The 72,089-nt window shown below is 40.0% G+C and overlaps 1 protein-coding gene across 3 annotated transcripts; it reads right to left on the bottom strand.

Annotated features, from left to right (window-relative positions):
• Positions 1-35,051: 35,051 nt before the first annotated feature.
• Positions 35,052-56,340, bottom strand: LOC308609915 (uncharacterized protein). Of its 3 annotated transcripts, none has more exons than XM_081259192.1 (5): positions 56,183-56,340; positions 55,041-55,128; positions 51,050-51,176; positions 50,020-50,115; positions 35,052-37,519 (listed from the first exon to the last, which is right to left on the bottom strand). In XM_081259192.1, the coding sequence occupies exons 2-5, from the start codon at positions 55,071-55,073 to the stop codon at positions 36,039-36,041; spliced, it is 1,737 nt and encodes a 578-aa protein (XP_081115318.1). In that variant the 5' UTR covers positions 55,074-55,128; positions 56,183-56,340; the 3' UTR covers positions 35,052-36,038. The 3 variants fall into 3 exon arrangements, with proteins under 3 accessions (XP_081115318.1, XP_081115317.1, XP_081115319.1); XM_081259191.1 differs by having other exon boundaries at positions 49,984-50,115; positions 56,183-56,339; XM_081259193.1 differs by lacking the exons at positions 51,050-51,176; positions 55,041-55,128; positions 56,183-56,340 and adding an exon at positions 48,463-48,587 and having other exon boundaries at positions 49,984-50,073.
• Between the last annotated feature and the right edge of the window lie 15,749 nt (positions 56,341-72,089).

Here is a 72,089-nt window from a genome sequence, read left to right as displayed (position 1 = left end):
CTAGTCACTGTGTCCTTCTCAGGTCACTGCCGCTATACTTGTCCATTTACTGTCAAGACTGGAAAATAGAGTCCCAGGAGCACCAAGTGGATCATCTCAGTGTCTAACATGTTCTTCCTTTCTCCATCGTGTAACAGCAATCCTGCCTCCTCCTAATGGTCGGGGTCAGTGTTCTGACTCACTCCTTTCCCTCTTGGCACAAGCAGCACAAAGGGAATGGGCAGCAGTCGTAGCTTAAAGTTTTATGGGACTCTTTCTGTGTCCATGTGGGAGCACTCTCCCTCTGAGAATGAAGACCTCTGGAACAACGGAGCATAGAGTTGTGGGGAAATAGAGCACAAATTCCCCTCATAGCATATTTTTCCCCACCACAGATACCTCTAATACCAATAGGTCAGCCAGCTTGTATAGCCCAAGTGGCAGGGCTGTGTACACCGAAGCCTAGACCTACTACATAGCCATTTCCTGCTCTGAGCTCCATTTCTGAATAACTTCTTCTATGGCAGTGCTGTCACTGGAGGATATTCACCACTGAGCTTCTTGGTGATGCTGGTGACCCTCTCAATAGCACTTCTCTTATCACTTTAGTAAATGCAGCATCCTCCAGGCCCTCCTACAACACGTAGTCAGCTGATGAGTTTTCTGGTCTTATAGAATATGTTCCCTCTAGCATGCCCACTTCTGGGTCTTTTGATTCCTTCCTCTACCATTTTCCACAGCATTTCCAGCATTTGTACTTTACATAGTGTGAATGGCACTTTTTCTAAGCTTCTAAGAGCAATTCTAGAAGCATACTAGATTTGTCTCTCAGGGTCCTTGCCAGGATATTAAAATCCTGTGTGACAGGTGAGTTCTCCCATATTGATAAACTCTCCCTCTTCCAAGCTTCTGTTTCACCGACCTGCTCACCCTGGCCTCTTTATCTAGTACCTGGAGGATCCAGGTCCATATATACTCTTTCAGCTCTCACCAGTATTTGTTGGCAAGGTCCTGGAGCTTATTTTTCCCACAGTCCCTTTCTTCACTTAACAGGTCTAGGACTTCCCTGGCCGGGTTAGTTGTTGGTCACCTGAGGGGAGGTGTGGGAGGACCCTGAGTAAGGCGCATGCTGACTTGTGAAGCAGAAGTCTCAGTATCTTCAAGCATGGGGGGCAGCACTGGCCTTTTACAGGGAAGAGTAGGCTACTTCTGCATGCCCAGAAGGCTCAGAGCATTCTAAGAATTCAAGATACTTGAGTGCATCAACTCAGATAGCCTTATTCCAAGTGTCAGGTCCTACCCCTTCACACATAGGGTCCTGACCACGGCATAGAAGACTTACTGGGGTTGAGAAGTCAACCTCTGAATTTCTACTACTCTTATAATTAAGTCCTGTGAATGTTGGCTATGCACTCTTTCTGGACTTAGTGATTGCTTATGTATTTGCCTTGTGAGTTTTCTTTACCCTGGGTATGGGCAAACTATGGCCAGGGTGGCCAAATCCAGCCTGTTTTTTGTAAATAAAGTATTATTGGAACAGTCCCATGCCTGTTCACTTACATATTTTCTATAGTGGCTTTTGCACTATAACTGCAGAGTTGAAAAGCTGTGACAGGCTGAATGATCCACAAAGACTAAAATAGTTACTATCTAGCCCTATACTGAAAAAGTTTGTCAACCCTGCCTATACATTTCTTTTTTTTCTTCCCAGATCTTACATTGGCTTTTATACTTATTTCATTGATTCTGTGATACATTTTTTTTTCCAATTTGGGGATATGATTTTTTAAAAACATAGCAATAATCCCTGTAACTAAATAATTATACATTGGTCAGATTATTTCCTTGGGATAACTTCCTGGAAGTGGAATTCCAGTAGAAGTGTGTACACATTTTTTAAGACTTTCTGATACATACCCCAAAAACTTTATATCACAAGATGATATTTTTTATGTTTTCCCAGTCAATAGGCAAAAAAATATACCTTGCTTTAAAATGAACATATCTGTTACAACTTAAAAACCCCAAATATTTCAAAAACCTTGCTTATACTTTTCAATATGTTCTTTTCTGTGCATGCATTATATCTCACAATTTAAAATGAAAAAAAAACCTTTCCATTATCTACATAATCTGAGAATGTATATATTACATGCCATTATTATGCTTTCATGTTAATAATTCTTTGTTGTATAAAACCATCCTAAATATTTACAAATGCCCTTCATGGTGGAGACATCACACAATAGCCTATAATTTGGTCTTGGGAATTACTTGAGTCATACTAGAGAAACCTGGACCTCATAAATCTTGTCTCACTGTCTTACCCCCTTTCACATTGCTGCAGGCTAATTCATCAGTCCAAGGAGCACCACGAGATAGCTGTCTGAGGGCCATCAAAAGTGATCTGAAAAGTTCTTTTCTGTATCTGAGACATGACCTTGGGAATAGGGCAACACTGGGGAGAGTTAAACGAGGTGACTTGTTCAAGGGAAAGGTGATATGTGTTTACCATTCAGGGGCATAATACCTTTTTAACATGGGAGTTTAGGCATGTAAAAGAGCAGATGGGTCACTGGAGATCTTTACCTAGACATGAGAAGATTGAATAGGTTTGTGCATGAACATATTCACTAACACACAATTCTGGTTATGTGTCTAATACAGGGGTGGATTCTTTGGGGAATGATAAAGAGGTGGTAGCTACAGCCCCCTCCTCCATGTGTGTGTGTGTTTGTGTGTGTGTGTGTGTGTGTTTAATGAAGGGGGAGGGATATGTCATGGTAATGCATGAAGATATTTTACAAGGGTGATGGGAAAACTGGCCTTTTTTTGCATCCTTTTTGCTGTGGTAGATCTATATTCTTTTTTTCTCCCTGCTCCTCTTCCCCCTTCCCTGCTTTGTTATAAATATTGCCTTTTTAAACAGCTGAGAAGGAGGGTGAGGGTAGTGTCATATTTTGAGCTGAAACACAGGGAACTCAGGCTCTTAGGTACATATGGAAGCGGTGGCATTCTGAGAGATTTAGGGATAGGATATTTCAGATGGGGAGTTAAGGAATTCAGTGAATGGAAGCTCCTGAGAGAAGTTTTTGAGCTGGCTGGTGACAACTTTAGGTCTTCTTGGTCTCAATCAGGTTGAAGCTACCTTTTTGAGCCAACAGCTCACTTTTCCTTATTTTTGTTCTCTTTCGTATAGGGTAGAGAGTATTTTGTGGAGAAAAATAGATGATAGAACTGCAAAATATAACCGCAAGAATGAGGTGTAGTCTTCCCAACTAGAATAATAGGAGCCATATCTGCATCTAGTGAAGGGATGGGTCCCATTCTTGGTTAACATCCTTAATGTGAAGTTGCATTATGTCACTTTCATATTATTTTTCTTAAATAAGAAATGTGGCTGCTTTTGGCCAAGAATTCTGTTAATGCTGATGCTTTTGTTCATGTCTTCATGTGCCATGTAGTTGTCTTCAGTGACCATATTTTTCCATAACTTCTGATTTCTTAAGCCAATCCCAAGCTGGGGAAAGTTTACCAGAGAGACTTTTCAGAAAAATTAGATCAACACAAGAATAATGATTTTTTTTATTAAAGATACATGTTCTCATTTTATTCCAATGTAAAATGAACCTAGGAATAGTAATATTATATTAATTTTCAGGAGCTATAGTGGAATGTTCTGATAGTAGGGGTTCATTTTCCCTTTTAACTGATATTCATTTTTTAAGTTATTGAGGTATAATTGACATATAATATTATATTAGTTTCAGGTGCACAATGTAATGATTTGATATTTGTATATATTGCAAAATGATCACAAGAAGTCTAGCTAACATCCATCACCATATGTTGTTACACATTTGTGTTTGTGTCATAAAACTTTTAAGATCTATTTTCTTAGCAACTTTCAAGTATGCAATACAGTATTAATAACTATAGTCACCATGCTGTATGTTACATCTCCATGACCTATCTATTTTATAATTGGAAGTTTGTGCCTTTTGACTTCTTCACCTATGTTGGCCTTCCCCCCACACTGTGTTTCCCCCTCCCCACCTCTCACCCCACCTTCACCTCTGGCAACCTCCAATCTGTTCTCTGTATCGATGAACTCTGTTGTTTTTTTTTAAACATTCTACACGTGAGATCATATAGTATGTGTCTCTCTCCCATAAAAATTGCTTACTGATGCAGGGAATGCTAATTGTCCCTAAATCTACTCTTTCCTACTTCCTCAGTAATAGTTCTCCTCCCCAATATTTAGCAGCTGATAGTCAGACTAAAGACTCTATTTTGCCAACTCTGTTGCAGATTGGTAAGGCCTTGTGAACAAATTTCAGGCAATGATAAGTAAGTAGAAATGTTCCTAAATGTTGAAGGTATACATTTCTATTCTCCTTCCTCCTCCTGCTGGCTGTGATGCAGATGTCATCACATCCACTAGAGCAGGAATCCACAACCCGTGGGCTGGCTGGCTGTTCTAGAAACAAGGTTTTATTGGAAATCAGCCTTGCTTATTTATTTACATATTGTGTATAACTGCTTTTGTATTACAAAGATGGAGTGATAAGTTATGACAGAGACCATATAGCCAGCAAAGCCTAAAATATCGAATATCTGGCTCTTTAAGCAAAGTTTACTGACTCCTGGGCTAGAGCATGAATTGCCTTCTTGGACCACAAAGACACTGAGAAAACAGTACGTTACAACTTAATGTTCTTTTATCTGGGGATTTCTTTTAATATATAATGTTATCTATGTACCTATTTTTAACTGATAGCTTGATGAAGGGGTCATATCACTAATTATAGTTTATAATATTTTCTGTGCATCTTAGCCATGAACGTTTTATTAATATTTGATTGAACTTTTAATTGGTTTTCTTATTAAAACTAATGTAAAAGTAAATTTGGTATTAAGACCTGGGAAGTATATACATTCCAAAGTTCCATCTGGGTGATGGTTGGAGGCACAGGCATGGACAGGGTCAGTGGACGGACAATGGAGGGACATGGGCATGGGTGAGGATGGAGTCCTGGGGGACAGCAGAGTTTATGGGGTGTGTGTAAGAGACAGTGATGGAGACTGAGAAAAAGAGGCCAGAGATTCAGGAACAGAACCTGGGGTGAGCAGCAGATCTCAGGTACCATATAAGGGGAGAGAACTGAGTTGTGTCAAGAATTGTGTTAAAAGCTAAAGAAAGGACACATTGGATAAAGAATGAGGAAAAAATGTATTAAAAAGTTAGGAAGTCTTTCATTTTCAAGGAAATGCAAATTAAAACCATAATAAGGTATGATATCACAGACCCTAGGATGGCTAAAATCAAAAAGTTAGAGAATAACTAGTCTAGTGAGACATGTAGAAACTGGAACCCTTTTCCACTGCTGAGAGAATTAAAATGGTACAGTCTGATAGCATCTAAATGTTAAATATGAAGTTACCAAATGACCATATGACCTAGTAATTCTACTTCTAGGTATATATCCAAGAGAAATGAACACATGTTCACATAAGAACTTGTTCATGAATGTTCTCACCAGTGTTATTCATAATACCCAGAAGGTGGAAATAATCCAGATGTCCATCAGCTGATGAATAATGAACAAAATGTGGCATATCCATACAATGGAATATTATCTGGCAATAAAAAGCATTGAAGGGGGCATCCCTGGTGGCGCAGTGGTTGTGACTCCGCCTGCCGATGCAGGGGACATGGGTTCGTGCCCCAGTCCGGGAAGATCCCACATGCCGCAGAGCGGCTAGGCCCGTGAGCCATGGCCGCTGAGCCTGCGGGTCCAGAGCCTGTGCTCCATAACGGGAGAGGCCACAACAGTGAGAGGGCCATGTACACCAAAAAAAAAAAAAGCATTGAAGAACTAATACACACTGCGACATGGGTGAACCTTGAAAACATTATGCTAAGGAAAGTAGCCAGTCACAAAAGGCCATATATTATAAGATTCCATTCATATGAAAGAAAATAGAGTGACAGAAAGTATATTAATGATGGCTCAGGGCTGGTAGGGGATGGTGGGAAGATGTGGAGTGATTGCTAAAGGGAATGGGGTTTCTTTTTGAGGTGATGAAAATGCTCTAAAATTGAGTGGTGATGATTGCACATATCTGTGAATATGCTAAAAATGACTGAATTTTGAGCTTTAAGTTGGTGAATTGTATGGTATGTGAACTATATATCAATAAATCTGCCTTAAAAATTAGGATGTCACCAATAGCATTTGAGGAAGCATTTTAAATAGAGTATAAATAGGTGAGGATAGAAGACTGTGGCATGTGAATGGGAGGTGTGGAGCCATGTAGGGGAAGCAGTTTTGAGAGAAGGTTATTTTAGGTTTGGGACGATGTGAAGCCACTTGGAGAGCAGCAGGAGAATCCTGTAAGTGTAGAGTAAGAGTAGTGACCAAGGGAGAGAAGGTATTTTTAGGTTTGGGACGATGTGAAGCCGCTTGGAGAGCAGCAGGAGAATCCTGTATGTGTAGAGTAAGAGTAGTGACCAAGGGAGAGAAGTGATGATTGATGTAGTTAAGGCCAAAGGAAGTTCTTAGGAGATATAGAGATGGCAAGGTGAACTTTCTGAAACCTGTTTTTTTCCAAAATGTGAGAGAGGAATCCTGGGAGCTCATTGAAAAGAGGAACGGCATCAGATTTATTTTTGTAATCTCAGTATCTAGTTAACTTAATGGTAAAGGCACATTTATTCATTCTCTACACATTTAACAAGGGCATACTCTGTGCCAGGTACAGAGCTCATGGCTGGGGATCCAGCAGGGAGGCCTAACAGATAAATCTCTCATAGAAGTCACATTCAAGTTTGTGGGGTAAAACAGTGCAAGGGTTATGGAGGAGACAGTGTTCACTGAATATTCATGTGCTCCTCTCTTTTTCCCAGCATTCCTTGCAGTGAGGTTGGAACCATGTGACTAAATCTGGCCAATGGACTGTGGGCATTCATAGATTTCTGGTTTAGGCTGTATAAAGCCAGTGTGCAGCCTCCATATCTGCTCCTCTGCTATGGTGACCTTGGAAACCACATGCTCATGAAATAATACTTATCCATATTAACTGCAATATGCTCTCATATCTCCTATTTGTTTTGATTCGCCTTCTCTCCATTTCTCTTTCCGTCTCCTGCCATCTCTTCTTCCATCCCCCTGTCCTGATTTTTCTTTCAAGGGCTGGTTCCAACAGCCTAAACTGATTTCATGAGTGATTATTAGGCTCTTTGAAAAAAGTATTGTAGATCAGCATTTTCAACTTTCAATTTGTACATGAATCATAAGGGATCTTGTTAATGCAGATTCTGATTCAGTGGGTCTGAGTTAGAGCCTGAGAGTTTCTAAAAGGCTCCCAGGTGATGATGGTGCTTGCTCAAGGACCACACTTTATATAGCAAGGTTCTAGAGGGTATTCCTCAACTCTGGTAATGAAATTTCTGATAAAAATTTATTTCTCTGGAATAATGCACACATGCACATGCAACAGATTTGTATGTATGCATACAAACATATGCATATGTATATGTGTCCTCACAGTTGCTTGACAATATATCCCCTCCCAGGCACCCTCAATGGTACCTTTCTTCTTAAAGACAGGATATGTTCAAACTTTTGTTTATTAACTGGTGTTTTAGTAGTGTGCCATTTCCTTATATCTGTTGAGAGGGTGAACACACATAGTCATTCTTGAGAACAGTTATGAATGTCTGTGTGTGGAGGAGAGATGCTAGGGGAAGGAGATCAAAACCTTATGAGAGATGAAGGAAGCTTCTTGTGCCTGGCGGAATTCCCACTCCCTTGCTTGGCTTCATCCAATCTCTGTTACTCATGAGAGCTCTTTTAGAGACATCAGAACATGTAATTCCTGCTGTCTGTAAATGTCTCCTTTGGTTTTCATCTCCTAAATGAAGTTCATCTTCTCTGTGTCTGTTGACATGTGCCATAAGTCTCATCACCTTCCAGTCTCCTAAATCCTCTGCTCTTATTCGCAGGACCCTACACTTATGTACATATTATTATCGTTGGCACGGTTGTTTTCATGACAATACATCAACGTGTTTGCTAACAGTGATGAACCTGGGGGAACAACTCAGACAAAAATGTGAGCTTTACACAGAGAAGAATTAGCTGAAAGTACATAAATCATCAACATTAATACTATTAAAGTAAGAGCTGACTGTAAGGGCCTCTGTACCGCAGCATTTAGTGTTTTGATGATAACCTTTACATATATACTAATTTTATGTCATTATAGGAGTAATGTTTAGGAGAAAAGCAAAACAAACTTTCTTCAAATATGCACCAATAAGAAATACAATAAATCCTTGAACATCCTCTAATTTAGAGTCAAAAATGCCTTACATTTCCAGTCTACTCTTTTTCTTTTCTTTTTAAAAAATTTAATTGAAAAAATTGAAGTATAGTTGCTTTATAATGTTGTGTTAGTTTCTGGTGTAGAGCAAAGTGATTCAGTTATATATGTGTGTGTGTGTGTGTGTGTGTGTGTGTGTGTGTGTGTGTGTATATATATATATATTCTTTTCCATTATGGTTTATTATAAGATATTGAATATAATTCCCTGTGCAATACAGTAGGACCTTGTTGTTTGCCTAATTTATGTACAGTAGTTTGTATCTGCTAAACCCAGACTCCTAATTTATCCCCCACCTCCCCTTTCCCCTTTGGTAACCACAAGTTTGCTTTCTATGTTTGTGATTCTGTTTCTGTTTTGTAAATAAGTTCATTTTGGATTCCACATATAAGTGATATCATATGATATATGTCTTTCTCTGACTGACTTACTTCACTTAGTATGATAATCTCTAGGTCTGTCCATGTTGTTGCAAATGGCAATATTTCATTCCTTTTAATGGCTGAGTAATAGTCCACATTATATATATATATATATATATATATATATATATATATATATATCTCACATATTCTTTTCTTCTTTATCCATTCATCTGTTGGTGGACATTTAGGTTGCTTCTTTGTCTTGGCTATTGTAAATAGTGCTGCTATGAACATTGGGATGCATGTATCTTTTTGAATTATAGTTTTCTCCAGATATATGCCCAGGACTGGAATAGCTGGTAACTCTATATGGTAACTCTATTTTTAGTTTTTAAAGGAACATCGATATTGTTTACCATAGTGGCTGTACCAATCTACATTCCCAACAACAGTGTAGGAGGGTTTGCTTTTCTCTACACCTTCTCTAGTATTTATTTATTTGTTTATTTAAAGAATTAATCATTTTTTTGATTTATTTTATTGTTTTATTTATTTACTTTTTGGCTGCGTTGGTTCTTTGTTGCTGCATGCGGGCTTTCTCGAGCTGTGGTGAGTGGGTGCTACTCTTTGTTTTGGTGCACAGGCTTCTCATTGTAGTGGCCTCTCTTGTTGCAGAGCATGGGTTCTAGGTGCACGGGATTCAGTAGTTGTGGCATGTGGGTTCAGTAGTTGTGTCTCGCATGCTCTAGAACGCAGGCTCAGTAGTTGTGGCATGTGGGCTTAGTTGCTCTGTGGCATGTGGGATCTTCCCAGACCAGGGCTTGAACCTGTGTCCCATGCATTTGCAGGCAGATTCTTAACCACTGCACCACCAGGGAAGTCCTCTCCAGTATTTATTATTTGTAGACTTTTTAATAATGGCCATTCTGACTGGTGTGAGGTTATACCTCACTGAAGTTTTGATTTGCATTTCTCTAATAATTAGCAACATTGAGCATCTTTTTGTGTGCCTGTTGGCCATCTGGATGTCTTCTTTGGAGAAATGTCTATTTAGGTCTATTTAGGCCCATTTTTTGATTGGGTTGTTTGGTTTTTTGTTATTGAGTTGTATGAGCTGTTTGTCTATTTTGAAAATTAAGCCCTTGTTGGTCACATCACTGGCAAATATTTTCTCCCAGTTTTATGGTTTCCTTTGCTGTGCAAAAGCTTTCAGTTTGATCAGGTTCCTTTTGTTTATTTTTGCTTTTATTTTTATTGTCTTGAGAGACTGATCTAAGAAAACATTGCTATGATTTATGTCAGAGAATGTTTTGCTTGTGTTGTCTTCTATATTTTTCTGTTTTTCCTAATCTCTTATGTATCTGCTGGCAAAAATCTGAGGAGAACAGCACATGAGCATTTTAACTGGACCCTTGGTTCTGAGCAAAGTTGGCTTCCCCATGCACTAATCTCTGTACTTTAGGCCACAGAGACCAGCATTAGGCATGGCTTTGAATTCTGGTAATGACATATTTCAGCTGATTTGTCAACCAGAACTGTTTGTCAGTGGCCAGCCTCTGTAAGTGGCATAAGGAATCCAGTAAAACAGAACCTTAAATCAGAACGGTAATGATTCATGAAATGTAAAACAAACCTTAAATCTAAAGGGTACTTGAGTACCATCTCTTGGCCATGAGGCCACATACTACAAACTAAGGCAAAAACTGAAAACCTGGAGTGGCCTGATGTATGAGAATAGGAAAGTTGTCCACAGCCCCAAATAAATGGCAGACCACACAATTCTGCCTCCAGAATGGTTAATAAAGGAGTGTGGAGGCTCTTCTCCAAAGATGGCCTTCCAATGAGGCATGCCTCCCTTGACAGACTTTCTGGCAGGTGGGTGTGCCAACAGGTGGGTGTTCAGACACACAGATGTCCAGATGTTACTGGCAATCTTGGATCTACATGCCCTTCATGTAGCAAAGACAATCTACTGACACTGGTTGTACTGAAGGAAAGTAAAGTGCTTATTGCAAGGCATCAAGCAAAGACAAAGGACAGTTCTTGCTCAAAAGACCAGAACTCCCTAATGGCATTCAGGGAAGTGTTTTTAAAGGCAACACTTGGGGTGTGGGTTTCAGGGTGTCTGATCAGCTCATGGACACTCTTCTGACTGGTTGGTGGTGAGGTAACAGGGTGAAGTTTCAAGAATCTGAATCATCAACCTCTGGTCCCAATGAGTTCAGAGTCTGTGTACTTGTGGTCAGCAGTTTCCATCTGGTGGGAATCTGGTTTCTGTAAAAACAACTTAGGAATGTGCGTCAGACATTATTATCTATGTCTTTCAGTGAGAAATGGAAGGTCTGGTGGCTCTGCTATATGGCTGATCTATTGTTTAAATTTTTACCAGTTTCCCTGCCTGACAGCTATTCTTTGTTTCTACATGTTCACATTTTCCTAATCATTAACTCTTGAGCCAGCTTTTGAGACTCAGGGGAGCCTGAAGCAAAGCCTTTTACTTAAGAGAGCCGGAGCACGGGGTGGTGGGCTTGTATACCTGAGAGGGTCCTAAAGAGTCCTGCTTGGTATAACAGACAGACAGATGTTCAGACTGATTTCAACAGATTGACAGATGTTCCGACAGACAAGTTTTGGACACACGGACATTCAGAAACACGATTATCAGACACATGGACAGGGGTTCAGACTGACGTTTAAACAGACTCACATTCAGAAAAATGAAGAGATGTCCAGACAGATGGTTGGTTGGACAGATGGATAGATGTTCAGACAGAGAGCCATTTTTGCAGATAAGCATGCAGACAGATGGATGTTCACACAGACAGACTGATGTTCGGACAGTGGGTGTTCAGACAGATGGACATAAGTTAAGAAAGATGGACATACAAACAGATGGACATTGGAACAGATTGATACACATTCAGACAGATGGGCATTCTTAGAGATGGGTGTTCTGACACACAGATGTTCTGAGATGGACTTTCTGAAAAATGGATATTCTGATAGATTCATATTTAGACAGATTAATATTCAGAAAGACATTTTTACAGATGGACATTCAAACACATGGACACACATTCTGACAGAGAACCTTTCTGGCAGACAGACTTTCTGACAGATGGGCATGTGGACAGATGGGTGTTCAGACAGACCAGTGTTCAGATGGATGGATGTTCCCACTAATGGACAGTTAGGCAGATGAACAGTTATTCACAGAGAGGGAAGTTCAGACAAACAATTCTTCTGACAGACATTTCAGCAGACAGGTGTGCTGACAGATGTTTTGTGGCAACCCTGCATGAAGTGAGTCTATCTATGCCATTTTTTCCAATACCAGTTGCTCACTCAGTGTCTCTGTATCACATTTTGGTAATTCTTGCAATATTTCAAACTTTTTCATTATCATTTAATTTGTTATGGTGATCTGTGATCAGTGATCTTTGATATTACTATTGTAATTGTTTTGGGGTGCCAAGAATGGCACCCATACAAGATGGTGAACTTAATTAATAAATGTGTGTGTTCTGACTGATTCACTGACAGGCTGCTCCCCCATCTCTTTCCCTCTCCTTGGGCCTTTCTCTACCTTAAGACACAACAATATTTAAATTAGGTCGATCTAGAGGCCTACAATGACCTCTAAATATTCAAGTGAAAGGAAGAATCACATGTCTCACTTTAAATCAAAAGCTAGAAATGATTAAACTTAGGGAGGAAGGCCTATCAAAAGCTCAAATAGGCCAAAATCTAGGCCTCTTATGCCAAACAATTAGCCAAGTAGTGAATGCAAAGGAAAAGTTCTTGAAGGAAAGTAAAAGTGCTACTCCTTTGAACACATGAATGATAAGAAAGTGAAACAAACTTATTGCTGATATGAAAAGAGTGTTAGTGGTCTGGATAGAAGATTAAGCCAGCCACAACTTTGCCTTAAGCCAAAGCCTAGTCCAGAGCAAGGTCCTAACTCTCTTCAATTCTATGAGGGCTTTGAGTAGTGAGGAAGCTACAGAAGAAAAGTTTGAAGCTAGCATAGGTTGATTCATGAGTTTATGGAAAGTAGCTGTCTCTACAACATCAAAGTGCAGGGGCTGATGTAGAAGATACAGCAAGTAATCTAGGACATCTAGCTAAGATAATTAATGAAGGTGGCTATATCAAACAACAGATTTTTAATATAGCCTCATAGTGGAAGATGATGTCATCTAGGACTTGCATAGCTAGAAAGAAGTCAATGCTTGGCTTTAAGTCTTCAAATGACAGGCTGACTCTCTTATTAGGGGTTAATGCAGCTGGTGATTTGAAGTTGAAGCTAATGCTTAGTTACCATTCTGAAAATCCTAGGGATCTTAGGAATTATGCTATATCTACTCTGCCTGTGTTATATAAATGAAACAACAAAGCCTGGATGACAGTGCATCTGTTTTCAAATGGTTTACTGAATATTCTAAGCCCACTGTTCAGATCTTTCACTCAGAAAAAAAGACTCCTTTCAAAATATTACTGCTCACTGACAATGCACCTGATTACCCAAGAGCTCTGATGGAGATGTACAACAAGATTAATGTTTTCATGGCTGCATCCATTCTGGGTCAAGGAGTAATTTTGACTTTCAATTCTTCTTATTTAAGAAATACATTTTGGGAATTCCCTGGTGGTCAGTGGTTAGGACTCCATGCTCTCATTGCCAAGGGCCTGGGTTCAGTCCCTTTTTGGGGAACTAAAATCCCACAAGCCATGCAGCACAGAAAAAAAAGGAAAGAAAGAAACACATTTTGTAAGGTTTAGATGCCATCGGTAGTGATTCCTCTGATGGATCTTGGCGAAGTAAATTTAAGGACATTCGTGATTCATGGGAAGAGGTCAAAATATAAACATTAACAGGAATTTGGAAGAAGCTGATTCTAACCCTCGTGGATGACTTTTTGAGAGGTTCAAGTCCTCAGTGGAAGAAGTAACTGCGGATGTGGTGGAAATAGCAAGAAAACTAGCACTAGAAGTGTAGCCTGAAGATGTGATTGAATTGCTGCAATCTCATGATAAAACTTAATGGAGGAGTTGTTTCATACAGATGAGCAAGAAAAGTGGTTTCTTGAGGTAGAATCTACTCCTAGTAAAGATGCTATGAAGATTGTTGACATGAAAACAAAGGATTAAGAATATTTCATAAACTTAGTTGATAAAGCAGTGGCAGGGTTTAGAGGATTGACTACAATTTTGAAAGAAGTTCTACTCTTGGTAAAATGCTACTGAAGAGCATTGTATGTTACAGAGAAATCATTCGTGAAAGGAAGTCAATCGATGCCACAAACTTCATTATTATCTTATTTTAAGAAATTGCCACAGCCACCCCAGTCACCTTCAGCAACCACCATGCTGATCAGTCAGCAGCCATCAACAGTGAGGCAAGACCCTCCACCAGCACAAAGATTACAACTAACTTGCTGAAGGCTCAGATGACGGTTAGCAATTTTTAGCAAGAAAGTACATTTAAATTAAGGTATATACATTATTTTTTAGACATAATTCTATTACACATTTAATATACTACAGTACAATGTGAATGTAATTTTATATGCACAGGAAAACCAAAAACTTCATGTGACTCTCCTGCATTGTCTGCTTTATTGTGGTGGCCTGGAACTGAACCTACAGTATCTCCACAGTATGCTTGTATTCAGACACAGAGACCTATGTTGAGGCAGATGAATGTTCCAAACGGTGGACAGACATACTAATAGATGGCTGTTCTGACACATGGATGATCAGACAGAAGGACAAACCTCAGATGACTGGATGTTTGGACAGATGGACAGAAGATGTTCTGCCAGACAGATATTCTGCCAGAAAGGCAAAATTACAACTATTTACAGAGAATCTATTGATGAGAATGACCTAAAGACTAGCCAAAAATGATATTCCATAACAAAATATATAAAGAAGGAACCATGATGTGATGGGTAGGAGGGGTGGAGACAAGGTATGGTCAAGATCCACAACCAACAAACTGGAGGATAATCATAATTGCAGAGGGTCTCTCAAAGGAGTGAGGGGTCCAAGCCCCACATTAGGCTCTTTAGCCTAGGGGTCCTACACCAGGATGATGAGCCCCTAGAATGCATGACATGGAAGGCCAGTGGGGCTTGTGTATGGAAGAGTTGGAGAGCTGTAGGAAACAGAGACTCTGTTCTTATACAGCGCATGAAAAATCTCACATGCTTCAAGACTAAGTGTGGAGGCAGTAATTTGAAAGGAGATTGGGTTAAATCCACTTGTTGATATTTGAGAGCCTCCTGGAGAGGCAAGAGGCAACTGGGACTCCCTCGGCGGACACAGACACAGGTGAGAGCCATTTATGGAAGTTCGTTTTACCATGAGGACACTGGTGCAGGCAAACCCCATTTGGAGTCCTCCCTCAGGCCTAATAGTGCTGGGAGCTTACCTGTCCATCAACTGGTTGGCACCAGTCCCAGGACTCCCCAGGCTCAGAATTCAGCCATAAGGGACACAGCCCTGCTCATCAGTGGGCCAGCACCAGTCCTGGGCCTTGTCCCCCAAGGCTCACAGACAGCTGCTGGGACCCAGCCCCTTCCACCAGTGGGTCACCACAACTCTAGGTCCCCTAGGCCATGCAGCCAGGCACACTGTGAACTGATGACACCCATCAGCAAGCTGGCACCTACACACAAAGCAGGGCCTAATAGCTAAGTAAGCCCAGGGGCTAGCCCTGCCTACCAGCATGCCCAGAGTTGTCAGCCTCATTACAATAGAAGGGCCCATGCAGCCCACATAGGGGGCACCCCTAGAGCATATAGATCTGATGTCCAGAGAGGAGGGTGCTGCTGGACCCCATAGGACATCTCCTACATAAGGCCACTTCTTCAACATTGGGAAACATAACTGAACTGCCTAATACACAGAAATAAACACAGAGAATTCAGCAAAATGAGGAGATAGAGGAATGTGTTGTAAACAAAGGAACAAGGCTAAACTGCAGAAGAAGAACTAAGTGAGGTGGAGATAAGCCGTCTACCCAATAAAGAGTTCAAGGAAATAATCATAAAGATGCTCAACGAACTTGGGAGAAGAATGGAAGAACACAGTGAGAATTTAACAAAGAGTTAGAAAATATAAAGAACCAAATGGAGCTGAATAATACAACAATCAATAAAAAATACACTAGAAGGAAGCAACAATAGATTAGATGATACAGAAAAATGAAGCAGTGAACTGGAAGTCAGAATAGTGGAAATCACCCAAGCTGAACAGAAAAAAAAGAATTAAAAGAAATAAGGATAGTTTAAGAGACCTCTGAAACAATGTCACATATACTAACATTCACATCATAGGGGTCGTAGAAGGAGAAGAGAGAGAGAAAGGGACTGCTAACATATTTGAAGACAAAATAGTTGAAAACTTCCCTAACCTTGGAAAGACCACAGACATCCAGGTCCGGGAAGCACAGAGTTGCAAACAAGATGAACCCAAAGAGAGCCACACCAAGACACTGTACTTAACATGGCAAAAATTAAAGATGAAGAGAGAATCAAGAAAAGCAACTAGATATCTACAAGGGAACTCCTGTAATACCACAAGCTGACTTCTCAGCAGAAACTTTGCAGGGCAGAAAGGAGTGGCATGATATAGCTAAGGTGATGAAAGGAAAAAACCTGTAACCAAGAATACTCTACTTGGCAAGGCTATCATTTAGATTTGAAGGAAAGATAAAGCATATTACAGATGAGCAAAAGCTCAAAGAATTCAGCACCACTAAACTGATTGATAAGAATTATTAAAGGGATTTCTCTAAGTGGAAAAGTAAAGATCACAACTAGAAATATTAAAATTATAAAAGGAAAAACCTCATTGGTAAATGCAATATACAGTAAAGGTGTAGATCAACCACTTATAAAGCTAGTAGAAAGGTTAAAAGACAAAAGTAGTAAAATCATCTATACCTATAATAAGTAGTTAAGGGATACACAAAACAAAATGATGTAAAATATGATGCAGAAAACAGTACATATGGACGAGGGGAGTAAAAATTCAGCATTGTTAAATGTGTTCGAATTTAAGAGATTTTAAGCTTAAAATAATCATATATATATATATATATATATATATATATATATATATATAGGTTGTTACATATAAACCTCATGGTAACCACAATCCAAGAATCTATAATAGATACACACACACAAAAGAGAAAGGAATCCAAACATAACACCAAAGATAGTCATCAAATCACAAGGGAAGTGAGGAAAAGAAGAAATAAATGAAAAAGGACTACAAAACAACCCCAAAACAATTAAAATGGCAATGAGTATATACCTATCAATAATTACTTTAAATGAAAATGAATTTTTGCTCCAATCAAAAGACATAGAGTGGCTTGAATGGATAAAAGAACAAGACCCATAAATATGCTTCCTACAAGACATTCACTTCAGATCTAAAGTCACACATAGACTAAAAGTGAGAGGATGGAAAAGAGTATTCCTTGCAAATGGAAATGAAAAGAAAGCTGTTGTAGCAATACTTATATAATAAAAATAGAATTTAGAACAAAGACTGTAATCAGAGACAAAGATATTATAAAGATCAGAGCAGAAATAAATGAAATAGAGACTAAAAAACGAGAACAAAACAAAACAAAAAATCAATGAAATGAGAGCTGGTTCTTCAAAAACATAAGCAAAACTGATAAACCTTTGCCAGACTCATCAAGAAAAAAAGAGAGAGGATTCAAATTAATAAAATCAGAAATAGAAAAGAAGTTAAAACTGAAACCACAGAAATATGAAGGATCATAATTAACTGCTATGAAAAACTATATGCCAATAAAATGGAAAACCTAGAAGAAATGGACAAATTACCAAAATGTACAATGTGAAACAGAAAGAAATAGAAAATGTGAACAGACAAATTACTATTAATGAAATTGAAAAAATAAAGAAAAATTTTAAAAACTCCCAACAGGGACTTCCCTGGTGGTGCAGGGGTTAAGAATCCACCTGCCATTGCAGGGGACACAGGTTTGAGCCCTTGTCCATGAAGATCCCACATGCAGCAGGGCAACTAAACCCGTGTGCCACAACTACTGAGCTTATGCTCTAGAGCCTGGGAACCACAACTACTGAGCCCACGTACACAACTACTGAAGCCCATGTGCCTAGAGACCATGTTCTGCAACAAGAGAAGCCACTGCAATGAGAAGCCCATGCACTGCAATGAAGAGTAGCTCGTGCTCGTCACAACTAGAGAAAGCCCGCGTGAACCAACGAAGACCCAACACAACTAAAAATAAATGAATGAATAAATAAATAAATAAATAAATCTATTTTTTAAAAAAAACTTCCGACAAACAAATTCTAGGACCAGACAGCTTCACAGGTGAATTCTATGAAATATTTAGAGAAGAGTTAGCACCCATCCTTCTCAAACTATTCCAAAAAACTGCAGAGAAAGGAATTCTTCCAAACCTATTCTATGAGGCCAGCATCACCCTGATACCAAAACAGAAAAAGGTATCACACACAAAAAAAGAAAATTAGAGGCCAGTATCACTGATAAACATAGATGCAAAAATACTCAAAAAATATTAGCAAGCTAAATCCAACAATACATCAGATGGATAATACACCATAATCAAGTGGGATTTATCCCAGGGATACAAGGATTTTTAACATCCACAAATCAATGTGATGTACCACATTAACAAGCTGAAGAATAAAGAACTCATGATCATCTCAATAGATGCAGGTATAGCTTTTGACAAAATTCAAAATCTGTGTATTATAAAAACTCCCCACAAAGTGGGTATAGAGGGAATATAATTCAACATAATAAAGGCCATACTTAAAAATTATGTATTATATAACATACTACTCAAGGGTGAAAAACTGAAAGCATTTCCTCTAAGGTCAGGAATAAGACAAGGATGTCCACTCTCACCACTTTATTCAACATAGTTTTGGAAGTCCTAGCCACAGCAATCAGAGAAGAAAAAGAAATAAAAGGAATACAAACTGGAAAGGAAGAAGTAAAACTGTCACTGTTTGCAGATGACATGATACTAAACATAGAAAATCCTAAAGAAGGCAGCAGAAAACTACTAGAGCTCATCAATGAATTTGGTAAAGTTGCAGGATACAAAATTAACATACAGAAATCTCTTGCATTCTTACGCACTAACAATGAAAGATCACAAAGAGAAATTAAAGAAACAATCCTATTTACCATTGCATCAAAAAGAATAAAATACCTAGGAATAAACCTACCTCAGGAGGCAAAAGACCTGCACTCAGAAAACTATAAGATGAAAGGAATCAAAGATGACACAAACAGATGGAGAGATATACCATATTTTTGGATTGGAAGAATCAACATTGTGAAAATGACTACACTACCCAACGCAATCTACAGATTCAATGCAATATACATCAAATTATCAATGGCATTTTTTACAGAATTAGAACAAAAACTTTTACAATTTTTAATGGAAACACAAAAGACCCTGAATAGCCAAAGCAATCTTGAGAAAGAAAAACGGAGCTGGAGGAATCAGGCTCCCTGACTTCAGACTATACTACAAAGCTACAGTAATCAAGACAGTATGGTACTGGCACAAAAACAGAAATATAGATCAATGGAACAGGATAGAAAGCCCAGAGATAAACTCACACACATATGGTCACCTTATCTTTGATAAAGGAGTCAAGAATATACAATGGAGAAAAGACTCCTCTTCAATAAGTGGTGCTGGGGAAACTGGACAGCTACATGTAAAAGAATGGAATTAGAACATTTTCTCACACCATACACAAAAATAAACTCAAAATGGATTAGAGACCTAAATATAAGGCTATAAAACTCTTAGAGGAAAACATAGGCAGAACACTCTCTGACATAAATTGCAGCAATATCTTTCTTGATCCACCTCCTAGAGTAGTGAAAATAAAAACAAAAATAAACAAATGGGACCTAATTAAACTTAAAAGCTTTAGCACAGCAAAGGAAACCATAAACAAAATGAAAAGATAACCCACAGAATGGGGGAAAATATTTGCTAATGAAGTGACTGTCAAGGGATTAATCTCCAAAATATACAAACAGCTCATGCAGGTCTATGTCAAAAAAACAAACAACCCAATCACAAAATAGGCAGAAGACGTAAATAGACATTTCTCCAAAGAAGACATACAGGTGGCCAAAAACCACATGAAAAGATGTTCAACGTCACTAATTCTAAGAGAAATGCAAGTCAAAACTACAATGAGGAACTAATGAGAACCTGCAGTAAAGCACAGGGAACTCTACACTTCTACTGTGTACAGTAGAAACTAACACAACATTGTAAAACAACTATACGCCAATTGAAAAAGAAAGCTACAATGAGGTGTCCTCTCACACCAGTCAGAATGGCCATCATCAAAAAGTCTACAAACAACAAATGCTGGAAAGGTTGTGGAGAAAAGGGCACCCTGCTACACTGTTGGTGGGAATGTAAAGTGGTACAACCATTATTGAGAACAGTATGGAGGTTCTTTAAAAAACTAAATATAGAACTACCATATGATCCAGGAATCCCACCCCTGGGCATATATCTGGAGAAAACCATAATTTGAAATGTTACATGCACCCCAATATTCATTGTAGCACTATTTACAATAGCCAAGACATGGAAGCAATCTAAATGTCCATCGACAGAGGAGTGCATAAGAAGATAGGGTATATATATATATATATATATATATATATATATATATATATATACATACACATACAATGGAATATTACTCAGCCATGAAAAAGAATGAAATAATGTCTTTTGCAGCAACATGGATGGACTTAAAGATTGTCATACTGAGTGAAGTAAGTCAGAGAGAGAAAGACAAATATCATATGATAGTGCTTATATGTGGACCTAAAAAATGGTACAAAGGAACTCATTTACAAAACAGAAATAGAGTCACAGATGTAGAAAACAAACTTATGGTTACCAGGGGGAAATGGGGGAGGGGACAAATTGGGAAATTGGGATTGACACATACATAGTACTATATATAAAATAGATAACTAATAAGGGCCTACTATATAGCACAGAGAACTCTACTCAGTACTCTGTTATGACCTATATGGGAAAAGAATCTAAAAAAGAGCAGATATATGTGTAACTGATTCACTTTGCTGTACAGCAGAAAGTAACACAACATTTTACATCAACTATACGCCAATAAGAAATTTAAAAAAAACAAACAAATTGACAAAAAAAAGTTTCTTGTTGGAGAACATTCCAAGGACAGGTGATGCCTAGGTCCTGAAGTGGTATGAAGATGATCTGTTCAATGTATAGAAAGAAACCTAGAGGGAAAGGGCAATGAGAATTTAAAAAAAATTAGAGTTATGTCTTATTTTTTCCCTGAATTCTGTTAAAAGATGGACAAATAAATTATTCCCCCAAGTTCAATGGTTGTTTTGGGGGCTCACCATATATAAAGGTTCATGATGACAACCTTCTTCCTCTGAGCTATTATACATGAATTTTTAAAAAATAATTAAAATTGACAGCATTTGTCCCAGTTCAAAAATAAAATACTTCAGTTCCACAATAACAAGAATAAATTAATCAATAGAAGCATATCCAGAGAAGACACTGATGACCAAATTAGACAAGAGCCTTATATATCAGTTATAAATATACTATTGCCTTTGTACAAGATAGAGGAAATTATGAGCATAAGTCAGGTGCTCCTGAGACACATCCTAGAATCTAGGGCATCTTGACTCCCCTGACTGGTTTCTGGGGGAATGTGGGGTAAGAGGTGCCCTTGGCTTCTGAGTCATCATGCCAACAGGGCATCATGGTATTCCACTGAGACTCCTGGAGACTTCCATGCCCTCAAACAGTGTGAAGTTGTTGCTAGCATCCTGTGGCAGATGGGGAACAGGGAGAGGGGGGATGAGGGTTAGGGTCATTCCGTCCCAGGAAGCTCCCTGCCCATAGATGAAAACCCCAGTGGCAGCCCCCAGAGCCCTTGGTGAGCCTGGGTCTGCTTCTTCTGTCTGCTCTCTGGAGGAGAGCCACTGAAGGTCTTGGCATCCTTGGGGGATCTGGAGCTCTTGGGAATCTTCCTCAGGGCACAATGGCTCCCTTCAGCACCAAGAGTTAGTCCCATGGGGAAGGGACACTGAGCCCAGGTTGGAGTGCTACAACCACATCCTGGTATGCCAGTGACTACACCTTCCTAAGTGGCCTATCAACGTGTCCTTGGTACACACCCAAGGGACCTGGCAGAGCCCCAGCAATCACCTGGGATTTCCCAAACAAGCCCAAAGTCTCGACCTCCTTGAAGGATTTTTCACCTTCAGGACTAGTGAATGGAGCCCTATAGTTGGCCACACATTCAAGTGAAGTTCTCACAAAGCTCATAATCTCCCCCTGAAAAGCAATATTGGACAAGTGATACAATTCTCTTATATTTTTTGCCTTATATTCTTTATTGTTAGGAAAGTGAAAATAAAGTGACATGTTTGTGTGTGTGCATGTGTGTGTGTGTGAATGACAGTAAAAGTTGTTTAAGAGGAAGACTTGTGAAAGTGGGATCGACACAGAGGAGAAGTGTTTTGTTTTTGACAAATATCTCCTAGGACATGTGCAGAAAGCAATGAAGGAGACACAGAGATAATAACATATATCTATGTTATGATGGTCAAAGAAACTGAAGGAAGAAGCACCTGCTGCAACTTTGCCAGGAGGGACAGGAGGCCCAGGAATGCTCAATCAAAGGATGATGATGCCTGTAAAAATTAATAAACAGGGGAATTCCCTAATGGTCCAGTGGTAAAGAATCCCCCTTGCAATGAAGGGGACACAGGTTTGATCCCTGCTTGAGGAACTGGGATCCCAGACACTGCGTGGCAACTAAGCCCGCATGCCACAACTACTGAGCTCGTGCACCTCAACTAGAGCCAGCATGCCGCAAACTACAGAGCCCACATTCCCTGGAGCCCAACTACAGAGAGAAAACCGGCACCCCACAACTAGAGAGAAACCCGTGCACCACAACGAAGAGCCCGTACACCACGTCGAAAGATCCCGCGTGCCCCAAGCAAAGATCCCACGTGCCGCAACTAAGGCCCGACGTAGCCAAAAATAAACAAATCTTAAAAAAAATTAATAAACAGAAACCTCAACTAAAATAGAGCCAGGAGGCCAGAAGGGGAAGCTCTCACACTCTACAACCATAGTGGAACCCCAAAGGAAGAAGACTTCCTCCTCTTGTCTGGCAAGAGCTCAGCCAACAAACGATTGTCACAATTCAGTAAATGAGAAGCCACTAGACTCTTAATTCTCCATTCCTCTAAGGAACTCTTTGTTTACTAAAACCCTCCCAACTTCCTTTCCCCCTCTCTCCTTATGTGAAAGACTTGCATGTGACTTGCCATGGTTGCAGACGCCAAATTTCAGTTCTTTGATGATCATGAATAAACCCATTTTTGCTGGAGAAATAACTTGCAGTCTATTTTAGGTCAACAATTTTGGCCCACACAGGGACCCAGAGAAGACCCCCGACAACTGGAAGGTGGGCAAGCAAACAAGTGTGATACCAACACTAACCTCATTGATGCTTGCTGGGACCCTGGGGTTTGAGGGTAAGTCTTTCTCCTGGATCTGAGCTTCTGCCCTCTTTACTTTGAGGATCTCCAGGTTTTATTCAGGATCTATATTAAGGCTTTGTCCTCTCTGATTAAAGCCTTGTTTATTTGGCACATTGACCTGGCTCTTTTGCAATCAGGCTGCTCCAACTGGAATTCCCTTGCCTTCAGCCTGATTCCCATTGGAACAGGGGCTCTTCTGTTGGATCTGTGCTGTTAAGCAGTTGGCCTGAGTCTTTCAGAGCTAGGCCGTGCCCTTGGTTGGAACTGGCTGGTGTTAGGCCTACAGGCTGTTTGAGCTGTTAGGGTTTTTTTGTCATTTATCCTTCTATTCTAGAGAAAGACCTCTGGGAAATAGGATCCCAGTTATCTAAACATTTTGAAGGAGCATTCCCCACCACCCCTCAACCACAGGGGCCCTGGCTGATTTTATGTTTAAAATCTGTGGTCCTTCCTCATGTGCATTTCTATGTGGACCTGAGGCAGGAGATAGATGGGCCCCAGGCCACACATTTACAACTAGCCTCCTGTACATATTTCTTGAGGCAGGGTATAGATGGGCTCCAGATTAGACATTTACAGCCAGCCTCCTGTTTATACTTCAAGATAGAAATAACAACAGGAATAGGCTAAGCACTGCCTGGGCAAAAGATCAAGAGGTCACATATTTCTCATCCTTGGGATCAGGGAGATCTTGACTGCACATGTGCAGATAGGATCCTCGGGGGTCAAAAAGGGAGGGGACACCAGACTATACTAAGTTTTACTAACTTCCCAAAGGTTCTTGTGCTAAAATCCATCTTGGCTAAAGTATGCGTGTGCACATAGGGGTGCACATAGGGGTGGGCCCTGAGTCAAAGGACAAAGCAAGATGATTGGCCAGAGAAAAACAAAGACCTGGAAGACTGCCCCCTTACAAATGATTTAAACTACCCAGAGGCGTGACTTTTCTCTGAACTCAACCTTGCCTGTGTTGGCATGTACTCTGCTTTTCCAATATATGCCTACTTTCCTCTCTACCTTCTGTCTCCTTGTCAAAATTTTTTTCAAGGCAGACAAGAAATGGGGCTCAGAATTTATCCACTGGCCCTCCTGATCTAGTGCTTAAGATCTGGCACTCTCACTGCTGCAATCAGGGTTCAATCATGGTCTTGCTTCCAGCTGCTGCTCACTGCACTCTGAAATTAGACTAACCTAACCAAAGGCAATTACGGGAAACCTTTGAAATCCCCAAACTTACCTTTCTTAAAACCCAACTGAACAACCTTACCTATAAAACTTCTAAAACTGAACAAAACACTTATTTTTATTGGTATTTTGAGGCTTCCAACTGTTAGCAGGAGCCTAAAATTGCCTCTCTGCAAAATAAGATTTTAAGGTTAATTGAGGCAAACACATGGTTAAAGAAGGAAAAAATAGCTTCTGAAGCCTCACGTTCTTCTTCTGCAGCCTCTTTGTCTCAGGCTCTGCCTTTAGCGCCATCTTGTTCCCCTCCTCTGGGACCTTGTGCTCAGGCCCTGCCTTCAGGGCCATCTTTTTCCTTCCCCTTTATACTGCCTATTCCTCCTCTGTACCCTCAGTTCCTCCACACTAACTCCCTTGCTGAACTTCCCTTTCCCCCTGAAAATCTCCTCACCCCATTTTCCTCTGAATCTATCAGAACCTGTCCCTTTAGAATTTAGCTTTCTGAGGATCCAGAGGTTAAACCCTTAACTTTAAATATTCCTTGGGCTAAAACTGAACTGCGAGCCATAGTTAAAGAGTCTCCCAAAGTAACCAAAGATCCTCACAGATTTGCTGAGGAATTTAATATAACAATCTTACCAATCTTGTGCTCTGACTTACATCAGCTAGGTCATATGCTTGTTGGTGAAGGCCAGGCCCAGCATTGGATGAAAATTGCTGACTGGGAAAGTCCTGAAAGGTCTCTAGAATTAAAAGCAGGAGAGCAACCTGCTAACTTATATGGTCAGGCCAAGGCAATTTCTAGGTGACTTCATCGGGCAATTCCTAGGGCTTTTCCAAAGCCTATTGATTGGAATAAAATTCAGGCTTACACACACAAATCTGATGAATCTGTTCATAGCTATTACAATCAACTTCAGATTATTTTAAAGAAAAGTCTGGTCTTCCTTCAGATGTTGATCCCACCCAGGTAGATTTAACTCTGTTTATTAATGGTCTGAACCAGGGTCTTTCCTTTCTAGTAAAAAAGAACAGGATGGAATAGGAAATGATGTCCACTCCAGATTTAGTTAATCTTACAAACCAGCTCTCTCACACTCTAGATGAGTCACCTAAAAGGAAAACTGCCAAAATTCTTAATCATAAACTTCAGCAAATAAAGTTCCCTAAATGAAACAAAAACCCTCCTAGTTTCTGCTGTTAGAGCAAAGAGCCAGGGCATTGGAAAAGAGATTGTTACAGATACAAGCCCTTCAGTCACCATCAGCCCTCTAACCAGGCTTTCCAACTTCCTCCCAATTCCCAGTTGTGGGGCTCCAAGGAAATACAGGGGCTCTTCCCAATCCTCCCTCTTAATCAGCTTGGAGAAACATTCCTTCAGATTTGGGATGGGTCTCTTCTCATCCTAACTGACACTGCAGCCACCCTCTCGGTGCTCAACCCCACTACTATAAAGCAGCCCCTGCCTCGGAGTACTAATACAGTTCAAACAGTGGGCATCTTTAATGAACCTCAAGAGGTTCCTGCCTGTGAACTGATTCCCTTTCGTTTAGGCCCTTTGAGAAACACACACTCTTTTCTCCTTAGTTCCTCTGCCGCTATCCATTTATATTAGGCTGAGACTTCTTACAGAAGCATCATGCTAAAATTTCTCTCCCCTGAAAGGGGAAAATAATTTTGGAATTTGATAGTACTTACCAAAGCAGCCAACCAGATGAATTAAATGGCTCTGACATCTTTTATCAGCTCTGTCTCTGAGCTGATTCTGGAAACACTGATCCTTTGTCCCTATTGAATCAACAACCACCTCCCTTACAGGCAAAATCTCCAACTGATATTGGCAAAATTCACAGTGCATCAATTCAAATAGATCCCTCAAAACCTCTCCCAGAATTAATCAACATGCTATAAGTAAAGAAGCCTTTCATGGCATAAAACCCATAATAGGACATTACAAGTCTCAAAGACTCATTATTTCTTGTAATAGTTCCTGCAATACCCTTATTTTACTAATGAAGAAACCCAAGGGCCGAGGGTGGAGGTATGTTCAGGACTTCAGAGCAATAAAGAACATTGTCATCCCTCCACACCCTGTTTCTCCTAATCCTCATATTTCACTAACATCCATCCCCACTGGATGTAAATTTTTTATTGTAATTTGATTTATGAAGTACATTTTTTAGTATTCCAGTTGATGAAGATGGACTATTGTCTATCGTTTTTGCCTTCACTTGGAAGAAAAACGATTCACCGTGACAGTAATGACTCAGGGTTTTACTGAGCTCTTATTTCTCAAAAATTCTCAAGGCTGATCTGGATAATGTAAAGTTCCCAGAAGTTCTATTTTGTTGCAACATGTGGACGATTTGCTTCTTTGCTCTCCTCAGACCGCTTCACAGGAAGACAGCACCCACTTCCTAAAGCTTTTAGTCTTAAAGGGACACAAGGTTGCCAAGGAAATATTGCCACTTGCCCAAACCCAGGTTTGATATTTAGGGCATCTGATATCAGAACAAAAGCTATACCTAGTTCCAGATAGCTTTCATGGTGTCCTGAGTTTCCCAAAACCCCAATCTAAGCATTGACTGCAAGGTTTTCTCAGGCTAGTCAGTTATTGCTGAAAGTGTATTCCAAATTTCTCTATTTTTTAAATTAAATTAAATTATTTATTTTATACAGCAGGTTCTTAGTAGTCAAGTTTCTCTCTTACAGCCAAACCTCTGTGTGTCTTACTCGACAACAACAACTCTGACCCAGTTTTATGGGAAGAGCCAAACAGCATAAACAAACTTTCAGGCCTTAAATGAGAGCTTGAGAAACCCACCTGCCCTTGGGAATCCCAGTTATCAGATCCTCTTTTTCTTTTTTGTATATGAAAAGGAAGGGAATGCCCTTGGGATTATAGCCAGCAGGTGGACCATGTGGCACACCTTAGAGCCATTACAGCCACTGCCCTTTTGGTTGAGGCCGCCAAGAAAATCATTGTGGGATTCCCTTTAATCATCCTTGTACCTCATGCAGTAGAAACCCTCCTGAATTCTCATCACACTCAACATTTCTCAGTTAGCCACCTCACCTCCTATGAAGTCCTTTTGTTAACTGCTCCTCATATAACTCTTTTATGTTGTAATAACCTTAGCACTACTACTCTTTTCCCGTCCATCACCAATGAAGTCCCTCACAACTGCTTAACGCTGAAGGATCTCCTCTTTCTCTTTTTTTAGAAATTTATTTAATTTATTTATTTATTTTTGGCTGCATTGGGTCTTCGTTGTTGTGAAAGGGCTTTCTCTAGTTGCGGCGAGCGGGGGCTATTCTTTGATGCGGTGCGCGGGCTTATCATTGTGCTGGCTTCTCTTGTGAAGCACGGGCTCTAGGAGCATGGGCTTCAGTAGTTGTGGCACACAGGCTCAGTAGTTGTGGCTCGCTGGCTCTAAAGCACAGGCTCAGTAGTTGTGGCACACAGGCTTAGCTGCTGTGTGGCATGTTGGATCTTCCTGGACCAGGGCTCGAACCCATGTTGCCTGCATTGGCAGGCAGCCTCTTAACTACTGCACCACCAGGGAAGCCCTGAAGAACCTCTTCTTGACTTCACTTGATGATTTGCAGGAAATTCCTTTGGGTAGCAGTGGTTTCTCATGGTTCACCCATGGTTCTTATTTAAAAGGTGACAGTGGCAAATATCGTGCTGGGTATTCTACTGCAACTTCCTTTGAGGTTGTTGAGGCAGCATCTTTACTTATGGGTAATTCAGCCTAATAGGCCTACACAGGCTTGAGCTCTTACCCAGGCCTGTACTTTAGCCAAGAGCAAAACTGCCAATACTTATACTGATAGTAGATATGCTTTTGGTGTAGCTCATGCTTTTGGAATGTGGTAGAAGCAACATGGTTTCCTTACTTCCAGCTGAAATAAAATTTAAAATGGCCCCTATGTTTAGGTGTTATTGGATGCAACACTTTGACCTGCCACTTTAGCCATTAAGATTTCAGGACATTCTAAACTTGACTCTCTAGAAGCTAAGGGAAATTTATCTTACTGACATTTCCACAAGGAATGCTGCTATTAAAGGGACCAAAACCAGCCAAACCTCTGTCATGGTCCAAAGGGATAGTTCCCCAAATGATAACTGAGGAAAACTGGACCAGAGAATTTCAACAATTGGCCTGAAAAAAGGAAAAACAAGACTGGAAATTCAATATTTTTTTTTGATAACAAGAGAATGCTCTGGTTTGGACCAAATAACAACCCAGTCTTACTGAAGACTCTGAAATTCCCACCCTGACTGGACCTGTACATCATCTGGTGACCTGAAAGTAAAGATTTCCCAGAATTGAAGCAGATGATGTCTGAGTTCTACTTCTCTCACTATTTGGGGAACTTGCATGTGACTTGCCACGGTTGCAGACCCTGAACTGTAATTCTCTGCTGAATAAACCTATTTTTTTCTGGAGAAATATCTGGCAGTCTATTTGTTTTCAGTCAACACAATTTGGTGACATTTAGTACAATCACTTTTGCACAACCCTCACCACTATGTAGCCCCAGAACATTTTCATCATCCCCCAAAGAAAACCCTGTACCAATGAAGCAATCACTCCTCATTCATCTGTTCCCCAGCACTGGAAACCATTAATCTACTGTCTCTTGGATTTGCCTATTCTGGATATTTCACATAAATGGAATCATACGTGGTCTTGTGTCTGGCTTCCTTCACTTAGCATAATGTTTACAAGATTCATCCATGTTGTGGCATGTATCAGCATTTTATTCCTTTTTCTTGCTGAATAATATTTCATTGTATGGATATACTACCTTTTGTTTATCCATTCATTGAGTGATGGATACTACATTATTTCCATCCTTTGGCTATTGTGAATAGTGCTTCTATGAACAGTAGTGAACAGGTTTTTATGTGAACAAATGTTTTCAATTCTCTTCGGTATATACCTAGGAGTTGAATTTCTTGATCTATGGTAATTCTGTATTTAACACCACCAAACTGTTTCCCACAGCAGCTGCACCATTTAACATTCCCACCATTAATGCCGAAGGGTTCAATTTCTCCATATCCTTGCCAACATTTGTTATTAAAAAAAATAGCCATCCTAATGGGTGTGATATGATATCTCGTTGTGGTTTTGATTTGCATTTCTTGCATTATGACTAATGATGTCAGACATCTTTTCATTTGGTTATTAGCTATTTGTATATCTTCCTTAGGAAAATGTCTATTCAATTACTTTGCCCCTTTTTAATTGGATTGTGTTTTTTACTTGGATTGTGTCAAATTACGAGTTAAAAAAATATTTCAGACATGAGGCTTTAAGAAAATATTTGCAAATATCTTTTTCCATTCTGTGAGTTGTCTTTTAATTCTATTGATAGTGTCTTTTGATACACAAAATTGTAATTTTTCTTTTTAAGTTTTAATTTTGATTGAATTTGTTTGCTTGTGTTTTGTGTCATACCTATGAAAATGTTGCCCTATTCAAGGTCATGCAGAGTTTCACCTATGTTTCCTTCTAAGAATTTTATAGTTTTTAAAATAGTTTTAGCACTTACATTTAGGTTTTGATTCATTTGGAGTTAATTTTTGTATGTGTTGTGAGGTATGGGTCAGATTCATTCTTTTGCATGTGGATATCCAGTAGTCTCAGCACGAGTCATTGAAGAGACTATATTTTCCCCCATTGAATGGTCTTTTTAGTCTTGTCAAAAATCAATTGACCATAGATACGTAGGCTCTCAATTGGATTCCACTGAGCTATACGTTTTTCTATATGCCAATACCACATTGTTTTGATTCCTGTAGCTTTGTAGTAAGTTTTGAACTTGGGAAGTGTTCTTCATCCAAATGTGTTCTTCTTCTAAATTATTTCCACTATGTGGGATCCCTTGCAATTGCATATGAATTTTAGGATCTGCTTTTCCACTTCTGCAAAAACGCTATTGGAATTTTGATAGTGATTTGCATTGAATTTGTAAATCATTTTGGTAGTATTGTCATTTTAACTATGTCTTCCAATCCATGAATATCAAATATCTTTCCATTTATTTAGGTCTAGGTCTAGGTCTTCTTTAATATATTTCAACAGTGCTTTGTAGTTTTCAGTGTGCAAGTCTTGGACCTAATTGGTTAAATTTCTCCTTAAGTATGTTATCATTTTTGATGCTATTATACATGAAATTGCTTTAATTTCCTTTTAAATTTTCTATTATTAGCATATAGAAATAAAACTGATTTTTACATGTTGACCTTGTATCCTGAAATACTGCTAAACTCATTTATGAATTCTAATTGAATTTTGGTAGTTGTTCAGCTTTTCTATATATAAAGTCATGTCATTTGCAAATTGAAAAATTCTTCCTTTCAATTGGGATGCCTTTTATTTCTTTTCCTTGCCTAACTGCTCGGATTACAACTTCCAGTACAGTGTTGAATAGAAATGGCAAAATCAGGCACCCTTCTCTTGCTCCTAATCTTAGGGGGAAAGCTGTCAGTGTTTCACTATTCAATATGATGTTAGCTGTGGATTTTTCATCACTGTACTTTATCATGTTAAGGAAATTCCCTTCTATTCCTGAATTGTTCAGTAATTTTACATGACTGGATTTTGCATTTTGTGAAATGTTTTTCCTGCATCAAGATGGTTGTGTGTGTGTGTGTGTGTGTGTGTGTTTTGCTCTCATTCTACTAATGCAATGTATTATATTGATTGCTTTTTTTATGCTGTACACATCTTCAATTTCTGGGATAAAGCGCACATGGTCATGGTGCTTTATCCCGCTAGATTTATGTTAATTTGGCTAGGAGTTAGGCAGCCATAGGTGCCAGAGACTTCAAATTCCTCTAGTATCCTTGTTTTTGTCTCCACTATTGACAAAACACTAAACACTCCCTAAACACTCCTCCTCAAGGAGAGTCTGTATCTCTCTTTCTGCTGTAATCCAGTGTTGTTGGTATGTTGGCAAGCTGTGGGGTAAGGGTGGGAGTAGGGATGGGGGAGGAGGATTCTATAATCTTCCAATTAAATCTCAGTCTTAGTAGGCCTATGTCTAGGGCAAATGTTTATCGGGTGGTATAGCTTTTTCCCAAGTTCCTTGCCCTATACTCCCTCCTCTAGTTGCAGCATTCCCAATCTTTTTCCTTGAATCACCCCCAACCCCATCTATTTGACTGTTTTCTCCTCCTTAGTGGAACAGGAAGGTTAAAGGGGGCTAAAGTGGGAGGAGTGTCCTTACCTCAGCTACCATAAGACTCTAGAAACTCTTTTCCCCAGGAGAGTAGGCATTTTTGGTGGAGAAGACTCTGGGTGTATTTTACAATGGTTACTCTTCTTCCACTAGAGCCCTGAGGGAGTATTTCTCAGGTTGCCACCATGCAAATCCAAACGGGTTTCTGGATCTAATGACAATGGAAATGTGGGGGACTCTTAAGACTGTGGCCCCCCAGGAGTTTCTCACTCTCAAGACAGTCCACACAACCTTCAGCAATTTATCAGGATGAGCATTTAAATCTTTCTACTAGTTTATGGCTTCAGTAATTTCTGTTCCAGGTAAGCAGATCTTGGATGTATCTTTCTGGATATGCCTGTCTCTCCAGATTTCAGTGTTGCAATTTGCCCACCAACCTCAGTTCTCAGGAAGATAAAAGAAAAGTCACTGATTTTCAGCCTGCCCCAATTTTTCTTCTTGTAAGGATACAAGCGATCACTTGCAAGCTGTTTACATGTCATAGCTGAAACAGGAATTCCAAACAAGTTTTTGAATGCTAGAAAGTTGAAGATTATGAAATGCAAACAAAATCACAAAAATTCTTTAACTGCTCAAATGTTTAAATGCTGAAGTAATGCAACAGCTTCACAATAAGTACTCCAGTGTCAACAGAAAGAATATCAGGTGTTGTCTGTGCAGAATTATGCAGAAATGTTGAGTATGGGCAAGATAGCCAACACCCTGCATAGAATCCATTGCACTTTGATTCAACTTTGAATAAACTGTTTGCACTTTTGAACATCCACCATAATTTGCATTTGTATTATCTCTCTGGAAAGCAGTACACTTCTCATTAACTCAATAAGTGACCAGCAGCCTTCTAAGCAAGCCTTTTTCACGAGAAAAACATACAAGCAAAGGGATTTATTTTTCAGTATTGTGATTACTTGCAACTTGGGCTGTGTTGTAAAAAGACAAGGCATTTTAGATCTTTAATAATCTCTGTAATAGTAAATAGAGCTATTACATTTTTTTATTGTAACAGCATTTTCTCCTGGCACTTAATTTTTTTTGCAATTTTAGAATCAGAAAATACTCCTGGTATGTTTGATCAGTCATTTGTGCTGAAAAGATTGATAATGATGATACACAAGGTGGACGGTCATTACAACTTCTGCTGTGATTATTTTATTTTCATCCGAATTTGTTTTAATTAGAAAATGTACTTTATCTGTTTATAGCTGAGATAATCCTATATCTCTTAGGTTTAGCTGTTAACAGATACTGGTTTATAAATGACTTTCTATCACTTTTTCATATTGAATGAACAGTTTCATGCTGTGGAAAAGGTTTCAAAAGGATTTTTTCCCTCATTTAGTAGATAACCAATGTTCTGAAAATTAATCATGAATTTACATTTGCATTTGGGATTCAAATACTAGATGATAGCAAACACCACAGAAATTGAAAATATCGAATTTGATAGTCTCATGGCATCATGATTTTGTTTGTCACTCACGAGGCTAAAGTTATAACAGTAAATTGGGGTTGAACTGTAGAAGTTGTTACCAACTAACAATAAATTGAACTTTGATATGTGATGCGGAAAAGGTGGACATCATGTATGGCTGCAAGCGAGAGCTGTATTCGCAAGGAAGAACCTTCCCAAAGAAAGCCACAGCTGATCTCATACAAGGTTTTGGGAAGCTTCGTTCAAGGATTGGTGGATTTTCAGAAGCAGGGGTGTTTATTGATTGACAGACTTTCAATTATGTTAGTGTGATCACTGAAATAAGGCGGTTATTGACTGGCAAACTTTCAGAAGTATGGTCACTAGACTGAGGTATCTGCTGACTGACTTGTCTACAGGCATGGGATAGTAACAAATTGGCTGACTTTCAGAAGCTGCAGTCTCTTTAACTTGCTAACTGTCAGAAGCATGGCCACTGTTGATTTTCAGAGCATGTGTACTGATCCAAAGTAATCTTTAATTAATGGTGATTACTGGCTTACAACTTGAGACTTTGACAAAAAGAAGTCTTTTCCTTTCTTTAATATGGAAAAGAAGACTCTCAATTCTTATTTACCTTCTCCTACACCCACCCCGCCCCCCCAACTTTGGTCTTTCCTCCGCCAAAAATATGAGAGAGACTATAAGGGATTGTTTCGGTCTTTGTGGAGATACAATTTTCAGCTAGCATTGCCACCTAAGTCATTTAAGTGCCAATTACTGAAGCAGAAAAATAGTTTCAACTGCTCGATTTTCATTACTGGGAAAAAGCACAACTTATTACAATAAGGGTGACCTGACAAAATCAATACAGGATGCAGTTCAAAATCATTCAATACGAGACATATCCAGTATACACAGGATACCTGGCAACCCTACCTTCGAGTCAGCTTAGCCTTCTCATTCACCAACCTCATCTGTTTGCTTGTGAACACCATGTCTTGTTTCTAATCCATTATCTTGTCTCCTGTTCTCCATATATGCTATCCCTGCTTGAGTTTGGACTCTCATTCACCTATCACTTGAATTACCATAGCCCAGATTTCTAGGCATCAGTCTATACAGCTTTAATACATACTAAACACACCCTCTATACATCGTTACCAGAACAATGTTCCTTACTTAATATTTTTAACTGACTCCATCAATTTCAGGATAAAATCCAAACTTCTTTTCATGGCAAATAGGCCCTTTGTTATCTGGCCTCTGCCTTCTACTCAGACTTTAACATCTGCCATTCTCCTGCTCATTAGTTCTATACTTGAGTTTCCATAAAGGTGTCATGGTATTACTCACCTCTACCTCTCCTATTTGGAATGCTTATCTCATCCTCTGGAGAGTTCTTATTATTCTCTCAAAACCTGGCTCAGGCATCACTGCCTCTGGAAAGCTTTCTCTGATGTCACCAGGTTTCCTTGGTTACATTCAACCTCTCCTTCATCACGTCCACATCTCTACAACTTTCTTGCACTGCAACATATTGTCACAACCTATCTATCTGCCTGTTAAAACAACCACACTTACATACAGTGACATAATAATTTGCTTTACTCATCTGATAGTCCTCCATCCCCTTTCCTCCATTCATGGCTTCTTGAAGGCCTGTGACTTTTTTCTTAAAATTCCCAGTGTGCAGCATAGTACATGTCCCAAAGCTGGGACTCAACCAACCAACCAACCAAACTACTGAGTTGCTTATAAATTACTCCTTTTGTTTTCTTAAAATTGTTTGACACTAGAGAACACCAAGTAGGAAAAACATACTCTTTTATTTCATGAAGTGATTGATGTACCTTCCGATATTTTGGCACATATGCTAGATTCATTAAACTACTTTTGACAGCCCCTTCTGCTGTGAATTTAGAATATATGTTATTAAATATATATGTATAATATATATTAAATATAATTTAATAGCTTTAAACTTGAAAATTGCTTATTTTTCCATTTAATATACTTAAGATGACAGTTCACAGTATATAGCATGTATAATTTCATAATAAATGACTTCAGAGCAAAAAAAATAATTCTGAGAAGAGAATTAAAAATTGTGTAGAAAATTTCCAATTCACAGCAATTACTAGAAGAACAAAGGAAGAGAACAGACTTTTATTTCTACTTTTAAATGAAATCCAGGCCCAAAGTTTGACATCAAGTCAGGAAAAGGACAAACCCCAGAAAGTCAGAGGTAGTTTACAATTCATTTTTAACTTTCATTTGGTCCTTTTCTCTAAAAATGTATAATTTCTTTGACCACATTTTTATATACTATTACAATGTCAGTTATTTTTTAAAAAGTATTAAGTTTACAGTTTAACAGGAAATCCAGTGCACACTTCCCCTCATCACCCAGATGTTTACAACAATGACATATGATATGCAGCATGCGATGCTGTAGAGAAAACAATTACTTTACAAATGCCCAAAGTCAATGTCTCCAGTCCGGAATTCTTCATTTTAGGTTATTATAAAGTGTCTGATAGGACTGAACAATTTCCACTTTTCTCATTATCTATTACATAGGTTTATCCTTGGAATTTATTATTTGATGACTAAATCATAGAATGGCTTTTCATATCCATTACATTTATTACATCACTTTCATGTATTCTGATGAGCTTTGCTTTCAGAATGTCACACAAGCAAACCTACTTTCTAGGGGTTCTCTTCAATATGAATTGTATGATGATTAGTAAGAGATGACCTGTGATTGAAAAGTTTCCCACATGTATTACATTCATAGGGTTTCTCTCCAGTATGAATTCTGATGGGCAATACGTGATGAGCTTTGTCTAAAAGTTTTCCCACATGTATTACATTTGAAGGGTTTCTCTCCTGTATGAATCCTTCGATGTTGAATAAGAGCTGATCTTTGGCCAAAAGATATCCCACATTCTTCACATCGATATGGTTTCTCTCCTGTGTGAATACTCTGATGATTACTAAGGGATGAGTTACACCTGGATGTTTTCCCACACTCATTACATTTATAGGGTCTTTCTCCAGTATGCATTCTCTGATGTTGAATGAGAGCTGAACTTTGTCTGAAGGCTTTCCCACACACTTTACATTTACATGGTTTCTCTCCAGTATGAATTCTTTCATGAATAATAAGTGTTGAGTGGGAACTTAAGGCTTTACCACATTCATTACAATTATAAAACTTCTCACCAGTAAGAATTATTCGGTGTCTGTTAAGTCGTGAAATAGAAATGAAACCTATTCCACATTCATTACATCTATAAGGCTTTTCTCCAGTGTGAATTCTTTCATGTTGAATAAGAGATGCACTCTGACTGAAGGCTCTCCCACATTCACTACATTTAAAAGGTTTCTCTCCTGTGTGTATCCTCTGATGATAACGAAGGGATGAACTAGACTTAAAGGTCTTGCCACATTCATTACATAAATAGCACTTCTTTCTGGAATTCATTCTCTGACATCCAGGAAGGGATGTGTTGCAACTAGATGCCTTCCTACCTGGATTATATTTATAGAGGTTTTCTCCAGCATGGATTTTTTGATGTATAAAAAGGCCTGACCTTCTGCTGAAGGATTTACCACATTCTTTACATCTATAGGATTTCTCCACAGTGTGTGTTCTTACGAGTTTATAAAGGGATGTACTGAGAGTGAAGGCTTTCCCACATTCTTTACATACATAGGGTTTCTCTCCAGTATGAGTTATTTGATGTTGAATAAGAGCTGAACTTTCGTTAAAGGCTTTCAAACAGTCTTTACATTTAAACAATTTCTCTCCACTATGGTTTATCTCATGTTTATGAAGGGATGAGGTATTAATGAAGGTTTTCTCACACATACTACATTTATAATGTTTCCCGGCTGTGTTGATTTTTTGTTGATTAAATAAATTGGAATTCTGTTTGAAGCTGTTTCCTTGTATTTCACATTTTGGTGGGGTTTTTTCTCTGGGAACCATCTGTTGCCTAACAAGGACTGACTTTGGGCTGAAGTTTTGGCCAAATTCAGTATTTTTATGTTTCCTTTCTACAGTGAGGATTTTTTTGTGAGCGACTGAAACTATCTGAACACTTTCTTTTTTCTTCTGCTTTTTCTCTAATCTGTCTTCATATTTGCAGGGGTTTTCTAATTTGAAGTCCCAGGGTCCATTCCTTTTGGAGCTTTTCATTATCAGCTCCTGAAATGAAGAACCTTGTGTTTGAGTTGACTTTGTGGTTTTATAACTGTTCTTCCATCCTGGAAGGGAAAGAAAAAACTGAAGATGTTCCATGTGATACAGCATTTGGCTACTGAGACTAAATGTATAGACTGAATATTGATGGTATTTAAATAAGGTCTTGGTATATGGCCAAAAACAGTAAGAAGAAAAACTTAGGAGATTTAAGCAGTACAGAGAATCAATCAACATGAGTTGAGAACAACAGGGTGGAGAAAAGATTAAACAAACCCATTTAAAGAGGGTGAGTGTAAGAGTGATCAGAAGAATTGGCTAATGGAAAATGGAGAAGAGGGATTCAAAGGGGAGCCATGAATTGGAAAAGGCAGCCTGGGATCAGAGTCCAAAGCCTATGATAGAATCCGAAATTATCTTCATGACATTTTTCTTCTTTGTGTAATCATTCCTAATCTGGAAAGTCTTCATCCCTTTTCCCTCATGCCAAATTCCTTTGTATCCTTCAGATTCAGTTCAAAAGTTAACTCTGAGTCCCTTCTTGACTGTGAGTTTCCATAGAGCATTCCTGTTATTATAGGCACTCACCACAGTGTTAAAAATATATATCTATATATTCTATATATGTAATTATATTTATCTATATCTAAATATTTTCACTTTCCTTTTCTACCCTAATGTTCTCTGCAAGCAGATTAGCATGCCCTATTCACCTACAGATCCTCCTAATGGCATCTGAATTATACACAAAATGTTTGTTTTGTTAACCTTCTTTAATAACTTATATATACCTAATTTGAACAATGTCAAATAATCTCAATTATTTATATATTAATTTCATACACACACACACACACACAGGATTCAAGACTTGCATGAGAAGTTGCCTTCCAGGACAGTACATTATACAAGCAGTGGGAGGGTTTCAGAGCCAGTTCAAACAGGAAGTAATTACTGAATTAATCTACAGAGGTGCCAACAGGTAGGCATGAAGCCAAAAGTTGCAAGATAAGAAAGCAGCCTTGCTCATTTATCAAGCAGGAGATGCTATGCAAGCAGCATAGAAAAGAGTCAAAGATCAATAAGACAGGAATAAACATAAAATGGTAAAAAGGGCTAACATGATAAGGTGGTAAAAAACAGAATTAAATTCAATAAATTTTAAAGTTGGGTAAGGACACAATTCATTGAATATTAAATTCTGGTGGGGAATAGGTATACATATATTTTGGCATTTTCTCCTGGGCTAGAGTAACCATTTAAAGGGCTCCTTTGCAACTCACTGTATTTTGAGATTCCTATCTGACATTCACTTTCTCACCTGTTTACAGATTCTCTCTGCTTGGTGAACATAATATATTCTGCTTTTCTCTTTTCTTCTACCAGTGTTAACTTCTCAGTTTCCTTCATGGGTAACTTACTATTTCTACTTTAAAACTGCCTTCCCTAGGGTTTGGGATTTTTCCCCCATTCTACACACCCTCTCTGACTAATTTTAAATGCACCCATCTTTACTATTTTTTTAAGGCACTGATATTTGCCAAGCCGAGCAAGTGAGAATAACACTCATTTTAAAATACATATATAGATAAGTATCAATAAATCACTCATTAAATTAGGAACCACATCTTCTGGAAGAGACCATAATGTGCATTTTGTGTAATAGCTCTTTTTCACTTAGCCAATCACAAAACCTATCTGCTCTCTAATCTTTACTATTTTTGTAACAGAAAGGGGAGTTTTTTATTTTCTGTTCAACACCTTTCAATTTCCTTATCCATCTAAATCTTGCTTAAGTGATCCAAATTTCAATAACATTATTTGGGCACAAGTGTGGGAGGCAGTGGTAAAAATGGAGTACTTTCCCTGTGAACATCAGTCATTGGTTCTAGGTTACTACACGAGCTGGGAAGAAAATAGCAAGATTCCAAAATTTTGGATTGTAGTTTATAAGGCAAAGTTAGAGACCCTGCCTTAGGTCTGTATGTAAAGACTGCAGTTTTACAACCAACAACTTTACTAGAGCCCTGAGCACTGGGCTCGGGTGCCTAAATGGTACTCTGTTTCTCATGCTTTACTGTTCCACCATAGACTCCTAACTAGTCTCCCCACCTCATATCTTGCTGTCAATTCAGTCTCCACACTGTAGCCACAGTAATCTTTCTAAAATCCACATCTTACCATGTTGCAAACTTCTGTAAGATCCTCCAAATTATCTTCAATGATTTGTATATAAGTAAGGTCCAGAGTACTTAACATGGTCAACAAGGTGTTTCATGATCTGACCTTCATTCACCTCGGTAATCATCTCCCTCCCCTGGTTTCTTTCCATGTATACTGAACTACATGCAGTTTCTGGAGCACTACATATTTTTTTCTTATTTTGTTATCTTTGCATATGCTGGAGACATCCTTTCCATTCACAAATATTTATTAACTGCCTACTATGGACCAGGTAATGATCCACAACTGCTGAGCCTGTACACCTGGAGCCCGTGCTCCACAACAAGGGAAGCCATCACAATGAGAAGTCCACGCACCGCAACAAAGAACCCACGCTTGCTGCAACTAGAGAAAGCCCGTGCACAGCAATGAAGACCCAACACAGCCAAAAAAGAAAAAAAAAGCTGAAGAACTGAAAAAATCACTTAGGCATTGTAATACTAGAGGGCAAGAAAAGGAAGAAAAGCAGAAGAGTATGGTGGTCCAGAAGCCAAAGGAAGAAAGTACTCCAGTGAGGAGGCAATGATCAACTTTGTTAAACAATTTAAGAATTAAAAACTTAACCCTGATTGTGCCAAGATGGAGACTGTCTGGGATTTAATAACTGCTTTTCATGGACTAGTAAGGAAGAAAGCCCTAGTGGAGTGCACAGAAGAAACAATGGGAGGTGAGAACATGGAGACATCAAGTATAGAAATGCTTTTGAAAAGTTCTGTTTAAAGGAGAATAGAGAAACAGGACATGGGGAGTTTTTATTTTTTAATGGAAGTAATTATAGCTACAAGGGTCCATACCAATACTGGGAAACTCACCTCAACTCTACTTCAAGTGCCAATGCCTTAGTCCAGAATGGGACTAATAACTTAAAACAGTCATGTTTCCCAATGAAGGGGACATGAGTCCTGGATTATGGACATCCTAACTGTTCTTTATGGTCTGCTTAAAGTTTTCTGTAGGTCTAAGATATGTCTCCTGAAGTGCAGTTCAACTTTTGCTCTCTCCCAGAATCAAGCCTGGGCCTGAGCTAACTCATGAACAAGGTTATGACTTAGGTCAGAAGTTTAGAGAACAGGTGATTTTGCCAATGACCACCACCCTGACTAGTTCCTGTCATTAGGTCTAGTTTCTCCTCCCTTGGTGCTTATGAAACTCTGTGAGTCTCTCTTCAACCTTCTCTCCCTAGATGATTTCATCCACTCCCACACCTCCTATCTGAATGACTATCCTGAGCCTCAAAACACTTTACAGAGGTATTTCCAGCTGCCTGCTAGACTCTTCATTTGAGTATTTTTCTTCAAATTCAGCTTGTCCAAATCCGAATCCAGTGCATTCCTTTCAAACTCTTTTTGGGTTTCCAAGTTCTGAATTATATCATAACTTCTTCAGCTCCTTTGCCATGAATTCTTAGTTTCATCTCAGAATCTTCTCTCCCCTGCATTCCAAGTCTAGTCAGTCATCAAATTCCCTTGAATCTCTTCACTAAGATGTCTCTAACAACCATCATTAATACATCCAAGTTCAGCATCTCCTTACTCAATAGTGACTATTGCTATTGACCTTCAAGTTGATCCTCTAACCTGTTTCTCACCTTTCTAGTATTACTTCCCACTGAACTTAACCTTCTTACTATATAGAACTCCTCTTATTATTTCAAAAAGCACTGACTGCTCCTTATTTACTTCATTCATCAAATACTTAAAAAGCACCTACAACATGTCAGGCTCTATCTTAGGCATGTGATCCACAAGACATTCCAGATCTGGTAATGAAAAGAAACAGTTAACTTCTTTAAGGAGCTCCCAGTTTGGCATTAGAGACAAAAAAGGAGAAGTGTGGTCATTTATACAACAAAAACACAAGACAGAAATGGATGAAAATGTGAGCTTACAACAACATCCAAACTACCCTCAGATAGTAGCAAGTACAAGCTGGGAAGGCGTACTAGTGGTGGCCAGAATTTGGGGGAAGAAATGTCTAAAATGGGATTTTAAAGGATTAGCCATAGATTAGATGGAGGGATAGTGTGAGGGCTAAAGGCAGCATCAAAATCTTTGAACCCAAGCCAACTTTCCAGACCTATATCCTTCCCACCTTATCCTACAGGTGGTCAGATTCAAAATTATTCCTATAAAAATGTCACATGCATTTGCAGTCTCATAAGGTTTTCTAGAGTCAGAGAATTGAGGGAGCTATATGCTGAGAATTACACACAACACCACGATGGGGGCAGAACTACACATCTGTAAATGTATTCCAGAATGCCTGTGTTGGTGAAAAAGAGAAATGCTGTTTTAGAAATTCTGTTGTTGGTAATTCTGATTTTTAAAGCTTTTTATTATGGAAGATGTTCAGCATGTACAAAAGTAGAGTGAATTGTACAATGAATTGCCAAGCCAGCATCAACAACCACTAATGCTGTTTCATCTATTACCTTATTATGGGTTGAATTGCATCACCCAAAAAAGATATGTTGAAGTCCTAATTTCCAATAACTCAGAATATAACCTTATTTGGTAAGGTTAAGTAACTTTGCAGATTCAATCAAGTTGAGACAAGGTGATTAGGGTAGGTTCTAATATGACTGGTGTCTTTATAAAAGGGAAATTTGGACACAGGCAAGCACAGAAAGACCATGTCAAGATACCCCAGGGGAACACCAAGTGACAAGAGAAGCAGAGACTGGAGTGATGCAGCTGCAAGCCAAGGAACAAGGACCACTGGCCACATCCAGAAGGTAGGGAGAGGGAAGGAAGGATTCTATCTGGAGTTTCAGAGGGAGAATCGCCCCACAAAACTGTGAGACAATAAATTTCTGTTGTTTAAAGCCACACAGTTTGTGGCACTTTGTTGGAGCAGGCTGAGAAAATTAACACAACTCCCTTACGTCTCTTTCATTAGCATATGCTAAATTATGCTAATTCTGTATTATATCATTTCATCAATAATACTTCAGAACACATTTCTCAAAGATAAGGACTCTATTTGTAAACATAACCACATATCTTTCTTATAACCACCAAAATCAACATTATTGTTTGAAGTTATTTTTGCCTGTAAAGTATTAATTACATGTTCTTCACCCAGTTCCAATGTGGAAGTGGGGGGGGGCGGTTTCCACATCAATAATAAGCAATTCTTGGATACCAACTGGGTGTCCTCAATTCAGCTCAACTCTGACATTATCTACCTGGAGATAGCATCATATCCCACAGGTTAAGGGTTCAGTCCTACAAGACTGCCCCCTGCCTCCCTCAGACACCAGTTACAAACCCAGGTTATCATCTGTACTTCTGACCAACTGGCTAAAAATCAGAGGTTCCCATGACCCCCTTCTTAGGTTTGGTTAATTTGCTACAGTGGCTCATGGAACTCAGAGAAACATTCTGCTTACTAGATCACCAGGTAATTATAAGAGGATATAACTTGGCAACAGCCAGATGGAAGAGATGCACAGGTCAATGTATGGGGAAAGGGAATGGAATTTCTAAGCCCTCTCTAAGTACACCACACTCCCCAGATCTCCACATATTCACCAACCCAGAAGCTTTCTGAATCTGTCCTTTTGGGTTTTTATGGAGGCGCCATTATACAGGCATGATTGATTAAATCATTGGCCACTGGCAACTAATTCAACCTCCAGTCCCCCTCCCCTCCCTGGAGGTCAACTTTCAAACCTCTAATCACATGATTGGTTATGGCAACCAGGCCCCATCTTAAGATAGGGTCCAAAAGAAACCTCATTAACATAACAAAGACACCTTTGTGGCTCTCATCACCTAGGAATTCCCAGGGTTTTAGGAGCTCTGTACCAAATATATATTACTTATTATAAACCATAATATTTATATAAATCACTAAGGATCTTTATTCAAGCTGCTGTGATTTAAAAGCATTTGAGATAATTTTTCTCTGTGACTAAGCCAACAACCTGAAACACAATTACGGTCATTTGTTTCATTTTGCTTTCAATATTTATGGGACACTTATTCATTTTTGTTTAATCTTGTTTTTTAATTTATATATATATATTTTTTTGCGGTACTTGGGCCTCTCACTGTTTTGGCCTCTCCCGCTGTGGAGCACAGGCTCTGGACACACAGGCTCAGTGGCCATGGCTCACGGCCCAGTCGTTCTGTGGCATGTGGTTATCTTCCCGGACCAGGGCACGAACCCCTGCATCGGCAGGCGGACTCTCAACCACTGCGCCACCAGGGAAGCCCTATAAAACATTTTTATGGTTCCAAAGTCAACATTATAAAAACAAGGTACCTTAAAAAAATTCTACATTCTATCCTTGTTCTCTCAATCCTTTTTCTTTTTCTTCCTTCACCTTATAGGTAACCATTTTTATACATCTGCTTTTATCCTTTTTTTTTTGGCTTCTCTATTTTATTTAATATAAGCAAATATACACTTTGTCTTTTTTGGTATCTCCTCCTTCCTTTGATAAAACTCCTATTCTCACTGTTCTGTTCTGCACTTTCCCCTACTTAGTAATATTATCACCCCACAGTGGAATTTACAGAATTCTTCCTCATTCTTATTTACAGTGAGAATTCCACCATGAGAATGTCCCTCAGCTTATTCAACCAGATTCCTTTGATGGACAGTTGGATTAACTCTAACTGTAATACACGAGGACATCATATGGGTACACGATAAAGGTACAGCTTTAAACCAATATCCATATTGCTAATTAGAAGCCATAGCATTTATAAAATTCTAGCCCAAACTGGACCCAATGGGCTAACATTATCCAAAGCCACATACAACCAAAATCACCTCTTCTGCCAGCCAAGAAGAGAGCTAGCTGAAGGCCGTAGAACTACTCCTTAGAATGAGGAAGCTCTTTATGTACTGACATGGAAAGAGTTTCAATATATATCAAGAGAAAGGGGCAGAATAATGTGTGCTGTATAATATAATTTGAGTGGACAGAGAAAAACAAGAAATATTTGTTTATATTTGCATAGAAGAGCTCTCCAACTACTGCCTCCTTGTCACATCTCACCTTGTCGTATCCCACACATATTCATCTCCTCCTGCTCACTCACCCCTCATGGGCTCCATTCTGGCTTCTGTCCTTACCACTACTCTAAGGCAACCATGACCTTCATGTGACAAAGGCAAGATGCTCTCTTCAGTCCCCACCTAACTTACCTCTCAGCAGCATCTGATAGTGACCCCTCATTTTCCTTCAGATGCTCACTACCTAAGCTACAGTGACCCTGAACTTGCCTCCAAATTCTTCTCATGTTCTACCAGCTTCCATCTCCTTTGTGTGCTCATTTTCCTCTACCTGATCTTTAATCCTTGGAGTTCCGTAGGTTTGAGTGCTAGGCCCCTGATTCTTTTCACTCTGTACCCTTTCCACAGGCCAGCTTCATCTATAAACATACTCTAGGCAGGACTTCTCTACTCTCCATACCTAATTATACAAAACACAGCTCAAAACAGCAACTTGAGTGTCTCAAAGACAGCTCAACTGAATTTATGATTATTTCCTCCCCCCAACCTGTATAACCTTTTTGTCTCTGTAATTGGCACCAGTTCTGAATCAAAACTTTAAAAGGCATCCTTCACACCTCTCCCTCCGCTAATCAATTACCAAGACTTGTTTATTCTGCCATCTAAATATGTCTCAAGTTCATCTACTTTTCCCTACCTCTACTGATACCATCCTTTATGAGACTTGACTTCAATGACACTAGACTCCCGAGTTTCCTTCTATAGTACACCTTACCCTTGTCTTCCCTATGGGTTCATTTCTCTCTGCCTAGCCATGAACTGTCAGAGTTCCTCAAGATTCAGTCCTAGGCTCTTTCTTGCTCTTGCTGTACTCTGAATCCACTCCACAGGCTAACTCAAACTCAACCACTGTTTCAATTATCTTTAGTGACAGGGTCTCCCAAATTTACATTTAATGCCCAGGGTATATTATAAGGGGTGGAACTCCATGTCAAACAGGCTATTTGACATCTCCACTTGAATAACTGGGTTAACCAAAGACAACTTAATTCATCCAAAACCATATTTATACCATCCCCCAAATCTGATCTCCTAGCACCACTATCTCAGTGAATGATATCACTGTCCATCCCAGAACAAACCACAAACCAAGCACGCATCCTTGACAACTCCATCTCCTCTATCTTCCATATCTAAACCATCTCCAAGTCCTGTTGCTTTTATCTGCCAAATATCTCTGCAACTGGTTCCCTTTTTTCTGTCTCCATCACGACTACCTAACCAAGTCATTCATACATTCACTAACTGGAAGCTGACTCTGACCAGACACTATTTTAGGTACTGGGGACATGGGAACAAATGAAACAGACAACCCAGCATGAGGGAATTTACAATCCAGAGGAAGAGCTGATAATAAATAAATATGTACTATTTTGCAGTAATAAGTACTCTGAGAGAAAATGAAGCATGGTGAGGGGATAAAGAATGTGGAGGACAAAGGACCTGTGTCCTGCGGAGGACAAAGAACAAAGGATGAGCTGTGTCTAACTGACAAAGTGCCATCTGAGCAGAAACCTGTATAGTGTGAGGAAGTGAGTCAAGTGGGCTCCTGGCCATCAGGAAGAATGGTCCAGGAGAGGAAAAAGCAAGTGCAGAGGCCCTGAGGTGGGAGCCTGCTTGGCCTTCCTGATGAACTACAAGGAGGCCAGGGTGATTAGAGTTCTCCAATGAAGGGCAGAGAGGAAGGAGGTGAAGGCAAAGAGGTAGCTGGGGCCAGACCACAAAGGCCTCTGAGGGCCACGCTGGGGGCTTTGGATTGTGTTCTATGTGATAGAAGCCACTAGAGGTTTTGAGCATGCGAGTGAGATGACCTGATCTGTCTTTTAAATAGACCATTCTGGCAGCTACAAGGACAGTAGATGTTGGTGGCAGAAGAGGAGCGCAGGACATGAGAACAAGACTAAATCAAACATAGTAAACAGGGCTACAGAGCATTTGGGCTCAACTTTCACCTTGTAAGAAATTCACTCCTTAAAACCACTGCATGTTATCTCATTAGGCTGCTGCTATAACCCCTACAGCACCTTTCTGCAAATTAGAAAAAGACCCCTACTCTCTGTGCAGATGAAGCCCCAGCAAGTCTCGGTGAGTGGAAGGCAGTCCACAAGCAACCCCTTAGCTGACCACCCTTCCAGGTTCAGTCTGCCCTGAATTCTTGCATAAATATAACAAAGGAAGAGAAAAAGACAAAGGAAGAAAAACACCTTTTCATTGGAGGTAACTGTTTACCTAGATCATCCCTGGATTTTAAATTTTTTGAATAAAAGAATATTTTCATGTTAGGTGTAAATCAAACTCATGAGACGTTCAAGTTGATTGAATCACATTATTCTAATTTTATATATAGATAACTTATATACATAATATGCCAGAATAGTGATTAGACTTTGGACTCATTTCTTAAGTAAGAGACTCAGATGAGACGTGTACCCTTTGAGCCATTTCCTCCCATCTCTCAACATGAAACATACAGATCCAGGGATGACAGTTTGTTTTCCCTTTTTGTCTTGTTTTTCCTATTTGTGAGGAGTCTTGAAGTGAAAATTATATTTTAAAAACACACTTGGAGGCAATTAGAGGTTCTAGGAGTCCTACCCTGGAAGCATAAGCTTTTCTGTCACTGGTTGTTCAAAGGGTTGGTTTTTGGTTTTGGTCTAGAGTTAATGATCAAGGTACTTCCAAGAACATGCAGGCCCCTCACCTAAGCTCACAGGGAAGTGAGCTCCCCTTGGAAGGGAAACTGTTCCAAGGGCACTTTAGTCCAGGCAAATGGGAGACTCACCAGGGGTGCAGGAGAGACACAACCACACGCCAGCACACCCAGGACGCCCCATCTCACTGTCTCCTTTGACCAAAGAGAGGAGGTTCATCCCATCAAGAGAAATGCACACACTGCTTGGCTCTGATGGCCTTACTTCCTCCAGACACCCACTCAGAGTTTTCCTTTGGGGACAGTTTCCCAAACCTGAGGACTTGACATCACCACTAGGTGTTTCAGGGTCTCTCTGGACAGCTTTCGACTCCAGTCATACTTTCTATTCAGTTTAATCCAACTAACATTTCACTCAGGAAGGGGGACTCCTCATGGATCAGAGGCTCCCGAGGCGAATGGAAAGGGAACAATTCTTCCGTCTCTTCCTTTGATCTTCCATGCCATACTCAGTCCACACCTGACGCCCCTCCTAAACTCTCCACTGGTTTCCTGCTGCCTGCGTTCTCTGTTTACTTTGTGGTGGTCTCTAGCAGTTCCCACAAAATTAGAATATTTCTCCCAAGTGACAGTTAAAAGATATAAGGAGAGATAAGTGTGGTTCCCACCTCAAAAGATCTCACATTATACGGGGAAGAATGAGCTCTACTAAAGGTGTGGGTGCTTTAGGGATCGAGACAGCCTGTCCCACAGCCCTTCTGCTGGGCCCGCATTGTGAGGGGTCATCACTGACTCATCTGGACCCGACAACAACCTCAGACAAGTCCTACTACGTCTATGGCAGGTGGCTCCACATTGGTTGCAGGCTGATCCTTGCAGAACATAAACCTGGGCTCGTGGCCAGGGTACTTCAACTCCTCAGAGGCTGTGCCTGGCTCTCAGGTCCCGGCCCCCTCTCCCTGCTCCCGTCTCCACACACCGGCTTCCTTTGTCTGGACTCTCGGACATGCTCTTCCTGTGCCTGAACGCTTCTCACAATGTGGGATCCGGCCCTTCCTCGGGAAGCCTTGCCCACAGCACCCCTCCTGTTCCACGTTCTCACAGCACCTGCGGCTCTTCCCCCGAGGTCCTCACCGGAGGCTGTCATTCCACAGCCCTGTGTGCGATTAGCCTCCCCCTCCACTGAGCTCCGCCAGGGCAGGACCTGCATCCTTCTGTCCAAGGTTGCACTGCTGTTTATCACGGGACAGGAAAGCAGTGAGCGAGGCTTAGAACCTGGCTCCCCCAGAGCCCTGGCCTCCCCAAGTCAACAGCTCTCAGTCCTCAACTTCCATGACAGCCGAATCTGCCAGTTGTCTCCTCTGGTGACTTCTTCCCAGGCTCAGCCACAGATTCTTCCTTCTTAACCCACCTCATAAACACTGAGGTTTCCTGGGACTCTGTCCTCTCCTCCGTTCCCTCATCTGCTCAGCTCAAGGCTTCAAATGCCACCTTTGCACTGATGGCTCCCTGACCTCCCTGTTGAGTTCTGACCCTGTTTACCTTCTACAGCTGTCCACTGGTGACCTCTACCCATATTTCACTAACATTTCAAATGAAACCCATCCCACACCGAACCTGTCCTATACCCTTAATAAAGGGACCTCTCCTCTTTCCTGAACTCACTGCACATGTCTCCCTCCAGGTAGTCTTACCTACATTATGGAATAATCTCCAGAAGGTTCCCACCTCTAGTTTTTCCTCATTTCAAATCTAGGACCAACAGTGTTTCCAAAGTAACCATTCTTATTTAATTGAAACTGTGTAATAAGGACTCATGAATATATTCTCTGTGAAAATTTTAATAACATTGCATGTAACTAAAGTCCCCTTTCATCAATGCCCATTCTCAGTCCCAATCAAAATGTAACTAGTTACCAGCTTAGGTGTCCCCCGACCTTTCTCTTGGCACTTACACGCACATAATGCGTATAGACAAACACCCACGTAATTTTCTTTACACATAAATGGCGATATGTCATAATAATGCACCGTAACTTGCTTTAGTCCTTCACATAGCTTGGAGCTCTGCCCACACCAGTGCTGCTGCTTTCTGACTGTGGTGCTGTGTGCCACTGTAGGGACCCACCTCAGCTTCTTTAGCCTTTACTGAAGGACGTTTAAAGTATCTCAGACTCAGACTATTTTTCCTAAAATATCAACAACCATACAACTCTTCTGCTTGAAACTCTTGAATTATTTCCAGTCATCCATGGACAGTTCCCATCCCTAAGAACTGTACCAAAGCACTTCATAGTGTGGCCCCCACCTGGCTCTCTAATCTCATTTCCTTCCTCATCTCTTTCTTTTCCCATATACCCTGAGCTTCAGTCTGAATGAATTATCTGCAGTTCCTTAAATGCACTAAGTTTGCTGAATGAATGCATGATAGTGTAGCCCTCCTCTGAAACAACAGGAAGTCACAAGAGAAAAGATCCTGAGAGATTCACTTGTGCAGTAATTATCAGAGAAGAAGAGGAAGCTTGTGACTAGGGGCCTTAGCATCCCTTCTCCAAAACTTCTTCAGGACTGAGAACATGCAGAAAATTCCCTGACCAACATCTCCGAGTTGCACATGCACTCACTTACCAGACTGCTGCCTGCAGAGATTCCGCACCCACTCACCTAGAGAGGAGCCTCCAGGGCTTTCTTTCTCTACCTTCCAGGGATCTTCTCCTTGCTGCAACAGGGAGATCACCTCGGGTTTGGAAAATGGGAGTCCTGTTCATAGACCTAAAAGAAGGAAAAAAAGAAAAAGAAAAAAAAGACTTGATTTTGCCTTGACACAAAGAGGTATCTGAGATCTGAGCAGAAAACTCAAAGGATGATACAGAGAACTTCTGTGGGATGCTCCAGTTGTGCCCCCACAATGTGAGGGGTGTGTTAGGGTAAAAGCAAGGGGCAATGTAACATTTAGTTGTATGTTAGTGAAGTATGATAAACATGCAGACTTGATTAACAGGGTGCTAATAGCTTTCTATACAAGAGGGAATATGTATATACTGTTAAATGTCTGTTAAATGTACAGATTAAATTAATATTTGTAACAGGTATCTGTGGAAAGGATTATGTACCAAGTAGCTTGTTTAAAATGAGAAAACACTATCTGACTCCCTTTGAAAGATGGCAGCAGTCAGCAAACTATGGGTCATAGGCCAAATCTAGGCCACTGTCTGTTTATGCATGGCCCTTGAGCAAAGAATGGTTCAAAAAAAAAAGAAAAGGAATACGTTACAGAGACTATATGTGGCCCACAAAGCTGAAAATATTTACTCCCTGGCCCTTTACAGAAAAAGTTTGCTGACCCCTGTAAAAGAGAATTGAAAAAAGCCAGTGTTGGGTCAAAGAAAAAGGTTGAGGGATGCTCTCTGTTAAGAGATGAGCAAACACATCATAGTTCAGTCATAGTGGGAAAATGTTGCCTGCAGTGAGGGAATTTCTAATGTGCAGCTCTGTAGATTGTCCCATCCATGGGGCAATTCCATACCTACAAGGGAGAAAAAGGTTTCCCGGTTTATTTATGGAGATCCAGTTTGCACAGTGCTAAGGCAAAACTCAGCTAAAGATTTTAATGACCCAGGGCTTTTACCTAGGAAATCAGATGCTGAGGTATCCCAATTTCTGAACTCTGTATCTACAGGGAAAATTTCCTTACCCAATGAGACAAGGTTACTATAGTTCTCCAGCATCACATCTTGGTACAAGTTTCTCTGAGAAGGAGCCAGCTTTCTCCACTCATCCCGTGTAAAGAACACAGCCACATCTTCAAATGTCACTGACACCTGTAGAGACAAGCATCTCAGCTCACCCAGGACCACCCATCACACAGGGTGAAAAAGGCGGCAGTGGGGAGTAGACGAGCTACCATGAAATGCTTCTATATTATTCTAGGTTCTGAAGGTTCCAGGTCATTTGCTTAATGAACAACTGACCCATGACAAATAGATACTGAGTAGCAGGAAGTATGAACCAGGCCCCGAGTTAACTGCTACAAGAGATGGGTGGAGGTATTAAGGCCATTAGTGGGAGTGTTAATTAGAATAATCTTCCTGTTGGCAATTTGATAACATACATTAGAAGCTTTAAAATGTGCATACTCTTTAACTCTCCAATTATTATATTTGTTTGATAATGAACACTGAACAAAAATGCACATGAAAGGACATTTATCATGGTGTTAGTAACAGCAAAGAAATGGAAACAACCTCAATAATCACTGAGGGAGCTAGTTTAAATAACTGAAGGCACTCTGCTCCCTAAAGCTTGAGGACAGTAATAATGGAAATTAAAATAGCTATAATTTATTGAATGCTTTTTTTCAGGCTAAGTACTATTCTTAGAGCTTTATATTAACCTTTAGTGTATATCTTTATTTTATCTTCACAACAACCCTATGAAGAAGGTACTATTATTGTGTCCATTTTACACAAGAGAAAACAAAGAGAAATTTATCCAAGTCACACAGCTGGTATGAAGGGAAAACTCACTCCTCCTGCATGTCTCCGCTACTCTTAATACAACACTACTTCACTTCTGACACCAGATGTGGGGGGGTTTCCACACACCAAGCAATTGTGGGACACCAGCTGGGTGTCCTACAATTAAACTCAATTCTGACACCTGAAGATAGTGTCAGATTCCCACAAGACTGGCCCCCTTTCAATGTCAATCACAAGTCCAGGTTGTTACCTGTGCTGCTGACTGACTGGCTATAAATTGGAGGTTTCTACAACCCTCTCCTCAGGTTTGATTAATTTGCCAGAGTGGCTCACAGAACTCAGGAAAACATTTACTTACTAGATTACGGGTTTATTATAAAAGAAGATATAGGAACTGGCAGGTGAAAGAGCGGCACAGGGAAGGGGTGCACAGCTTCCATGCTCTCTCGGGATTCACCATTCTCTCTGACTCTCTACATGTTCACCAACCTGGAAGAACTCTGAACCCTTCTGGGTTTCTATGGAGGTTCATTACATAGGCATGATTGATTAAATCACTGACCATTGGCGACTGATTCAACTTGCATCTCCTCGGGTGGTGACAGATGGATAAGAGGGGTTATTGGGGGGCAGGACTGAAAATTCCAACACTTTAATCAAGGTTGGTTCCCCTGGCAATTCGCCCGCATCCTTAGGTGGGGTACAAAAGTAACCTCATTAACATAAACTCTGGTGTGGATACAAAACACACCCATTGTGCCTTCATTGCTCTGAAGTAATTTCAGGGATAAAAAGCACATATTACTAACCACTTAGGAAATCACAAGGGTTTTGGAAATTATGTGCCAGGAACAGGGACAAAGAACAAATATATATTTCGTATTATAAATCACAATATCACAGCTGGTCAGTGGTAGAGGTAGAATTCCAATCCAAGGAACGGCCTCTCAACGCCTATCTCATAGGGTTAAGTAATAAATGATAATCCATACAATGGAGGTAAAGAGTAGTGATGGTAGCACAACACTGTGAACGCACTTAATGCCAATATACTCAAAAATGGATAAAGTGGTAAATTTCATCTCATGTATATTGTCTCAAAATAAAAAGCTAAAATGATAAAATAAAAAATACATACATACATATGTACACATGTACATAAATAAATAATAAATAAATAAAGGTACACAGACAATTATTCTGAGGGCTGCATACCAAAGGTATGACCATGATTATCTCAAGATGTTGGGGTAAGAGTGATTTTACTTTTTTATTCTCTGAGATTTTTAACATTAACATGCAGTGCATGTATAATAAGAAAATTTATTGGCACATGGCAGGGAATACAAGAAATGATCTTTGCCCTCAAAAGAATTTACAATCCAACTGGCAGACAAGAAAAACGCGTGAAACAATTTGAACAAGAAAAGTGTCGCTGGACAGGACCATATACTATTTCCTCGTTCAATCCTCATTTTAGAGATGAGAAACACAAGGTCCAGGGCAGTTAAGACACCAGGTCACATACTTTACCAATGGCAGAGACAAGACGATAACTGAAGTTTTCTTTTAACCCAGCACTTGGTAGGTATATTCTCTCTCTGGTCTTAAACATCCTGTCACTGAGTTTTACACACAATTCCACATAGTACTGATGTATCGGCAGCAGGTGAGGTTAGGGAGAAATGTCACATAGGACTCACAAGCAGGGATGGAGAAGATTCTGGGTAAGAGAGCAGCCTGGCTCTGTTAGAATGGAATGGGAAGGGCTTAGAAAAAAGTAGCCCAAATATGCAGAGGCAGGTCCTAGCCAGTCTCAGAAGATCAACCACTACCACATTTCATGGGTCCAAAAGATACACAACATCACATTGCAGAGAACTCTGGTCATTTGGGAGCCAGGCCTGCCCTGTGTTCTGAAAGATGTACCAGAGAAAAGGCTGGATGATAACTAACATGAACTTAGAGGCCAGACATACCTGGGTTTGATTTCAGGTTACCTGACTTCGTTGAGCCTCAGTTTCAAGTGTAAAATGGGGGTAATAACTTCTGCTTCGCTATGAGAGTGAGAACAAAGGTGAAGCCCTCAGGATATTCCCTAGCAACGTTAACTACTATTGTTAGATGAGGATGAGTAAAGGAAGGACACTGTATAGTCATTTCTATCTACCAACAGTAGATAGATAGACATCATGAACTAGAATAATATCGTTTAGCTACCACAACCACCACATATTGAACATCTACTATGTGCCCGGCCCTGATAAGAATGCTTTCCATGCACTAACTCCCAGGATCCTCTCATCTACCCTCTGAGGTAAGCCCAGTTGTTGTATTCACTTTACAGGTGAAGAAACTGAGGCACAGAGAGGTGGAGTTTTTTGTCCAAGACCCATTAACAGCAACAGAGGAGATGGGCACAAACCTGGCCATCTGGCTCAAAAGCCCCACTGAGGAATCACTGTATACACTGCCTCTCCACTACCAATATCCCATGAAACTCTCACTGCTGCTTCCTGAGGAGTCTTCTCTCTGCTCTTGGAGTCAAGAGACCTCTCCATCTACATCCCCACCAGCATGGCTATCCTTTGTTCACACAGTGGCTCACCTGGATGGGGTCCCACCCTCATTCTCACAACATAAAGATGAAAATGGCAGGTCAACATCAGTTTTCAAGAGAGTGACAGAAGCAAGGCACATGATCCAGAAAGTTAAGATGGAGAAAAACTAAAAACTATGGACTGGGAAAAGCCTGGCGAAGGTATCCTGAGGATTTCTCAGGGGCGGAAAGAAAAAGAAAAGCATTCTGGCCAAGGGTAGGGAGGGGGACACGACTGAGCAAAGGAGACAGGCCAGAAAGGAACTCTGCCAAGTGTGCTTGTTTGTTTGTTCTGACCCCAAGTGGTATAAGACATGTGGCATCTTACCTATCAATTCAGTAATCATACAGTGAATTGGGATTAATGAATAAAAGAGTTTCTATTAGAAAAAAAAGAGAAACACAGGCCATGGATTGGGGGGTTGGAGGCAAGCATTCCCTATGCAATCCACCATCCACCAGGGTGGACCAACTCTTCCAAGGCAGAAGGACATGGGCTCCAAATCCTGGTGAAGACTGTATTGGGGAGAAAACTTCAGTTTAAGGGTAAAATAACAAAAAAAAAAAAAACCATCTATCTCTAAGACCTGAGATGGCAATGAACTCACCTGAGACCTTGCTTCCCTCTGTTCAGTAGCCATGTCCTCTTTCTGGGCAGTTTCACCTTAGGATGGGAGAAGTCTCCAGAAGCCAGATCTGAGAGAAGAAAAAGGGAACCAGGAGGAAGCCCCTTCTGCTTTCCACCCGTCAGAATCAGCAGCTCTGAAACCTTTATACCACTTGAAAATGATGCCAAGTGCCCCCAGAGAAGGAAGTCAGAAGGAACGAGGGCTAGACAGGACCAGAGAGAAGGGCTGGGTCATCCTGGTCCAGGCCCAGCTCTTTCCCTGGCTCAGAGGAAAAGTCCTAGGACTCTATCAGCAGTAGCAGCAACTCCCTGAGCCTCACCGCATGCCAGGCACTACCTATCAATACATCATCGAGTCCCACAGCACAGTTGGCACTGTCAGCACCCCATTTTATAGATCAGGAAACTGAGGGCAGAGTGGGAGCAACTTGTCCCAGTCCACACAGCCAGGGAGGGTGGCACCAGGGTTCCAAGCACCGCGGGCTCCAGAGCACCTGCTCTAACCTCCCTGCGTGCATGTGACAACTTTTCTCCACCTCAAGCATTCCCACCCAATTCCTCCCCCTCCTGTCAAGGAAACAATTTCCAGATTTCTAGAGAAAGCTGCTTTGAAAAGGGAAAACATCAGCTCTCCTATGGCGGGGAGGGGCTGCTGTCTTGAGGAAAGGGCACATTAAACCAAAGACCTGGGTGCAGTCCTGGCTCTGCCACTGGGAGAAGCTGGCGACACACTTCTCGCATAAAACAAGCCTGTCACTCGGGAGTGCAGGGGTGATGGTAAGGGGAGGAAATAATTTTCTCACGTTCACTGCCAGCCCGAAACAAATTCAAATGCCGGCAGGCGCTGAGCAGGTAGCGCGCTGGGAACTGGTCGGGAAGAAGCAGGAGGGTGGCTGGGTCCAGCCAATGGGGACGAAGTGCCCGACCTGTCTCGTTCAGGGGCACGTCAGTGGGATGGCTGGGGGTGGCAGGCGAACAGAGCCAGGGGTGCCCGGCTCTCGGCCCGCCGGCGCCCACAAAGACCCGGCTCGCGTCTCTTGGGCCTGTGTCCCATGCCCCGGCGACGGATCCTCCCGAAGCCCGGTCCTCCCTCCCGCATCCTGCCTACCCCCCGCCGCTCACCTCGCCCAGGCATCGGGGGTTCCGCGGGCCGCAGGCTGGAGGCTCCGGAACTGCCACGGCCGGACAGAAGCTTCCGCTGGGGACTCCACGCGGTGCCGCCCTGGCGGACCTCTGGCGGGTAATCAGCTCAAGCCAACGGCCCACGCCCGACGCCCGACGCCCCACGTAACTCCGGGAGGGGCGGGGCAGGGACAGTCGCGAGCCCCTCTGGGAAATGTAGTCCATACGAGAACAAAAGATTCTGGGAAATGGAGTTCTTCGAGCTTGTCTGCGAGGAGAGCCCTGGCTGAGCCTATCACTTGTCCAGACCCCATTCTGGGTTCGTGGTCGAGCTCCTTGGGCTGCTGGCTCCTGGGTTCCCGGTTCTTCCAGGAGGAAACCGAGGTTCCTACAGGGCAGTCACTTGTAGCTCTGCATCTGCGTAAATGAGAGCAAGGCAAGTAGACAACCGCCAAGAACAAACCTATTTCCCCGTAAGTCTTTCAACAAGAGTGTATGGAGGACTTCCCTGGTGACTAAGTGGTTGAGAATCCGCCTGCCAATGCAAGGAACACGGGTTCGAGTCCTGGTCCCAGAAGACCCCACATGCCTTGGAGCAACTAAACCTGTGTTCCAGAACTACTGAGCCTGTGCTTTAGAGCCGGTGAGCCAGAGCTACTGAGCCCATGTGCCACAACTACTGAAGCCTGTGCACCTAGAGCCCATGCTTGGCAAGAAAGAGAAGCCACCTCAATGAGAAGCCCACGAACCTCAACGAAGAGTAGCCCCCCTCACACCACAACTAGAGAAAGCCTGTGAGCAGCAACGAAGACCCAACACAGCCAAAAATAAAGAAAGAAATTTATATTCGAAAAAAAATGTATGGATCACCTGCTATGTGCCAAGCCCCATTGTAAAGGATTTGAAATACCTCAGTGGGCAAAGGAGAGATCATTGCTCTGGAGAAGAGTTTTTGGAGGTGGGGGTGGGGGAAGGAGGTAGAGAGCAGACAATAAGCCATGAATATCATTATATAACATTTTAGGAGATAAGTGTTATGGGAAAAAGTGAAAGAAGAGCAGTGTGGTGGGGATTTGGGGCTCATTTGGGAAAGTGAGTAGGGTGGCTCCTCGCAGGCCTCACTGAGAGAGTGAGAATGGAGGGAAGAGTCAGAGGCAGTGCAGGAGAGGAGGGCCATTTCAGGCACCGAGAAACCAACAATTTTTTATTTTGGTAAAGAAACACATGGCCCATTTAGAAGGTTTGATAAAATAAAGAAAGATGCACTTGATGCCACCACACAAAAATAAATGGTTAACATTTTGGTGAACATCTTTTAGCAGCCCTTTGAACTCCATATTAATCTCTCTGATAGTCACACCAATCTTTTTTTAACAAAATGGAATATTGCAGATAGCAATTGTAACCTATATTGGTTACAATTATGTGTGGGTTTTTTCCCCACTTAAGAATATGCCTTGAACATTTGAACTTGCCAATAAATATTATCCGTCAGTAGTGTTTTCAGTGACTTCAGTACAAACCATTGCATTTAAATAAATTCTTTTGTTAAACATATTTAAACTTATTTATTTAAATGTTTTTACCTAATATTTTACCCCTACTGTTAGTTATATTTTTTTCTAGTTTTTTGCTCCATTAATATCCTTGTAGCTATATCTTTTAAAATTATTTTATTTATTTATTTATTTATTTATTTATTTATTTTTGGCTGTGTTGGGTCTTTGTTTGTGTGCGAGGGCTTTCTCTACTTGCGGTGAGCGGGGACCACTCTTCATTGCGGTGCGCGGGCCTCTCACTATCTCGGCCTCTCTTGTTGCAGAGCACAGGATCCAGACGCACAGGCTCAGTAGTTGTGGCTCAAGGTCCCTGTCGCTCCGTGGCATGTGGGATCCTCCCAGACCAGGGCTCGAACCCGTGTCCCCTGCGTTGGCAGGCAGATTCTCAACCACTGCTCCACCAGGGAAGCTCGAAAATTCGTTTCTTTTATTTTTTATTTTTTGCAGTACACGGGCCTCTCACTATTGTGGCCTCTCCCGTTGCGGAGCACAGGCTCTGGACGCGCAGGCTCAGTGGCCATGGCTCACGGGCCTAGCCACTCTGCGGCATGTGGGATCTTCCCAGACCAGGGCATGAACCCGTGTCCCCTGCATGAGCAGGCGGACTCTCAACCACTGCGCCACCAGGGAAGCTCGAAAATTACTTTTTAGTTTAAATTCCCTGAAGTTGAATTGCTGGATCAAGGACTGGTAGAATTCTAAGTACATTGCCTAGTTGCCTTCCAGGAAGATTTTACAATTTATATTTCCATAAGCAGTTTCTGACACCCATGCCCACTCTGGGTTTTTTCTTTTTAACGATTTAAAAAATGCTCTTTTTTATTTAATAGAGCAAAATTTTTATATTTAATTTGAAATTAAATATAATATCATATTTACTGAACCATGCAGATATATTAATTGCCTGTATATGTACTTTGCCCATTTCCTATTGAAATGTTAAAACTTTTGGTATCATTTTGAAATACTGTATATGCACAATTTTTTAAAGAGAAAAGTGCTTTGTTGTTTATCCTGTCTATGAAAATAATGCATTCATTGTTAAAAAAATTTACACACAGTATATGGAATGAAGAAATATGTAATAAAGAAATAAATCCAACAGAAACATTGGTTACATGTTTATATGCTATTCATATATGCTGTTGTATGTGCATATACACATTTGTGAGTATGAAACAAAAATAGAATTATATTTCTCATACATTAAAAAATGTGAAATATACATACAGAAAGCCAATTAGAACATATAATCCAGTGTAACACATGATTATAAAGAGATCACCCCTGTAAACATCTATCCAACTTGAGAGGTAGCCCCCTACTAACACTCAGTACCTTCTTCCTAATCACTAATCAGCTACTATCATGACTTTTGAGATAGACCTTTTTGTGCTTTTCTTTATGGTTTTACTACCTACTCATACATCCTTACGTAATAGTTTTACTTGTTTTTAACTTTATAAAATAGAGTCATATAGTCATATTTTTTGTCAGATTTATCCCCATTATTGCAGATAGCTTTACTTATTATACTGTCAATGGACATTTGTGTTGTTTCCAAGTTTTATCTTTTAAGAACCGTGATAAAACAAATTTAGTAATATGTTATTGGTAGAATCTAGGTGATGGTATATGGGCGTTCACTGTAAAATTCTTTCAACTTTACTTTGTATTTGAAAATTTTCATAATAAAATGTTGAGGAAAACTCCATACCTGGGGTTTGACCCAAAATGGAGTAGCCCCATTCCTCCCATGTCATCCCTTTTACAATTTAAAATCCATGGACATAACACAACAAACAAGCACAGGAAGACTGAAATGTGGAAGGAAGAAGGCAAACTGAGAACTTTAGAGCCAGGGAAGGACATGTGGTAAATTCCCTTGTTTTCCTTATCACCTCCTGTATGTCTCAGCTAGGGTGTTGCAGAAGCTTACAAGCCAGAACCAACAACAGACCCAGACAAGAAAAAAACAAAACTCTAAGAAAAGCCTATTTCCCTTAGTTGAAACTGGGGAAAATGGTGGCCTAACACAGAGAATTTTTTTGGTAATACCCACCTTACTGTAACCAAACACCAGTGGGAAACCACCCCCCACTCATCTGAACTGTGGAAGCCAAAGGAAGCAGCATGTTTTTCTCAAATGGAAAGAAAAGGAACTGTCAACCATGAATTCTATATCTGGTGAAAATACAATTCAGGAGTAAAAGGGAAATAAAGACATTCTCAGACAAAGGATAACCAAGAGTATTCATTGCTAGCAGAACTACCCTTAAAGAATAACTAAAGGAAGTATTCTAAACAAAGTATATGATAACAGAAGAAGTCTTGGAACTGTAGAGAGAAAAAAAAAAGAACATCAGAGTGGGTAAAAATAGGGATAACTAAAATTGACTCTCCTAACTATGAGTTTCTTAAAAGAGAAGTGATGGTTGAAGTAAAATGATAGCACGATTGGTGCCCAATGTATACAGAGGAAAGACTTAAGACAATTATATTTTAAAAACTGGGGAGACAGAGGGACCTCAGTGGAATTGAGGTTTCTGTACTTTGCTAAGTTATGTGTGGATACCTAGAGGAATCACTAAAATATTATACAAAATGATATACTGAAGAAGACTATATAAATCAAGGTGGAAGTCTAAAAAATGTTTAAGTAACATACGAGAAGGCCAGAGAAGAGAAGCAGAACAAGAAACATGAAACAGGAAACAAGGTTAAACAAAATCCTTTCTCTCTCGTTAACCAAATGACTCATGATAGACTATCTCAAGATTTGTTTGTTTTTCATTTTCAAGTAAGAGTAATAGTAGCTTTAAAAAACATGCTGCTGTAATAAACCAGTCACAGAAAGACAAATACTCTATTATTCTACTTATATGAGGTTATTTGAATAGTCAGAATCATGGAAACAGAAAGCAGAATGGTGGTTGCCTGGGGGTGTGGGGAGGTGCTGTGGGGAGTTATTATTTAATTGGTACAGAGTTTTAGATTTACAAGATGAAGAGTTCTGGAGATGGATGGTGGTGATGGTTGCACAAGACTGTGGATATATTTAATACCACTGAACTGTACATTTGAAAATGGTTAAGATGGTAAATTTTATGTGTATTTTACCACAATAAAATATCTTGGAAAAAAATGCTGCTGTACATACTCTGTACATGCTGATGTACCTTTTCATGAGTTTTTCTAGAGTTTGCAGGTACCTGTGGTTAATTAAGACTTTCCCAAGAGTGCATAGTTACTGATAGTTGTAAGGGAATGAATGTCTAGGCCACAATTTCCATTTGTGTTCTCTTGAGCAAGGAAGGTTCTCTCCTATTTTCATTCCCTTCAAATAACCCTCTTCCCACTCACCAGAGGACTCTTAAAATGGTTCAGTGCCCAATGGTGTCAAACTCTCTGGAGTACCACAGTCTAGGACTACTGAAACGAATCTTTTCTAGGAAGACTTCTTTTCTGATTAATGAAAGACCCCACACATGGGGCTTCCCTGTCGTTAGTCACATTTCTGTTAGAAATGGGGTATATAGGCACTTAGCAGTCTCTGAGACCAGATACTTCTACAATTGGAGAGTCGTGGTAGTTTCACTGTCCCTTCTCATCTAGTCAACAAACTGTCAAATAATGTACTGCTTTCAAGAAAGAGTGTATGGTGAGAACAATGCAATTAAGGCGCTGGTAAAGAAAATATTGAATGATTAAAATGCCACACACACACACCACACACACACACACACACCTTTTTTTTAAAGCAAGCACCGTTCTGCAAGAGATGATGTGAAAAGTATTTCAAAATGGATGCCAACCAGAGAAACTTACTGGGCTTACTCACTGACGTCAACTTTGTCTTCAGCTCTGCTCCATATTCATCCACAGGAGGGCGCATTAAATGTCCAACCTGTATTTTTTCTAACACCACCAAGCTGTTAACTCAATTGTGACACAGGCTACCTGGAGATGATATCAGATGCCACAAGTTAAGGCTTCAGTCCTACAAGATTGTCCACCACCCCAAATTCCACCCCCACTTCAGACACCAATCTCAAGTTCAGGTTGTTACCTGTGACTCTGGCCTACTGGCTATAAATCAGGGGTTTATGCACCCCCCTCCTCAAGTTTGATTAATTTTCTACAGCTGCTCACAGAATTCAGGAAAACATTTTGCTTACCAAATCACCAGTTTACTATAAAAGGATATAATACAGAAACAGCCCAATGGAAGAGAGGCATAGGACAAGGTATGGGGAAAGGATGCAGAGTTTTCTTGCTCTCTCTCAGCACCTCTCTCCCAGCAACTCCACAAGTTCACCAACCTGGACACTCTGAACCCCAGTCATTTTGAGATTTTATAGAGGCTTCATTACATAGGCATGATTGATGAAATCATTGGTCATTGATGATTGAACTCAATCTCCAGCTCTCCAGCCCCTCTTCCCTCCCTTGATATTGGGGAGCAGGGATGGGGCTACTTCAACCCTCTAATAACATGGGTTGTTCCCTGGCAACCTGCCCCCATCTTTAGGTGTTTTCCAAAAATTAGTTCATTAACATAAGGTCTGGTGTGGTTGACAAGAGCTTGTTATGAATATCAAAAGACACATTTATCTCTCTTACCACTTAGGAAATCCCAAGGGTTTTGGGAGCTCTGTGCCAGAAACTGGTTGAAGATCATATATATATTTCTTATTATAAATCACAATATCACAAACTGGCCAAAACAACAACTTGAAACAGTCATGTTAATGAAGCTTCTTGTCTTTTCATTTATTCTCTTTTTTAAATGCAGATTTGTAAGAGTACATTTTCGTCAAATTTGATAAATTTGTTTGACCCCAAATAAAACATGGAACATTCTCATTATCCCAGAAAGTTCCCTCAAACTACTTCCCACTCAAAACCACCCACCCAGAAGCACCCACTCTTCTGATATTTTTTGCTGTATATTAGTTTTGCCAGTTCTAAAACTTCATATAAATGGAATCTTATAGTATGTACTTTTTGTGTCTCACTTCTCTCCCTCAACGTATTATTTATGAGATTAATTTATTATGGTCTGTGTATCGATACTTCTTTTCATTACTGTGTAGTATTTTTTCTTTTTAAAAAATACCCAATATCAATAGAATTTACATTCTTTTAAAAATATTTATTTCATTAAGTTTATTTTTTGCTTCATCGGGTCTTAGTTGTGGCATGTGGGCTCTTCATTGTGGTATGTGGGCTCCTCTCTAGTTGCTGTGTGCAGGCTCTCTTAGTTGTGGCGTGCAGGCTCAGTAGTTGCACTGCACGGGCTTAGTTGCCCTGCTGAATGTGGAATCTTAGTTCTCCATCCAGGGATCAAACCCACATCTCCCACATTGTAAGGTGGATTCTTAACCACTAGACCACCAGGGAAGTCCCACTGTGTAGTATTTCATTGCACAAATGTACAACAGTATTTATGCATTCACCTGTTGATGCACACTTGGATTGTTTCTAAGTTATTGTGAATAAAGCTGCCACGAACATTGGTGCACACGTCTTTTGGTGGGCATCGATTTATTTCTCTTGAGTAAATACCTAAGGCTAGAACAACTGGTTGTGGGGTAGGTGTATTACTCTGCTTGGGCTACCATAACAAAATACACAGACTGGGTGGTTTAAACAACAGAAATTTATTTCTCACTGTTCTTGAGGCTAAAAAGTCCTGGGAAGTCTGATCTGAGAAGTGTAAGGTTAAGGCACCAGCAAGGTAGGGTTTATTCTGAGGCCACTTCTCTTGGCTTGTAGGCAGCTGCCATCTTGCTGTGTGCTCACATGATCTCTTTGTGAGTGCAGGAAAGAGAGAGAGAGCAAGCTCCCTAGTGTCTCTTCTTATAAGGGCCGTAATCCCATCATGAGGGCCCCACCCTCATGACCTCAACTAGCCCTGATTACTTCCCAAAAGCCTCATTTTCAAATGCCATCCACTGGGGGTTAGGACTTCAACATATGCATTTTGGGAGGAACACAAACATTCAGTCCATAACAGTAGGTGACGTTTAACTTTATACAAACTATTAACTAGCTTTCCAAAGTGGTTTTCTCATTTTACACTCCCAGGAGCAATGCAGGAGAGTTCCCACATGTTCACCAACACTTGGCACTGTCATCTCTTTCCTTTTAGCCTTTTACTGAGTGCATAATGGCATCTCATTGTACTTTCAATTCGTATTTCCCTGAAGACTAATGATTTTGAGACCCTTTTCAGGTGCTCATGGGCCACTTGTATATGTTCTTTTGTGAAGTATCAGCTCAAGTCTCTTTCAAGTCACTATCACAGTTTTCAAGGTCTCTGTGAAATATGATTTACTTGGTACCAAAGGACACAAGCAGATCTGAAGGGAGTCAGGAATTGCAGTGATGTGGGATGTCCTCCATCAGAGCTATTTTTCTTATTCTCCCAAACATAAATTAAATTTTACTAAACCTCTAGATGCTTTAAACTATCCCTTAGCCTTTTGGTCACAGTATCTTAATTTAGCTGCTCCTAAACATTCCTTGGTGAATTTAGGTGTGTCAAACAATGGTTCTGTAGGTAGGGAATGCCTCTGAAAGGACTGGCTGAATTTCATCAAACTCAGATTGATAAAATTCATATCAAAACTGATATAAAACTCAGTTCAGTTGTTTCATGCTGTTAAGAACTTTTATCCTGGGCTTCCCTGGTAGCACAGTGGTTAAGAATCCGCCTGCCAATACAAGGGACACGGGTTCCAGCCCTGGTCCGGGAAGATCCCACAGGCCACGGAGCAACCAAATCTGTGTGCCACAACTACTGAGCCTGCACTCTAGAGCCCACAAACCACAACTACTGAAGCCCACATGCCTAGAGCCTGTTCTCCACAACGAGAGAAACCACCACAATGAGAAGCCAACACACTGCCACGAAGAGTAGCCCCCAGTCGCTGCAACTAGAGAAAGCCTGCACACAGCAACGAAGACCCAGCACAGCCAAAAATAAATAAAATAAAATAAATTAATTTAAAAAAAGAAATTTATCCTGAGCACAGACTCTACATTCTCGCTATATGCTATGTTCATCGTTGCTCAGCTGTGTACCAGAGCTGTGGCACAGCTTTGTGTCTTCAGATGACCCCACTTGGAAGCACACTGCTTGCTACCACCAGTAGACTTCAGGGGTCACACTGCACGTCATCCCCATGGTTTGAATCCTTACATCATCTTTAAAATTTTTCCTATAAGAGGTTTAATTAATGAATTGTCTAATACATAACAACATGCATGTGTAATCAGTACTGCATATCATTATACCTATACCAATTAATAACATTGAAACCCAAATCTAATCTTGTGCTATAGGACTAAAATCATTGGCTAGGTTTAAGGAGCACATATTTTGAAACATTTAAAATTGATCCAGTTCTAACAAGTAATCCACACTTATTCTATTCTCATTCACATTATTTATGACATTACATTAATACTTTCTTTCATTTCTTGGCTCAGCAATACATCAGCCCAAGAAATGTGACTTAGCAAATTGTGGCATATTAATCTCTTGCTAGCATAGAATATATTTTGTAAAGATTTCAAGATACCCCTTACAGATTTCCTCCTGTGTCTAAAGCACTATGCTCATAAGGCATGTGATTCTGTGTGTTCTCAAGGCCTCCAGACACCAGGTAACAATGGCCCACACAGAAGGACAAATCTGAGAATAGTCTTTAAGTTGAAGTGAGCATTTTCTGTCCCAAGAGGTAAAGGTAAAAAATTATGATTAATAAACGTACCCATGCATCTTAACATACAGAAAAATTTAGATCTTATACCTTCTATCCAAGAATATATAGCTAAGATTAGATAGGTGTAACTTTGGGGCCATTATCCTCCACATCCTCCAAGTATCCAGAAGTATCTTCTGGCCCAGCAGCCATAATTTCAGCTGGCTTCACACCATTTTATTGTTTCATTTATGTTTTGAATAGATACAAGGAGTGCAGTGTGCCAGCTGGTCTTTGTCAGATATTTCCCTTCAGTGGGAGTGGTCTTTCCAGAGGTGCATACAACTATTCAGCAGCTGTCTCCTCAGATGTTTCAAATGATAGCTCAGGTACAAGGAAGCAAGACTCATGATGGCTTTGAAGCCCTAGGCCCTATCAGATCTAATGTATCTTGTAACAGCCTATGAGAACAGCTGAGTTTCCAAGGTTCCTGCAAGGGACTTGCCCAGTGTAAATACACTTTACCAATCAGGAGTCATTTTTATCTTAAGCAATGTTGCCTCATCATGCAGCTGATGAATCTTTTGAGCATGTTACCAAGGCAGTCAGAAACATAAATAAGATTGTTCAGAAACACAGTTGACATACTTTCTTGGGTGGTTACCAGGGGAAAAGAGCTAAAATGCTATTCCAAGGTCAAATTCTTTCACAGAGAAAGAGAAAGGATTTCCTTATCTTATTACCTATCACCCATCCCCTTGTTCTTTGGTTAATTGTTTTTTTTTCATTAAACTGTATTTTGAGATCATTACTGATTGACATGCAGTGGTCAGAAATAACACACAGGGCTCCTGTGTATACTTTACCGTTTCCCCAGTGGCAGCATCTTGCAAAACTATAGTACAATAATGTGCTTGTTAGCTTATTTAGTACAGAAAAGAAGACAGGTTAGTATATACCTGGTCACCAGGACTTATATTGTAAAATGGGCCATTAACAACCAATTTATTTATTAAATAATTAGGTGATTTTTTTTTGATCGAAATAACTTTTTAGTATCCATAGTATTTTTATAGGAAATTTTCTACCAAATAATAGTATGACAGTATTTAACACATCAAACAGTGTTATTTGACAGAGTTAACAGTATCTCTTTCACCCTCTCAGCAAGTGTCTCTTTTAGGCACCTCAAACTTAGTATGTTTTATTTATTTTTTTTAAATTTTTTAATTAGTTTCTGCTTTATAACAAAGTGAATCAGTCATACATATACATCTGTTCCCACATCCCTTCCCTCATGCATCTCCCTCCCTCCCACCCTCCCCATCCCACCCCTCCAGGCGGTCACAAAGCACCGAGCTGATCTCCCTGTGCTCTGTGGCTGCTTCCCACTATCTATCTACCTTACGTTTGGTAGTGTATATATGTCCATGCCTCTCTTTCGCTTTGTCACAGCTTACCCTTCCCCCTCCCCATATCCTCAAGTCCATTCTCAAGTAGGTCTGTGTCTTTATTCCCGTTTTGCTCCTAGGTCCTTAATGACTTTTTTTTTTTTAATTCCGTATATATGTGTTAGCATACGATATTTGTCTTTCTCTTTCTGACTTACTTCACTCTGTATGACAGACTCTAGGTCTATCCACCTCATTACAAATAGCTCAGTTTCGTTTCTTTTTATGGCTGAGTAATATTCCATTGTATATATGTGCCACATCTTCTTTATCCATTCATCCGATGATGGACACTTAGGTTGCTTCCAGCTCCGGGCTATTGTGAATAGAGCTGCAATGAACATTTTGGTACATGTCTCTTTTGGAATTATGGTTTTCTCAGGGTATATGCCTAGTAGTGGGATTGCTGGGTCATATGGTAGTTCTATTTTTAGTTTTTTAAGGAACCTCCATACTGTTCTCCATACTGGCTGTACCAATTCACATTCCCACCAGCAGTGCAAGAGTGTTCCCTTTTTTCCACACCCTCTCCAGCATTTATTGTTTCTAGATTTCTTGATGATGGCCATTCTGACTGGTGTGAGATGATATCTCATTGTAGTTATGATTTGCATTTCTTTAATGATTAATGATGTTGAGCATTCTTTCATGTGTTTGTTGGCAGTCTGTATATCTTCTTTGGAGAAATGCCTATTTAAGTCTTCTGCCCATTTTTGGATTGGGTTGTTTGTTTTTTTGCTATTGAGCTGCAGGAGCTGTTTATAAATTTTGGAGATTAATCCCTTGTCAGTTGTTTCATTTGCAAATATTTTCTCCCATTCTGAGGGTTGTCTTTTGGTCTTGTTTATGGTTTCCTTTGCTGTGCAAAAGCTTTGAAGTTTCATTAGGTCCCATTTGTTTATCTTTGTTTTTATTTCCATTTTTCTAGGAGGTGGGTCCAAAAGGATCTTGCTGTGATTTATGTCATAGAGTGTTCTACCTATGTTTTCCTCTAAGAGTTTGATAGTTTCTGGCCTTATATTTAAGTCTTTAATCCATTTTGATCTTATTTTTGTGTATGGTGTTAGGGAATGATCTAATCTCAAACTTTTACATGTCCCTGTCCAGTTTTCCCAGCACCACTTATTGAAGAGGCTGTCCTTTCTCCACTGTACATTCCTGCCTCCTTTATCAAAGATAAGTTGGCCATATGTGCGTGGGTTTATCTCTGGGCTTTCTATCCTGATCCACTGATCTATCTTTCTGTTTTTATGCCAGTACCACACTGTCTTGATTACTGTAGCTTTGTAGTATAGTCTGAAGTCAGGGAGCCTGATTCCTCCAGCTCCGTTTTTCGTTCTCAAGATCGCTTTGGCTATTCGGGGTCTTTTGTTTTTCCAAACAAATTTTGAAATTTTTTCTTCTAGTTCTGTGAAAAATGCCAGTGGTACTTTGATAGGGATTGCATTGAACCTGTAGATTGCTTTGGGTAGTAGAGTCATTTTCACAATATTGATTCTTCCAATCCAGGAGCATGGTATATCTCTCCATCTATTTGTATCATCTTTAATTTCTTTCATCAGTGTCTTATAATTTTCTGCATACAGGTCTTTTGTCTCCTTAGGTAGGTTTATTCCTAGATATTTTATTCTTTTTGTTGCAATGGTAAATGGGAGTGTTTTCTTGATTTCATTTTCAGATTTTTCATCATTAGTGTACAGGAATGCCAGAGATTTCTGTACATTAATTTTGTATCCTGCTACTTTACTAAATTCATTGATTAGTTCTAGTAGTTTTTCGGTAGCATCTTTAGGATTCTCTATGTATAGTATCATGTCATCTGCAAACAGTGACAGCTTTACTTCTTCTTTTCCAATTTGGATTCCTTTTATTTCCTTTTCTTCTCTGATTGCTGTGGCTAAAACTTCCAAAACTATGTTGAATAAGAGTGGTGAGAGTGGGTAGCCTTGTCTTGTTCCTGATCTTAGTGGAAATGGTTTCAGTTTTTCACCATTGAGGACAATGTTGGCTGTGGGTTTGTCATATATGGCCTTTATGATGTTGAGGAAAGTTCACTCTATGCCTACTTTCTGCAGGGTTTTTATCATAAATGGGTGTTGAATTTTGTCGAAAGCTTTCTCTGCATCTATTGAGATGATCATATGGTTTTTCTCCTTCAACTTGTTAATATGGTGTATCACATTGATTGATTTGCGTATATTGAAGAATCCTTGCATTCCTGGAATAAACCCCACTTGATCATGGTGTATGATCCTTTTAATGTGCTGTTGGATTCTGTTTGCTAGTATTTTGTTGAGGATTTTTGCATCTCTGTTCATCAGTGATATTGGCCTGTAGTTTTCTTTCTTTGTGACATCCTTGCCTGGTTTTGGTATCAAGGTGATGGTGGACTCGTAGAATGAGTTTGGGAGTGTTCCTTCCTCTGATATTGTTTGGAAGAATTTGAGAAGGATGGGTGTTAGCTCTTCTCTAAATGTTTGATAGAATTCGCCTGTGAAGCCATCTGGTCCTGGACTTTTGTTTGATGGAAGATTTTTAATCACAGTTTCAATTTCAGTGCTTGTGATTGGTCTATTCATATCTTCTATTTCTTCCTGAGTCAGTTTTGGCAGGTTGTGCATTTCTAAGAATTTGTCCATCTCTTCCAGGTTGTCCATTTTATGGGCATAGAGTTGCTTGTAGTAATCTCTCATGATCTTTTGTATTTCTGCAGTGTCAGTTGTTACTTCTCCTTTTTCATTTCTAATTCTATTGATTTGAGTCTTCTCCCTTCTTTTCTTGATGAGTCTGGCTAATGGTTTATCAATTTTGTTTATCTTATCAAAGAACCAGCTTTTAGTTTTATTGATCTTTGCTATCATTTCCTTCATTTCTTTTTCATTTATTTGTGATCTGATTTTTATGATTTCTTTCCTTCTGCTAACTTTGGGGTGTTTTTGTTCTTCTTTCTCTAATTGCTTTAGCTGCAAGGTTAGGTTGTTTATTCGAGATGTTTCCTGTTTCTTAAGGTGGGATTGTATTGCTATAAACTTCCCTCTTAGAACTGCTTTTGCTGCATCCCATAGGTTTTGGGTCGTCGTGTCTCCATTGTCATTTGTTTCTAGGTATTTTTTAATTTCCTCTTTGATTTCTTCAGTGATCACTTCGTTATTAACTAGTGTATTGTTTAGCCTCCGTGTGTTTGTATTTTTTACAGCTCTTTTCCTGTAATTGATATCTAGTCTCATAGCATTGTGGTCAGAAAAGACACTTGATACAATTTCAATTTTCTTCAATTTACCAAGGCTTGATTTGTGACCCAAGATATGATCTATCCTGGAGAATGTTCCATGAGCACTTGAGAAAAATGTGTATTCTGTTGTTTTTGGATGGAATGTCCTATAAATATCAATTAAGTCCATCTTGTTTAATGTATCATTTAAAGCTATTGTTTCCTTATTTATTTTCAGTTTGGAAGATCTGTCCATGGGTGAAAGTGGGGTGTTAAAGTCCCCTACTATGATTGTGTTACTGTCGATTTCTCCTTTTATGGCTGTTAGTATTTGCCTTATGTATTGAGGTGCTCCTATGTTGGGTGCATAAATATTTACAATTGTTATATCTTCTTCTTGGATGGATCCCTTGATCATTATGTAGTGTCCTCCTTTGTCTCTTCTAGTAGTCTTTATTTTAAAGTCTATTTTGTCTGATATGAGAATTGCTACTCCAGCTTTCTTTTGGTTTCCATTTGCATGGAATATCTTTTTCCATCCCCTTACTTTCAGTCTGTATGTGTCTCTAGGTCTGAAGTGGGTCTCTTGTAGACAGCATATATATGGGTCTTGTTTTTGTATCCATTCAGCCAATCTGTGTCTTTTGGTGGGAGCATTTAGTCCATTTACATTTAAGGTAATTATCGATATGTATGTTCCTATTCCCATTTTCTTAATTGTTTTGTGTTCGTTATTGTAGTTCTTTTCCTTTTGTTGTGTTTCTTGCCTAGAGAAGTTCCTTTAGCATTTGTTGTAAAGCTGGTTTGGTGGTGCTGAACTCTCTCAGCTTTTGCTTGTCTGTAAACGTTTTAATTTCTCCATCAAATCTGAATGAGATCTTTGCTGGGTAGAGTAATCTTGGTTGCAGGTTTTTCTCCTTCATCACTTTAATTATGTCCTGCCACTCCCTTCTGGCTTGTAGAGTTTCTGCTGAGAGATCAGCTGTTATCCTGATGGGGATTCCCTTGTGTGTTATTTGTTGTTTTTCCCTTGCTGCTTTTAATATGATTTCTTTGTGTTTAATTTTTGACAGTTTGATTAATATGTGTCTTGGCGTATTTCTCCTTGGGTTTATTCTGTATGGGACTCTCTGTGCTTCCTGGACTTGATTAACTATTTCCTTTCCCATATTAGGGAAGTTTTCAACTATAATCTCTTCAAATATTTTCTCAGTCCCTTTCTTTTTCTCTTCTTCTTCTGGAACACCTATAATTCGAATGTTGGTGCGTTTAATGTTGTCCCAGAGGTCTCTGAGACTGTCCTCTGTTCTTTTCATTCTTTTTTCTTTATTTTGCTCTGCAGCAGTTATTTCCACTATTTTATCTTCCACCTCACTTATCCGTTCTTCTGCCTCAGTTATTCTGCTATTGATCCCATCCAGAGAATTTTTTATTTCATGTATTGTGTTTTTAATCGATGCTTGATTCATCTTTAGTTCTTCTAGGTCCTTGTTAACTGTTTCTTGCATTTTGTCTATTCTATTTCCAAGATTTTGGATCTGGGAAATAGAATCTTGGATCATCTTTACCATCATTATTCTGAATTCTTTTTCAGGTAGACTGCCTATTACCTCTTCATTTGTTAGGTCTGGTGGGTTTTTATCTTGTTCCTTCTCCTGCTCTGTGTTTTTCTGTCTTCTCATTTTGCTTATGTTACTGTGTTTGGGGTCTCCTTTTTGCAGGCTGCAGGTTCGTAGTTCCCGTTGTTTTTGGTGTCTGTCCCCAGTGGCTAAGGTTGGTTTAGTGGGTTGTGTAGGCTTCCTGGTGGAAGGGACTAGTGCCTGTGTTCTGGTGAATGAGGCTGGATCTTGTCTTTCTGGTGGGCAGGTCCACGTCTGGTGGTGTGTTTTGGGGTGTCTGCGGACATTTTATGATTTTAGGCCACCTCTCTGCTAATGGGTGGCGTTGTGTTTCTGTCTTGCTAGTTGTTTGGCA

Source organism: Mesoplodon bidens (assembly GCF_964165515.1).
Source record: "Mesoplodon bidens genome assembly, contig: HAP1_SCAFFOLD_92, whole genome shotgun sequence".
Lineage (NCBI taxonomy): Eukaryota > Metazoa > Chordata > Mammalia > Artiodactyla > Ziphiidae > Mesoplodon > Mesoplodon bidens.
This window is presented reverse-complemented; position numbering and strand designations above follow the sequence as displayed.

Bases quoted from the DNA above. Each gene is read 5' to 3' on its own strand.
- LOC308609915 (XM_081259191.1), bottom strand. From the start codon at position 55,073: ATGGCTACTGAACAGAGGGAAGCAAGGTCTCAG. The intron at 51,177-55,040 runs GTGAGTTCATTG...TTGTCTCTACAG, and splicing joins AGAGGGAAGCAAGGTCTCAG to GTGTCAGTGACATTTGAAGA. The intron at 37,520-49,983 runs GTAAGTGAGTGC...TTTCCCTTCCAG, and splicing joins TCTCTGCAGGCAGCAGTCTG to GATGGAAGAACAGTTATAAA.